Source organism: Oncorhynchus gorbuscha, linkage group LG04 (assembly GCF_021184085.1).
Source record: "Oncorhynchus gorbuscha isolate QuinsamMale2020 ecotype Even-year linkage group LG04, OgorEven_v1.0, whole genome shotgun sequence".
NCBI lineage: Eukaryota > Metazoa > Chordata > Actinopteri > Salmoniformes > Salmonidae > Oncorhynchus > Oncorhynchus gorbuscha.
In genome coordinates this window covers 7,893,606-7,965,694 of record NC_060176.1, presented here as the reverse complement: position 1 = coordinate 7,965,694, position 72,089 = coordinate 7,893,606, and the positions used below count along the sequence as shown (strand labels likewise).

The 72,089-nt window shown below is 43.3% G+C and overlaps 3 protein-coding genes across 3 annotated transcripts; 2 read left to right on the top strand and 1 right to left on the bottom strand.

The window, feature by feature from the left end:
- Nucleotides 1-8,938: 8,938 nt before the first annotated feature.
- Nucleotides 8,939-11,670, bottom strand: LOC124033089. The gene is made up of 7 exons (XM_046345023.1): nucleotides 11,511-11,670; nucleotides 11,054-11,160; nucleotides 10,805-10,915; nucleotides 10,627-10,680; nucleotides 10,352-10,513; nucleotides 9,959-10,081; nucleotides 8,939-9,518 (listed from the first exon to the last, which is right to left on the bottom strand). The coding sequence occupies exons 1-7, from the start codon at nucleotides 11,515-11,517 to the stop codon at nucleotides 9,480-9,482; spliced, it is 603 nt and encodes a 200-aa protein (XP_046200979.1). The 5' UTR covers nucleotides 11,518-11,670; the 3' UTR covers nucleotides 8,939-9,479.
- Nucleotides 11,671-19,709: 8,039 nt separating this feature from the next.
- nod2 (nucleotide-binding oligomerization domain containing 2) lies at nucleotides 19,710-32,121 on the top strand. Its single transcript, XM_046345022.1, has 14 exons — nucleotides 19,710-19,867; nucleotides 19,996-20,176; nucleotides 20,625-20,923; nucleotides 26,703-26,954; nucleotides 27,191-27,311; nucleotides 27,477-28,081; nucleotides 28,249-29,438; nucleotides 29,558-29,641; nucleotides 29,762-29,845; nucleotides 29,956-30,039; nucleotides 30,148-30,231; nucleotides 30,386-30,466; nucleotides 30,625-30,708; nucleotides 30,925-32,121. Exons 3-14 carry the CDS (start codon nucleotides 20,675-20,677, stop codon nucleotides 30,995-30,997), a joined length of 2,991 nt encoding a protein of 996 aa, XP_046200978.1. The 5' UTR covers nucleotides 19,710-19,867; nucleotides 19,996-20,176; nucleotides 20,625-20,674; the 3' UTR covers nucleotides 30,998-32,121.
- Nucleotides 32,122-39,362: 7,241 nt separating this feature from the next.
- Nucleotides 39,363-70,740, top strand: LOC124033583 (ubiquitin carboxyl-terminal hydrolase CYLD-like). Its single transcript, XM_046345649.1, is given in 20 exon segments — nucleotides 39,363-39,886; nucleotides 42,430-42,806; nucleotides 47,036-47,205; nucleotides 48,518-48,761; nucleotides 49,757-50,065; nucleotides 51,279-51,384; nucleotides 58,749-58,850; nucleotides 59,387-59,503; nucleotides 60,958-61,361; nucleotides 61,626-61,791; nucleotides 61,955-62,096; nucleotides 62,252-62,374; nucleotides 62,547-62,638; nucleotides 62,745-62,811; nucleotides 62,989-63,121; nucleotides 67,351-67,459; nucleotides 67,616-67,636; nucleotides 67,639-67,733; nucleotides 68,432-68,648; nucleotides 68,920-70,740. Coding segments are annotated over 19 exon segments (2,880 nt in total). The 5' UTR covers nucleotides 39,363-39,886; nucleotides 42,430-42,728; the 3' UTR covers nucleotides 69,105-70,740.
- Nucleotides 70,741-72,089: the final 1,349 nt, after the last annotated feature.

The following is a 72,089-nucleotide window of genomic DNA, read 5'->3' as shown; positions in this document are numbered from 1 at the left end:
TAGTTGCTCACTGAATAGAAACAATACAATAACTTTCACGTTCCAGCTACTTCTACTTTTCCCACTGTATTTGCACATTGAAATATTGGGAATGATATTGAATTGGGTTCTTTACATTGTGATACCATATGATAATGTTATGGTCATTGGTAGACGCTTTCATCTAAAGCTACTTATATTACAATTGCCAGTGACACATAGTGTCTTTAGAAAGTATTTAGACCCCTTGATGTTTTCCACATTTCATTACATTACAGCCTTATTCTAAAATGGATAAAATAAGAAAAATCCTCCTCATGACAAAGCAAAAACAGGTTATTAGACATTTCTGCTAATTCATTTTTTAGAATAAGGCAATGACATAACAAAATGCAGAAAAAATCAAGGAGTCTGAATACTTTCTGAAGGCACTGTATCTAAAGCTACGTAGCCTAGTGGTTAGAGCGTTGGACTAGTAACCGGAAGGTTCCGAGTTCAAACCCCCGAGCTGACAAGGTACAAATCTGTCGTTCTGCCCCTGAACAGGCAGTTAACCCACTGTTCCCAGGCCGTCATTGAAAATAAGAATATGTTCTTAACTGACTTGCCTGGTTAAACAAAAATAAAAAATATTACAATTGCCAGTGATACATACATTCAATATGTGGCCCATGTGGGAATCAACTGCAATATCCTAGTGTTGCCAGCACCATGCTCTCACCCACATAGCCTGTTCAAACCCCCTATAGGATATCCTTTATTTAGAACTTGTAAGCCATTTAGAAACCCTCCACAGATCATAATGTATGGGTTCTGTTGTGTAAATTCTTACACAGGGACACTCAAAGTCAATTATCAATGAATCACTCTATTGTTAGCAAGCTGGAGAGGTCACAGTCAAATTTAGATGCATAATGTACTGGTCTGAAGTGAGCTCTAACGGGCAGTCCCGTTAGTTCCCTTATATACTGAAAAGTTAGATTTGCATTATTTAGCTTATTCATCATTCATAATTAATGTTTGCTTCATTCATGTGACAACCAATACTGGGTCATGCATGTGACAGACCAATACCTCACAAGGCTTCTTCTCTCTAAGCTGAGACCTTGAAACTGAGATATCCCTTTCCCTAAACAATGATCTGGGTGTACTGCCAAATTGCAGATACTGACAGTGAGGATTCGTTTAATCAGTCACTTGCATGAACATAGAAATGAGTTTATAGAAAAGCACAAACATAGAACACAGAAATTGGTAAATAGAAAAGCACCAACAAAATGTTTTCCATCACAGTTCTACCAACCTGCTAGGACCCCTAATAAAATATAACTCACATTAGGTTACATCATGCCAAGCAGTTTTTTATTTAAAAAAAAAACGAATCCATCGGTCTGACATACGTGTAGGCATATAAGCCTACAATATGTCAGTTGATGGAAGAATGTTTTTGCTGGTTGATTAAGGGGTTGGATTGCTTGTCTCGATAGGTCCTCACACGGTATCTCTCCTCATTGCTGAGCAGTAGGGACTTGGACTGTGATCACCGGCTAGAAGAGAGAACTCACACACTCAATTAAGATGTTATAACAGTCATGTTATAACAACACAGATTATCTGGTCAAATACAATATTTCAATGATGAGAACAGGCCACTCAGCCCATTCTAGACACACCACAGGCATAGTATTGGTAGGCCTCCAACCTAACTTTGCATTTCAAGGTGATGTCTGTTGTAGGCAGGGATGGACTGCATGAAATTGGACAATTTCTTCCCCTTGTTATCCTCATCATTAGCCAAATCATGATAATCCTGCACTAAAATCCCAATTTAGACTAGACCATTTGCCAATAGACTCGTCTGGCATTTGCCAGATCTGACTATGGACAGTTTTATTCTGATTCTAGAGGTTCCATTTCCACACTGACTCACCATTCGTGGTCCCGGGGAGCAGCAGTTGACCACCTTACAGCAGTAGGCAGCCAGCGTGACAGAGATAGCGATGATAGCAGTTTGTATCAGGATCAACTCAGCAAAGTAATGAGTAGCAGAATTCTGTTGACAAGAATTGGAGCATTGTGTACTTTCTTTTATGTTTTTTTCCCATTGTACGACATGCACTACATGACCAAAAGTATGTGGATACCTGCTCGTCGAACATCTCATTCCAAAATCATAGGCATTAATATGGAGTTGGTCACCCTTTGCTGCTATAACAGCCCCCACTCTGCTGGGAAGGCTTTCAACTAGATGTTGGAACATTGCTGCGGGGACTTGCATCCATTCAACCACAAGAGCATTAGTGAGGTTGGGCACTGATGTTAGGAGATTAGACCTGACTTGCAGTCGGCATTCCAATTCATCCCAAAGGAGTTCGATGGGGTTGAGGTCAGGGCTCTTTGCAGGCCAATAAAGTTCTTCCACACCGATCTCGACAAACCACTTCTGTATGGACCTTGCTTTGTGCATGGGGGCATTGTCATCCTTCCACAAAGTTAGATGAACAGATTAGTCTAGAATGTAATTGTATTCTATAGTGTTAAACGTCCCTTCACTGGAACTTAGAGGCCTAGCCCAAACAATGAAAAACAGACCCAGACCATTATTCCTCCTCCACTAAACATTACACTATGCATTGGGGCAGGTAGCATTCTCCTGGCATCCACCAAACCCAAATTCGTTCGTTGGACTGCCAGATGGTGAAGTGTGATTCATCACTCAAGAGAATGCATTTCCACTGCTCCAGAGTCCAACGGCAGTGAGCTTTAACCACTCCAGCCGACGCTTGGCATTGTACGTCGCGATCTTAGGCTTGTGTACGGTTGCTCGTCAGCACGATGAACAGTTCTCGTGCTGATGTTGATTCTAGAGGCAGTTTGGAACTCTGCAGTGAGTGTTGCAACTGTGGACTGATAATTTTATTACCCACTACGTGCTTCAGCACTTGGCGGTCCCATTCTGTGAGCTTGTGTAGCCTACCACTTTGTGGCTGAGCCGTTGTTGCTCCTAGATATTTCCACTTCAAATTAACATCACTTACCGTTGACGGACAGCTCAAACAGGGCAGAAATAAGACGAACTGACTTCGAAAGTGGAATCCTATGACGATGCAACGTTGAAAGTCAGTGAGCTCTTCAATAAGGCCATTCTACTGTCAATGTTTGTCTATGGAGATTGCATGGCGGTGTGCTCGATTTTATTCAGCTGTCAGCAACAGGTGTGGCCGAAATAGCTGAATCCACTCATTTGAAGGGGTGTCCACATACTATACTTTTATATGTATTGTGTATTTGCCTCTACACATCCAATAAGTAATATTTGCATGTAGCATTTCATAGGACATTCTCAATCTCAGCCCACTTGAACATCTAATATAAGCATCACTTTAGAATTTACAGTGCATTCGGAAAGTATTCAGGCCCTTTGACTTATTCCACATTTTGTTACGTTGCAGCTTTATTAAAAAATGTATTAAATAAATGTTTTCCCACATGAATCTACACATAACACACACCCTATTTACATAAGTATTCAGACCCTTTTGTATGAGACTCGAAATTGAGCTCAGGCGCATCCTGTTTCCATTGATCATCCTTGAGATGTTTCTACAACTTGATTAGAGTCCACCTGTAGTAAATTCAATTGATTGGACATGATTTGGAAAGGCGCACAGACTTTCCAAATCATATATAAGGTCCCACAGTTTACAGTTCATGTCAGAGCAAAAACCAAGCCATGAGGGCGAAGGAATTGTCCGTAGAGCTCTGAGACAGGATTGTGTCGAGGCACAGATCTGGGGCAGGGTACCAAAACATTTCTGCAGCATTGAAGGTCCCCAAGAGCACAGTGGCCTCCATTCTTAAATGAAACAAGTTTGGAACCATCACTGCTTTTCCTTGAGCTGGACACCCGGCCAAACTGAGCAATCGGGGGAGAAGGGCCTTGGTCAGGGAGGTGACCAAGAACGCGACGGTCACTCTGATAGAGCTCCAGAGTTCCTCTGTGAAGATGGTAGTACCTTCCAGAAGGACAACTATCTCTGTATCACACCAACAATCAGGCCTTTATGGTGGCCAGACAGAAGCCAATCCTAAGTAAAAAGGCACATGACAGCCCACTTGGAGTTTGCCAAAAGGTACCAAAAGGACACAGACCATGAGAAACAAGATTCTCAGGTCTGATGAAATCAAGATGAACCTTTTTGGCCTGAATGCCAAGCTTCACGTCTAGAGAAATGCTTGCACCATCCCCATGGAGAAGCATGGTTGTGGCAGTGACTGTTATTCAGTGGCATGGACTGGGAGACTAGTCAGGTTTGAGGGATAGATGTATGGATCAAAGTACAGAGAGATCCTTGATTAAATAAAACCTGCTCCAGAGAGCTCAGAACCTCAGACTGGGATAAACAGAACAATGACCCTACGCACACAGCCAAGATAACGCAGAAGTGATTTGAGACAAGTCTCTGAATGTCTTTGAGTGACCCAGCCAGAGTCTGGACTAGAACCCGATTGAACATCTCTTAAGAGACCTGAAAATAGCTGTGCAGCGACTCTCCCTATCCAACCTGACAGAGATTAAGAGGATCTGCAGAGAAGAAGGTGGGAAACTCCCCAAATACAGGTGTGCCAGCTTACAAGAAGATGTAAGGCTGTAATCACTGCCAAAGGTGCTTCAACAAAGTACTGAGTAAAGGGTCTGAATACTTATGTAAATGTGATATTTCTGTTTTACATTTTTTTTTATACATTTGCAAGAAAATGATTAAAAAAACTGTTTTTGCTTTGTCATTATGGGGTATTGTGTGCCGATTGATTAGGGGGGAAAACAATTTAATACATTTTAGAACAAGGCTGTAACATAATAAAACATGGAAAAAGTCAAGGGTTCTGAATACTTTCTGAATGCACTGTACATTGAACAATAACCAACACATACTGATATAGTGACTGTAAATACTCACATTAAATAAAACGCAAGTCTTGTAGTAATCAGTGAGGTTCCCTTCACCATATTTCCAACAGACATAACTGGGTGCTTCCATTCTTGCCACAGAGACGATTAAGTTGAACACTGATGCTACACAGGCCACTACCTGCATCCCCAGACAGGCCTTCAGCTGAGACAGAAGGAGAAGAGGAGAAGAGAAGAAATACCACTGCTACAGTATATCTCACTTTGTTCCTTAAAGAACTTGTACACTTACAAATTGCAAAACTTACAGTGGGAAGATGGAGATTCTGTGCAGCTATGGCCAAACAACCAGCTATGATCACCTGTAGAAAGTACAACAGTAAGAAACATGTCAACCTCAGACTCAACACTCAGCTCTTTAAATTGCTTGTCTTTTAACATCAATCAAGTGAGTAGAGGGGGAACATGTATGGTGGGCACTCACAAACACTGATCCAATGATTTGTGGTGGGTCTAGAACCACTTCGCTCAAGCCGTTGGTGAGAATGACAATGACAGAACTGATATAGAACACACTGAGGGCAATCTGAGTCACCTGAGGGGAGAGGAGAGAGGGGTGAAATAAAATGAACTACAGATTGTTATGAATACCATTTCATAGATTATAAAACATTATAGTGACATTTCATTGGATTTCCAGACCACACTTCATTTATTTATTTGCTCAGGATGTTTTACCCCCAGTGCTTTGGGTTGAGACTCCAGGTACTTCTGTTTTTGGTGAGGATTCCTCTGAAATGTCACCGCGACAAGTGGACCCTCTACACCAGGAACAGCCTCTTCATTTGAAAAGAGCATTTGAGAAAACTGTCTAGCAATTGACTGCTGCACCTACTGCAATACAACCCGATTTAAATGTTTTTTTGGGAGCAGCATATTGAGACGATTTCTGTTCACATGCAAATGTTCTGGTATGAGATTGTTTTTATTTTTAAAGCAAACATGCAGATCAGAGTCCAGATTGTCTTGTTTTTACTAACCATGGAATTAAATTATATTTGTTTTACCTGCCATAACTGGTGGATGTTATTAAGATCTCTGAAATCTTCGATAATCTTTAAAGAAGTATACTTTTGACTTCCTTGACGAAATTCAGAGAAAAACCACCAACGCCCCTGAACTCTTTGTGTGCCCCGTTATTTTGTATGCAATCCCGCCCCCTTGTTGTCAGAGGAATTTGACCCCTCTCTAGGCCCACACACTCCTCCCCTTAACTGTTAGATTTCCTCAGTGCAGGACAGGACATTCTAACTGATGTTTTCTACTGGCAAATTGTTGTAGACTATGTCTATGTTCAAAATGATACCTTAAGTAGTGCACTATATAGAGAAAAGGGTGCCAAGTTATGTTGTATTTAGGGTAGGGTGCCATTTGTGACACAGTCTGTCTTTAGATTTATCCATCTAATGAGGTAGGTTGATAGGAGTCAGAGTCAGGTTGTTGTTTCCCTGTAGAACATTCTCATGAACAACAGAGGACTGATAAACTACAGTCAACTGATGGCCTAAATTCATTTTCCTCAACTCCATGATTATCCACAAACACATGATTTATCTGAGAGGAGACATTAAATAAGGGTCCTGTCATTTACTCTACAGCTGTAGACACACAAGCAGAGCAAAGTTTAAGAGAAGATTATTGCGCTGGGACTATGTTACTCTGGTGTGAAACACAAAAGTCACTGGCTCTATAGTAGCAGTTAGGAGAATTAAAGTAGCAGGTTAGGAGAATTAACGTAGCAGCTTAGCAGTTTTAAAATATCAGTTTAGGAGAATTCAATTATCAGGTTAGGAGAATTAGGTTAAGGTTTGGAGAAGGGTTAGGCTTAGCTAAATGCTGTACTCTCGCCACAACTGTAGAAGCCATCAGTTCTGAGAAACCATCAGTGTCACCACACCTGGAGCTGCTTGTGGATTTGACAGGTCTAAAACGCTTCCCCATCCTACACCGTCAAAACACCAGCAGGGTGTCGGCTAGCATGAATCTGAATTAATCGAGCCCTCAATCGTGCAATCACAGTAACATTATTGTTTCTGTTTTTTCAGCTCTTGCATTTCATTCAGGTCTTTAGGCTTTGTATAAGATGTTATGCTCCACCCTTGCCCCTGTACCTCATACCTCTATCCCTTCCTCATAACACTATCGTTATCTATGAACCATTTCTCCAAATCTACCATCTACAAATACATGTTTAGTGCCGTGGCAGCCACAAAGGAGTGGCATTGTAATACAATTTGGACCTCTGGGCCTGTATTCATAAAGCGTCTCAAGGTGGGAGTGCTGATCTAGGATCAGTTCCCTCCTGTCCACTGCACCGCCCACAACGGTAGGGCTCTCCAGAGGGTGTTGCAGTCTTCCCAACGCATCTCCGGGGGCACACTGCCTGCCCTCCAGGACACCTACAGCAACCAATGTCACAGGAAGGCCATAAAGACCATCAAGGGCATCAAGCACCCGAGCCACGGCCTGTTCACCCCGCTATCATCCAGAAGGCGAGGTCAGTACAGGTGCATCACATGTGCTGCTATCTCATGGTCATCAGACTTCTAAAAGGCCATCACTAGCCGGCTACCACCTGGTTACCTCCCGGTTACTCAACCCTTTACCTTAGAGTCTGCTGCCCTGTATACATAGACATGGCAACACAGGCCAATTTAATAATGGAACACTTGTCACTTTGATAATGTTTACATACAGTTTTACTCATCTCATATGTATATAGTGTATTCTATTCTACTGTATTTTAGTCAATGCCACTCTGACATTGCTCGTCCTAATATTTATGTATTCATTCTATTATTTTACTTTTAGTGTTGTGTATTGTTGTGAATTGTTAGATACTATTGCAATGTTGGAGCTAAGAACACAAGCATTTCGCTACACCCGCAATAACGTCTGCTAAATATGTGTATGTGATTAATACAATTTGATTTGAGGTACTCTGATATTCATTATGATCTAAAAGGTTAAACTGATCCTAGATCATTGGTCCTACTCTGAGTAGCTTCATGAATGTGGGCCCATGGTTCATGTTGTGCTCTCACTGCAGTCAGGTCACCCATGATGCAAGTCAGTATTCGACGTCCTATGTCTGAGGACGTCGGGAGATGACATGGAAACCGGCCATTAGTGGCAACAGTGAGCACTGTTACATTCAAGTAGGTTTCGGTTTTGCATGGGGATGGTGTATGGGCATAAGAATCTGCCTCTAATTCCATAGGTTGCATGTTCAAATCCAGCGATTGAACGTTTTACTTAGTTTTAAGCCTATCCCAAACCTTACACCTTACCTTAACCATTCGGAGTTAATGCCTAACCTAAATATTTGAGAGTTCATTCCTAAACTTAAACACCTTAAACACAAATTTGACATTTACTACAACAACTTCGAAATTTGATGTTTGAGAAATATGGACGAACGTCCAATTCTGATGTGAGTCTGTGAGAGCTAGTTGCTCAATGAATAGAAACAATAGAATAACTTTCATGTTCCAGCCACTCCTACTTTTTCACTGTACATGCACATTGAAATAATAGGAATGATATTGAATTGTGTTCTTTACATTGTGATACCATACGAAAATGATATGGTCATTGGTAAAAACCTATATCTAAAATGACTTCTATTACAATTGCCAGTGATACATACATTCAATATGTGGCCCATGTGTGAATCAACTGCAACCCCCTAGTGTTGACAGCACCTTGCTCTAACCCACACAGTAGCCTAGCCAGTTGTAAACCTATGGATATACTTTATTGGTGTATTGTAATCCATTTACAAACCCTCCATAGATCATATATAAGGGTTCTACCAACCTGCCATTTATTGTTTTTTGCTGTTGTTTTTTTACAACGTTTTACCAATTGTTTGTGGAGATATTGACCAAAAGAAGGAAGACCCAGGAAATATAATAAGAACACTAACAAAATAATAGGGTTGCTGCACCTGCTAGGACCCCTAATAAAATGTAACTCACATTAGGGTACATCGTATCAAAGTTTTTAATTACAAAAAGAGTTCCATCAGGTGACTTATACTGAGTCCACAAAACATTATTAACACCTGTTCGTTCCTTGACATGATCTGATCAGGTCAGTCCATGTGAAAGTTATGATCCCTTATTGATGACACTTCTTAAATCCCCTTCAGTCAGTGTAGATGAAGGGGAGGAGACGGGTTCAATAATCATTTTTAAGCCTTGAGACAATTGAGATGTGGATTGTGTTTGTGTACCATTAAGAGGGTGAATGGGCACCGGTTTGTGTCAAGAACTGTAGCGCTGCTGGGTATTTCACACTAAACAGCTTCCTGTGTATATCAAGAAGGGTCCACCATCCAAAGGACATCCAGCCAACTTGACTCAGCTGTGGGGAGCACAGTGTTCTTAATATTTTGTGCACTCAGTGTATGTATAGATATATAGGCCTACAATATTTTAGTTGATGGAAGAATAACACATGTTTTTGCTGGTTAGTGAGAGAGTTGGATCTCTTGTCTTGATTGGTCCTCAAACTGTATCTCTCCTCATTGCTGAGCAGGAGGGACTTGGACTGTGATCACCGGCTGGAAGATAGAACTCACACACTCAATTAAGACATTATAACCGTCATGTTATAACAACATTCAATCACTGATTATAATTCAGATGTTCTGTATCTGGTCAAATGCAATATTTGAACGATGAGAACAGGCCACTACCCCATTCTAGCCACACCACAGACATAGTATTGGTAGGCCTCCAACCAAACTTTGCATTTCAAGGTGATGTCTGTTGTCAGAAGGCAAGGACTGCAGTGGACCAGAAATTGGCCTAGTCATTTACAACTCACTGGAACATTGTCTTTCCCTTGTTGTTCCCATCATAAGCCAAATCATGATAATTCTGTGAGAAAACCCCAATTTAGACTGTCCCACTGGCCAATGGATCCGTCTGGTATTTGCCAGAACTGACCTATGGCCAGTCCGTTTCTGATTTTAGAGGTTCCATTTCTACACTGACTCACCATTCGTTGTCCTGGAGAGCAGCAATTGACCACCTTGCAGCAGTAGGCAGCGAGCGTGACAGAGATAGCGATGAGAGCAGTATTTATCAGGACCAACTCAGCAAGGTAATGTCCAGTAGAAGCCTGTTGACAAGAATTGGAGCAATGTGTACTTTGTTTCATGTGTTTATTCCTATTGTATGACATATTTTCCTCTTTACACATTTAATTTGTAATATTTGCATGTGACATTTGATAAGTAATATTTGCATGTGATATTTCATAGGACATTCTTAATCTCAGCCCACTTTATCATCCAATATGATCATCTCTGTTTGAACATCCCCTTTTTCAATGTCAATTTACATTGAAGTATTTCCAACACATACTGACATATTGTCTGTACATACTCACAGTGATTGAATAGCAAGAATCATTGTGATCGGTGCTGTTGACTTCAACGTATTTCCAGCAGCCATAACCATATCCGTGTCCAGCCATGTCTGACACAGAGAAGATCAAGTTGATCACTGATGCTACACAGGCCACTACCTGCATCCCCAGACAGGCCTTCAGCTGAGACAGAGGGGGGAGAAGAGAGCAGCTGAGAGCAGAATAAATGCCACTGATACAGTATATCTCACCTGTTTTGTCAAAGAACATCTACACCTACAAATTGCATAACTTACAGTGGGAAGATGGAGATTCTGTGCAGCTATGGCCAAACTACCAGCTATGATCACCTGTAGAAAGTACAACAGTACAAGTCACATCAAACTCATAGTCTCAACACTCAACTCTTTCATTTGCTCCTCTTTTAATATCAATCAAGTGAGTGCAGGGGGCACATGTATGGTGGCCACTCACAAACACTGATCCAATGACATGTGTTAAATCTTCAACCACCATGCTCATGCTGTTGGTGAACATGACAATGACAGAACTGATATAGAACGCACTGAGGGCAATCTGAGTCACCTGAGGGGAGAGAGGGGTGAAGTAAAATTAGCTACATATAAAATAACATTTCATAAATCATAATACATTATAGTGACCTTTAAATGGATTGCCAGACAACACAGACAACACTTCATTTATTTGCTCGGGATGATTTACCCCCAATGCTTTGGGTTCAGACTCCAGGTACTTCTGTTTTTTGTGAGGAGTTCTCTGAAAGGTCACTGCGACAAGGGGACCCTCTGCACCAGGCACGGCCTCTTCATCTGAAAATAACATTTGAGTAAACAGTCTTGCAATAGACTGTTGAACCTACTGCAATACAATCCAATTGATCAAATAGATTGAAATGTTCTTTGGAAGAGCATATTGTGCAGATTGCTGTTCACATGCAAAAGTTCTTAACCATTACATTTCCTCAGTGCAGGACAAGACATTCTAACGGATGGCTTTTACTGGCATATTATTGTAGTTTATGTCTGTGTTCAAAATGACACTAAGTCGTGTCAGAGGAAGGCTCAAAAAAGATGACGTTTGTTTTTAAAGCAAACATGCAGATCAGAGTCCAGATTGTCTTGTTTTTACTAACCATGCAATGCAATGATATTTGGTTTACCTGCCATAGCTGTTGGATGTTATTAAGATCTCGGAAATCTTCGATAATCTTTCAAATAGTCTACTTTTGACTTCCTTGACGAAATTCGGAGCAAAATCACCAACGCCCCTCAACTCTTTGTGTGCCCCGTTATTTTTTTATCAAATCCCGCCCCCTTGTTGTCAGAGGAATTTGACTCCTCTCTACACACTCTACACATTTGACCCTTCCCACACACTCCTCCCCTTAACTGTTAGATTTCCTCAGTGCAGGACAGGAAATTCTAACTGATGGTTTTTACTGACATATTGTTGTAGACTATGTCTATGTTCATAATGACATCCTAAGTAGTGTCAGAGGAAGGCCCAAAAAATGGTCAAAGACTCCAGTCACCCAAGTCATAGACTGCTGAACAATTAATCAAATTGCCACCTGGACAACTTGGCAGTAAGACTGCTGAACAATTAATCACATGGCCATCTGGACTATCATCAGAATAGCAGTAGAAGTGAACTTTATGATGTTGCAAGATCTCGCCCAGGGGTAGGAGGAATATGGATTCTTCTGACAATAACTATTCATGATTGAGGAAGGTTTTGCACATTAATGATTCATTTACAGGATTGAGGTCCAATATTTGAATCATCAATTAAATGTATTCATAAATCTATTGCTTAAAGCTATGTGGTTCACTACAAATCACTTATCAATCCATAATCATTTAGCAGTTGTGAGATGGATGCCTACTTTAAGTAATAATGAGAGTGTATCTAGTCACACTACGTCAAGCTGACTTCAAACATAAATAACTAATACACAATGATAAATGCAGTATCAACATTGTTCTGAAACATGTTGGCTGGAGTTATGCTGTTATCTAATAACCAATACCGCTAGACTGTAATGACATAGGAGTTACATAGCAGTTATTATGAAAGTACAAAGTGATACCATGTTTCCTAATTTGTTTTAAAGTGAACAGTAAGAAAGCATTTTTATCCAGCCTGGCACTATCACACCTGAATTGACTGGCCAATGAAGCACAAATCCATTGATAACAGCCTAATGCAATTTGTTGTATCTGCCTGAGATAGATTTCAAATCGACAGCAGATCTGCAATAATATCACACAATCTTCAGCGATAACACTCATACTATGATCCTATCACCAATGTATACTTATTAGCTTTCACTTTAAATTAGAAACAACAATATATACAAAGGTCATAAGTTTAGGGAGGCGTGCTCAGGGAGAAGGAGAGCTGATCCTTGTTTTTTTGTTCACCTTTATTTAACCAGGTAGGCTAGTTGAGAACAAGTTTTCATTTGCAACTGCGACTTGGCCAAGATAAAGCAGAACAGTGTGACACAGACAACAACACAGAGTTAGACATGGAGTAAACAATAAACAAACAAGTCAATGACACAGTAGAGAAAGGAAAGTCTATATACAGTGTGTGCAAAAGGCATGAGGAGGTAGGCAATAAATAGGCATTAGGAGCAAATAATTACAATTTAGCAGATTAACATTGGAGTGATAAATGAGCAGATGATGATGTGCAAGTAGAGATACTGGTGTGCAAAAGAGCAGAAAAGTAAATCAAATAAAAACAGTATGGGGATGAGGTAGGTAGATTGGGTGGGCTATTTACAGATGGACTATGAACAGCTGCAGTGATCGGTTAGCTGCTCAGATAGTTGATGTTTAAAGTTGGTGAGGGAAATAAAAGTCTCCAACTTCAGCAATTTTTGCAATTTGTTCCAGTCACTGGCAGCAGAGAACTGGAAGGAAAGGCGGCCAAATCAGGTGTTGGCTTTGGGGATGATCAGTGAGATATACATGCTGGAACGTGTGCTACAGGTGGGTGTTGTTATCGTGACCAGTGAACTGAGATAAGGCAAAGCTTTACCTAGCATAGACTTATAGATGACCTGGAGCCAGTGGGTCTGGCGACGAATATGTAGCGAGGGTCAGCCGACTAGAGCATACAGGTCAGTTTTACTAGAGTAAGTTTGGCAGCGTGAGTGAAGGAGGCTTTGTCGCAAAATAGAAAGCCAATTCTAGATTTGATTTTTGATTGGAGATGTTTAATATGAGTCTGGAAGGAGAGTTTACAGTCTAACCAGGCACCTAGATATTTATAGTAGTCCACATATTCTAGGTCGGAACCGTCCAGGGTGGTGATGCTAGGCGGGCGGGTGCGGGCAGTGAACGTTTGAAAAGCATGCATTTGGTTTTACTAGCGTTTAAGAGTAGTCGGAGGCCACGGAAGGAGTGTTGTATGGCATTGAAGCTCGTTTGGAGGTTAGTGAGCACAGTGTCCAAGGAAGGGCCAGAAGTATACAGAATGGTGTCGTCCGTGTAGAGATGGATCAGGGAATCGCCCACAGCAAGAGCGACATCATTGATATATACAGAGAAAAGAGTCGGCCCGAGAATTGAACCCTGTGGTAGCCCCTTAGAGACTGCCAGAGGTCCGGACAACATGCCCTTTGATTTGACACACTGAACTGTCTGTAAAGTAGTTGGTGAACCAGGTGAGGCAGTCGTCAGAAAAACCAAGGCTATCGAGTCTGCCGATAAGAATACGGATTGACAGAGTCGAAAGCCTTGGTTAGGTCGATGAAGACTGCTGCACTGTACTGTCTTTTATCGATGGCGGTTATGATATCGTTTAGTACCTTGAGCGTGGCTGCCGGATTGCACAGCGGAGAAGGTACGGTGGGATTTGAAATGGTCATTGATCTGTTTATTAACTTGGCTTTCGAAGACTTTAGTCTGTAACAGTTTGGGTCTAGGGTGTCACCCCCTTTGAAGAGGGGGATGACCACGGCAGCTTTCCAATGTTTAGGGATCTCGGACGGTACAAAAGAGAGGTTGAACAGGCTGGTAATAGGTGTTGCAACAATGGCGGCAGATAGTTTTAGAAAGAGAGGGTCCAGATTGTCTAGCCCAGCTGATTTGTACTGGTCCAGGTTTTGCAGCTCTTTCAGAACATCTGCTGTCTGGATGTGGGTGAAGGAAAAGCTGGGGAGGCTTGGGCGAGTAGTGGGGGGAGCTGTTGGCCGGGTTTGGAGTAGCCAGGAGGAAGGCATTGCCAACCGTTGAGGGAGGCATGGCCAGCCGCTAGTTGGACCCTGGAGGCCTGGTGCGTGGTGCCGGCACTGGTGGTACCGGGTTGTGGACACGCACCTCAGGGCAAGTGCGGGGAGGAGGAACAGGGCGTACTGGACCCTGGAGGCGCACTGTAGGCACCTCAGGGCGAGTGCGGGGTGGGGCACAGGATACACTGGACCGTGGAGACGCATTGGAGATCCAGAACATAGAGCTGGCTCAATATGTCCTGGCTGAATGCCCATTCTAGCCTGGCAAATGCGAGGAGCTGGAATAGAGCGCACTGGGCTAGAATAGCACACTGGAGACACCGTGAGCATCTCTGTATAACAGGTGCCTGACCAGTTACACGCTCCCCATGGTAAGCACGAGGAGTTGGCTCAGGTCTCCGACCTGACTCAGGCAATCTCCTCGTGTGCTTCCCCCCAAAGAAAATCTTGGGGCTGCCTCTCGGGCTTCCGTGCTGGCCATGTACCTTCATATCTTCGCTGTTCCTCTATTCTCCTGTATTTCTCCTCGTAGTATCGCCGTTCCACTTTCGCTGCCTCTAACTCCTCCTTAAGACTGCAATACTCCCCCGGCTGTGTCCAGGGTCCTTCTCCATCTAATATCTCCTCCCAGGTCCATTTCCCCATTAAGCGCTGTTCCCTCCTTTTCACGCTGTTTGATCCTGGTTTGGTAAGTTATTCTGTCACGTTCATCATAACGAGGAGACCAAGAGTGTGATAAGAATAAATTCTTTATTTACACAAAGAACACTAAATAAACTAACAAAACGACCGTGATGCTATAAGACACAAGTGCTGACAGGCAACTACACATAGACAATAACCCACCAAACCAAAATGGAAAATGGCATCCTCAATAGGATCCCCAATCAGAGACAACGATAAACAGCTGTCTCTTATTGGGAACTAATTCAGGCCACCATAGACCTACATATACCTAGACATTCTAAAACCCCATAGATATACAAAAACCCCTAGACAGGACAAAAACTAAACCAACCACCCATGTCACACCCTGACTTAACCAAAATAATAAAGAAAACAAAGATAACTAAGGTCAGGGGGTGACACATAGCTGACAAATGCACCCAAGTGTATTTTTCTCTCGTGCACTCTCTCTCACTCTCTCTCTTTTGAAATCCCCATTTTGTGTAACACGTGTCATATTGTGTTGGCCCACTAGGGACCTGTTTTATCGTACTAAGTTCTAATCAATAGCCTAGACGGTGTATGTGTATCTTATATTATCATTTTAGCTTGTTAGCAAATAAAGAATCTACTAAATTGGTGGGGTACGGATTTATTTGATGAGACTTTGGTTTGTGCAGATTCCCTGATTATGTGACGTTCAGAATGAGACTGTAGAGGAAATTGATTAACTAGCGACTGTTGTAGAATCGATACTCTGATATTCTTTGAGTTATTTTGGGAAATAGAAAGTCAATAAAACCAAACATTCCCATGGTGCCCCATGGTTAATGAGTTAATACTTTCCTGATTCATTTAATCACGTAATTATAAACGGTTAATCATCCGACGAGCAGCAGTCATCACATTAATCAATACAACGTCACAACACTGGTTATAATGAGTCCTAATACAAACATTTGTGTAACAGACTGACATGTTCTCTACTTTCTCCCCTTTCCACTTGCCTCCTTTTTTGCAGTAATGCTGCATTCACTTCGTTACATGTATGTATACATCCTATTCATACTATTGTTAATACATATAATACAATGTTTCAACATATTGTCATTACTTAAAGGGCTGTGAAAACAATTTAAAATGTCACAATATATTTAGGGGGTGCAAAACCCAGATACAAATCATGTGTTTATCTATTGCCATGGACATAGCATCTTTCTTCCCAATCCATTGGCAAATGACTTTAAACAGCATGTTTCTCATTTGATGATTTAGGACAGGGTTCCTCAACTGGCTGTGGTTTTATTTGGCCCCTCAAGCTTTTTGAGCAACATTAATATAGATACTTTTTTTCTGCGGTAAGAAAGTCTGAAAGGCCTCTCATCTTTCAGTCTTATTCTATGCACAAAGTCTCTTGCTTCGTTCGCCACAGTCCAATTTCCCTCTGGAAAATATGCTGTCATATTTCACAACCAGGTCTGCCATCTTGTGTTTCCATTCATCTGATACTCCACAGGAGGCAATGTCAACATCAGTCAGACCCATGTCTTTCAACACATCAGCATATGAGCGTTTTTCTACCTGTTCAGTCGTGGTTCCAATGACATTCTGTGCAACATATTGTTTGTCATCACATTGACCACAGCAGCTGCTGTTTAACTCCAAGTCTTCCAATGCTATACATCTGCCAGTTTTGCATTACACTTCAGTGTAACCGGGCGATCTTGGAGATTAAACACCTCATGGGGATCCATTTGTCACCCTACAGCAGGCATACAGTACTAACACACTCCTCTGTGCTGCTTGGGACGTTGTGGGTTCTACCATAACAGTACTGCCAATGGAAAAGGGCCATTTTCCTTTCAGCCTACTACCCCAGACTAAGGGTTCATGTTTTGTGAATAGTATCACACACCGGGTGAGAACAACAGTGGCAACTTTTTTTCAGGCATTTTACTTACTTGCCAACGGTCAACATTTTCCAGTATGCTTTGAAGTGCATCTGATTCATCAGAAAGGCCATTGACTGGTTGTGATATTGCTTTCCAATATCCATCTGAACTTTTTAGTTGGAGGACGTTTCAGTACATTTGTTACAATGATCACATCATCAGTTTGCCCTGGCATAACTAAGACTGGCACCAGCATCTTGCAGTTCATTCATTCGATATGGAGCTCATATTCACATTTGTGATTGACCTGTTGCCCTTCACATCCCACGAGTACTACAGGAGTGGACATTTTCGAGCTTTCAGTTAAGACATGTTTCGAAGCAATGTATACTCAGCAGATTCACTTAACATACAGGCCATTGAACCACTATCAATGAGTCCTCTCAGTTCTACTGAACCTTGCACGGTCACTGGTGCATAGGACAGACTTTCATTGCCGGTTATTCTCTGAGTACGTTGATATATCACATTTGTGTTGCCTTGATTTTTCTCTTTGTATGAAGACAGTTCTATTTCAGGATCAGTTTCATTTATAGTTTTTAGCTGCACCTTTCCCTTCAAGGTGCAGACCTATTAGTTTAAAGCTGGACCTTGATTTTGTGGCCGCTGCCTGACTGGTGCCTCTCTTCTAACCTCCTGCTTTTGTGGGCAGTCTATGGTTTGATGGCCAGGATTGTGACATTTGAGGCACAGGTGGTCATTAAGACAGTGAGACCGAGTGGATTGATCCACATCTTGACATATAGCACAAGGGAAGGAGGGAGACAGCTGTACAGTTCTGCAGGGCCCTCTTGTGGCAGGTTGAGCAGTGTTTTGGTTCATAATAAACTGTTCTAGCAGTGTTACAAGTTTTGTTATTGTCACCTGATCATTGCAACTCTGAACTCCTTGAACCACTGAGCTAAGGACGGGGTGCTCTGGGCGAACTGTGTTTTGGATGCCTTCCTGTAGTGTCAATATGTTTTGCTGTTTTGCTTCCTCCTTGTAGCCAATCTGTCATGTTGGTGGCTGTCTATCAATTTCTGAACTTCACCCACTGTCCATTTCTCCCTAGGCTTGCATCCGAATGCTGTGTACAGTTCATGATTGGGGCAGTGCTTCACAAATATCATGGCGACCACATGACCCACATCATCCATCTGTTTGCCCTGTCTTTGTAGACATTCATTAGATAGATCTGCTACTCGGTTAAGGCACACCCAGTAGTCTAAGTTATTCTCCCCGTGATAAGGTTTGGTTTCATAAAAATCTTGAATTGGCGTAGTAGAGGAGATGGTCTCACCAAAATGCTGTTTCAAAATACTGAAAATAACCTCAGGGTCTCTGCTGATGGAACAAGAGGGTTGCTGCAGATTCCTATCTTGACTAAATCCTTTGCCCTCCCCATTAACCGTTCCATGATTTCATTACCTCGCTCTGGCATTTTGTGACCTTTCTTTACCAAGTAAGTCTTCATCATTTCCTGCCACTCATACACAGTACATTTATCTGTTCCATCACCTCTGAAAGTGGGTGGCTCACACATGTCAGATTTCATGACAAAGTTAACCTTAGACCAATCTGGCATGCACACTGGGACAGTGTCGGCAGATACCTTGGATGGAGTGATATTACTTGCTGACAGACTCGAAGCAATACCGTGACCAATCTCTTGACCCATCTGCTTGACTAAATCAAGTATAACACTCTGCTGCGTAAGGTATTCATCATCATTGGAGTTATCATATCCATCACTCTGACATGTTGTTTGATCAATAACATACTCTTGTTCATTTACTGATGTTACACCAGCACGCCCGGTAATGCTATGCTCTACCATTCTAGCTATCTGAGCCCCCCTACCAATACGGGGGGTTACAATATCACAGTTAACTCCCCTAGGTTATAAATCCTCACTCACCAGTAAAAGTGGTGGATCACCATTGGGCTTGACCAGAGTACCTGGATTTTTTGGTGTGGACATATTTAAATTGAATGTCTCATGAAGTTGACGGCAGGTGTAGTCCTCTTCTCTGGAGCACTGCTGTGATTGGCGATGGCTGATCTTGTAGATCCGGGTCACCAACTTCACGTAGCCCCCAGAAGAAGGGCACACGGACACCCACACTTCAGGACTCGGTTTTTATCTGCAGTAAAATATATCAAACATTGATGACAGGCATTGACAGGAGGGTCACAGCCACACCCTCACTGCTCTCAGAATATCTATCTCAGACTCAGGAGCGGGCAAACCAACTTCCCAAACAGGGAAGAAGCACTTAAGACCCACTAGTTGTTATTTCAAAGAAAATTATACAAAAATAGTAAGTCCGAAGACCTCTCGTATTGCCAACCTTAATACAATGGCAGCAAATATTCTTATGGATTCAGCAACGCATAATGAAATGAACATTTATTTATATCACCCCTTTTCCTGAAGTGAATGGTTTCACCCACTACTCTACCCCCAAACTGCGCGTTCTTTGACATCTACATTGCGCCCGAGGTTTATGGAAACTCAACATTTACAAACTGATATTTTTTTTGGTGAAAAATACGTGGGGCTCTAACAGACCTATTTGAAGTGACATTAATCATTGGAATAAAGAGCCAGTATTTAAACAAATTCTAAACGTTTAATTGACATGTCACTTTCACTTTCCCTGTAAATAAAAGGTACATTCACATGTGGTTTCTCATAATTCAATAGCGCTCAATAATACAATACTTTTAGAGAACTTGCAAATGCTTCACCTTGAAATAATAAGTTAACATGTTTATCGATTCGTTATTAAATGGTTTAGGAAAAAGCCATCATTTACAGCGGGCAATTTAGCGAAATGAGGAATGACGAATGGTGGAATGAGGAAGAGAGACAGGAGTTAACGATTCTGCCTGTACCATTTGCGTGGACCATTCTGTTTCCCAGGACTCGAGTAGACAGATGATGATATCGAAGAAGTCAGACAAGTCTCCCGCTGAAACGTAAGTTACAATTTTATCTATTACAGATGTAAAGTTAAATGCAGGTGCCACAGTTTCCTTTGAGGCTTATCATCACGTTTTGGATTCACCTGTTACTCACACGCTCTCTATGCACAATTCAATATATGACATTAGCTATCTCTTTGCCTTCTCTAAACTTGTTTGACTTTATCTGTATTTTTCCAAGTCAATCGTATTGAAATTTGTGATCAATTTTGGATTGTGTTCATACATTTCCCTTTTCGGTGATACATTTATTTTTATTCCTTGACATCACAGAGGAAATGAGAGTAAATCATGTGAGTGTGGCATGATGGTGGCAGACTTGAAGCTGTGCCTGTGTGCATTTTTAGACTTGATTTTCCCTAACAAAATATTTAACAACCCCTACTGAAATGTCCATTAATTATAATCCACATAATAATTCACATTTCCTATTGCGGCAAAGATTATTTTCCTGCTGTAGCAAACTGGCTCAAATTAAGATCCTACATCTGTATGAGTGCCCGGCAGCTGGTCCTGAGGCAGAGAGCAGAGCTGCTGCGTGCCCTGTGCTGTGGTGGCTCTGCTGAGGGTCTGGAGAGTGTATTGGACCTACTCCTGTCCTGGGGCATGCTGTTCTGGGAGGAATACCAGAATGTACTGGTACCATGCCGTGGTCTGTGTGCCAACACAAGGGTGCTACTAGATCTGGTGTACACCAAGGGAGATGAGACCTGTCGACTGCTTCTGGCTGCTTTCAAACAGGTAAGATATGTAGGCACAGCTCTTCACAGGTGATGCCGTTCTAAAGGATGTATGAGCATGTTTTGAACAGACTCATTACTGATGTACAGTGGGGAGAACAATTATTTGATACACTGCCGATTTTGCAGGTTTTTCCTACTTACAAAGCATGTAGAGGTCTGTAATTTTTAACATAGGTACACTTCAACTGTGAGAGACGGAATCTAAAACAAAAATCCAGGAAATCACATTGTATGATTTTTAAGTAATTAATTTGCATTTTATTGCAAGACATAAGTATTTGATCACCTTCCAACCAGGAAGAATTCCGGCTCTCACAGACCTGTAAGTTTTTCTTTAAGAAGCCCTCCTGTTCTCCACTCATTACCTGTATTAACTGCACCTGTTTGAACTCGTTACCTGTATAAAAGACACCTGTCCACACACTCAATCAAACAGACTCCAACCTCTCCACAATGGCCAAGACCAGAGAGCTGTGTAAGGACATCAGGGCTAGAATGGTAGACCTGCACAAGGCTGGGATGGGCTACAGGACAATAGGCAAGCTTCTTGGTGAGAAGCCAACAACTGTTGGCGCAATTATTAGAAAATGGAAGAAGTTCAAGATGACGGTCCATCACCCTCAGTCTGGGGCTCCATGCAAGATCTCACCTTGTGGAGCATCAATGATCATGAGGAAGGTGAGGGATCAGCCCAGAACTACACGCAGGACCTGGTCAATAACCTGAAGAGAGCTGGGACCACAGTCTCAGAAAACCATTAGTAACACACTACGCCATCATGGATTAAAATCCTGCAGCACACGCAAGGTACCCCTGCTCAAGCCAGCGCATGTCCAGGTCCGTCTGAAGTTTGCCAATGACCATCTGGATGATCCAGAGGAGGAATGGGAGAAGGTCATGGGAGAAGGAGCATTTTGGTCTAAACTCCTCCAAACACGGTGAGAAGAAGGATGAGTACAACCTCTAGAACACCATCCCAACTGTGAAGCATGGAGGTGAAAATCTTGGCCAACAACCTCCTTCCCTCAGTAAGAGTATTGAAGATGGGTCGTGGCTGGGTCTTCCAGCATGACAATGACCCGAAACACACAGCCAGGGAAACTAAGGAGTGGCTCCGTAAGAAGCATCTCAAGGTCCTGGAGTGGCTTAGCCAGTCTCCAGATCTGAACCCAATAGAAAATCTTTGGAGTGAGCTGAAAGTCCGTATTGCCCAGCGACAGCTCCGAAACCTGAAGGATCTGGAGAAAGTCTGTTTGGAGGAGTGAGCCAAAATCCCTGCAGGTCAAGACCTACAGGAAACGTATGATGTCTGTAATTGCAAACAAAGGTTTCTGTACCAAATATTAAGTTCTGCTTTACTGATTCATCAAATACTTATGTCATGCAATAAAATAAAAATGAATTACTTAAAAATCATACAATGTGATTTTCTGGATTTTTGTTTTAGATTCTGTCTCTCACAGTTGAAGTGTACCTATGATAAAAAATGACAGACCTCTACATGCTTTGTAAGTAGGAAAACCTGCAAAATGTAGTGTATCAAATACTTGTTCTCCCCACTGTATGTACAAAACATTAGGAACACCTTCTCTATAGTAACACCTATTGAGTTGCACCCCCTTTTGCCCCCAGAACAGCATCAATTTGTCAGGGCATGGACTCCACAAGGTGCCAAAAGCGTTCCACAGGGTTGCTGGCCCATGTTGACTCCAATGCTTCCCACAGTTGTGTCAAGTTGGCTAGATGTCTTTTGGGTGGTGGACCATTCTTGATACACACAGGAAACTGTTGAGCGTGAAAAGCAGCATTGCTGTTTTTTGCACACTCAAACCGGTGCGCCTGGCACCTACTACCCTGTTCAAAGGCACTTAACTTTTTTCTTGCCCATTCACCCTCTGAATGGCACACACATACCTAATCCATGTTTCAATTGTCTCAAGTCTTATTTTTTTTATTTAACCTGTCTCCTCCCCTTCATCTACACTGATTGAAGTGAATTTAATAAGGGATCATAGCTTTCACATGGATTCACCTGTCATGGAAAAAGCAGGTGTTCCTAACGTATCATCTTAGTAAAAAGCCACTCGGCAAAAATGTTGAATGTTACAAATCAGTTGCCATGTCCCAAAGATACAGATCATTACATAGATACAGAACATTACATAGATACAGATCATTACAAAGATACAGATCATTACATAGATACAGAACATTACATAGATACAGATCATTACAAAGATACAGATCATTACATAGATACAGAACATTACATAGATACAAATCATTACATAGATACAAATCATTACATAGATGAAGATCATTAAAGATACAGATCATTACATAGATACAAATCATTACATAGATGAAGATCATTACAAAGATACAGATCATTATATAGGTACAGATCATTACATAGATACAGATCATTACATAGATACAAATCATTACATAGATACAAATCATTACATAGATGAAGATCATTAAAGATACAGATCATTACATAGATACAAATCATTACATAGATGAAGATCATTACAAAGATACAGATCATTATATAGGTACAAATCATTACATAGATGAAGATCATTACAAAGATACAGATCATTACATAGATACAGATCATTACATAGATACAGAACATTACAAGATACAAATCATAACATAGATACAAATCATTACATAGATGACAAATCATTACATAGATGAAAATCATTAAAGATACAGATCATTACATAGATACAGATCATTACAAAGATACAGATCATTATATAGATACAGATCATTACATAGATAAATATCATTAAAGATACAGATCATTACATAGATACAAATCATTACATAGATACAAATCATTACATAGATACAGATCATTGAAGATACAGATCATTACATAGATACAGATCATTACATAGATACAGGTCATTACATAGATATTTTTCAAATCAAATCAAATTTTATTTGTCACATACACATGGTTAGCAGATGTTAATGCGAGTGTAGCGAAATGCTTGTGCTTCTAGTTCCCGACAATGCAGTGATAACCAACAAGTAATCTAACTAACAATTCCAAAACTACTGTTTTATACACAGTGTAAGGGGATAAAGAATATGTACATAAGGATATATGAATGAGTGATGGTACAGAGCAGCATACAGTAGATGGTATCGAATACAGTATATACATATGAGATGAGTATGTAGACAAAGTAAACAAAGTGGCATAGTTAAAGTGGCTAGTGATACATGTATTACATAAGGATGCAGTCGATGATGTAGAGTACAGTATATACATATGCATATGAGATGAATAATGTAGGGTAAGTAACATTATATAAGGTAGCATTGTTTAAAGTGGCTAGTGATATATTTACATCATTTCCCATCAATTCCCATTATTAAAGTGGCTGGAGTTGGGTCAGTGTCAATGACAGTGTGTTGGCAGCAGCCACTCAATGTTAGTGGTGGCTGTTTAACAGTCTGATGGCCTTGAGATAGAAGCTGTTTTTCAGTCTCTCGGTCCCAGCTTTGATGCACCTGTACTGACCTCGCCTTCTGGATGATAGCGGGGTGAACAGGCAGTGGTTCGGGTGGTTGATGTCCTTGATGATCTTTATGGCCTTCCTGTAACATCGGGTGGTGTAGGTGTCCTGGAGGGCAGGTAGTTTGCCCCCGGTGATGCGTTGTGCAGACCTCACTACCCTCTGAAGAGCCTTACGGTTGAGGGCGGAGCAGTTGCCGTACCAGGCGGTGATACAGCCCGCCAGGATGCTCTCGATTGTGCATCTGTAGAAGTTTGTGAGTGCTTTTGGTGACAAGCCAAATTTCTTCAGCCTCCCGAGGTTGAAGAGGCGCTGCTGCGCCTTCTTCACGACGCTGTCAGTGTGAGTGGACCAATTCAGTTTGTCTGTGATGTGTATGCCGAGGAACTTAAAACTTGCTACCCTCTCCACTACTGTTCCATCGATGTGGATAGGGGGGTGTTCCCTCTGCTGTTTCCTGAAGTCCACAATCATCTCCTTAGTTTTGTTGACGTTGAGTGTGAGGTTATTTTCCTGACACCACACTCCGAGGGCCCTCACCTCCTCCCTGTAGGCTGTCTCGTCGTTGTTGGTAATCAAGCCTACCACTATCGTGTCGTCCGCAAACTTGATGATTGAGTTGGAGGCGTGCGTGGCCACGCAGTCGTGGGTGAACAGGGAGTACAGGAGAGGGCTCAGAACGCACCCTTGTGGGGCCCCCGTGTTGAAGATCAGCGGGGAGGAGATGTTGTTGCCTGCCCTCACCACCTGGGGGCGGCCCGTCAGGAAGTCCTGTACCCAGTTGCACAGGGCGGGGTCGAGACCCAGGGTCTCGAGCTTGATGACGAGCTTGGAGGGTACTATGGTGTTGAATGCCGAGCTGTAGTCGATGAACAGCATTCTCACATAGGTATTCCTCTTGTCCAGGTGGGTTAGGGCAGTGTGCAGTGTGGTTGAGATTGCATCGTCTGTGGACCTATTTGGGCGGTAAGCAAATTGGAGTGGGTCTAGGGTGTCAGGTAGGGTGGAGGTGATATGGTCCTTCATGATGACGGAAGTGAGTGCTACGGGGCGGTAGTCGTTTAGCTCAGTTACCTTAGCTTTCTTGGGAACAGGAACAATGGTGGCCCTCTTGAAGCATGTGGGAACAGCAGACTGGTATAGGGATTGATTGAATATGTCCGTAAACACACCGGCCAGCTGGTCTGCGCATGTTCTGAGGGCGCGGCTGGGGATGCCGTCTGGGCCTGCAGCCTTGCGAGGGTTAACACGTTTAAATGTCTTACTCACCTCGGCTGCAGTGAAGGAGAGACCGCATGTTTTCGTTGCAGGCCGTGTCAGTGGCACTGTATTGTCCTCAAAGCGGGCAAAAAAGTTATTTAGTCTGCCTGGGAGCAAGACATCCTGGTCCGTGACTGGGCTGGGTTTCTTCTTGTAGTCCGTGATTGACTGTAGACCCTGCCACATGCCTCTTGTGTCTGAGCCATTGAATTGAGATTCCACTTTGTCTCTGTACTGACGCTTAGCTTGTTTAATAGACTTGTGGAGGGAATAGCTGCACTGTTTGTATTCGGTCATGTTGCCAGACACCTTGCCCTGATTAAAAGCAGTGGTTCGCGCTTTCAGTTTCACGCGAATGCTGCCATCAATCCACGGTTTCTGGTTAGGGAATGTTTTTATCGTTGCTATGGGAATGACATCTTCGACGCACGTTCTAATGAACTCGCACACCGAATCAGCGTATTCGTCAATATTTTTATCTGACGCAATACGAAACATGTCCCAGTCCACGTGATGGAAGCAGTCTTGGAGTGTGGAGTCAGCTTGGTCTGACCAGCGTTGGACAGACCTCAGCGTGGGAGCCTCTTCTTTGAGTTTCTGCCTGTAGGCAGGGATCAGCAAAATGGAGTCGTGGTCAGCTTTTCCGAAAGGGGGGCGGGGCCATTACAAAGATACAGATCATTACATAGATACAGATCATTACATAGATAAATATCATTAAAGATACATCTCATTACATAGAGACAAGTCAATACATAGATACAGATCATTGAAGATACAGTTCATTACATAGATACAAATCATTACAAAGATACAGATCATTACATAGATAAAGATCATTAAAGATACAGATCATTACATAGATACAAATCATTACATAGATACAGATAATTGAAGATACAGATCATTACATAGATACAAATCATTACATAGATACAGATCATTACATTTTTATTTAATTGTATTGCTTTCAACCAGGTCCTCCCTGAGGCCCAAAGAGCTGGCCTCTCTTTTGGAAACTGTTGTACTGCCAATCTAGAAAATACAAGAGATGATACAAAAGAACTACATGGTACAGCTATCCAGACCCTCCAGACAGACAGGCCTGATCTGGTGAGGAGGCTAAGGGACCATATTGAAGGAGCTCTGGAGGTCCTGCTGCATACGGGCAGCTTTACACCATCTGATTGCGATGAAGTGCAGCTACCTGTGTACACCCCCTCACAACAGGTAACCAACTGCACCCTGAGACCAGTATAACAGCTTTATTTATATCTACATTTCTGGTATGATGTAGAGTACTATGATATTACACAACTTCCCTGTCCCGGAAATTAAGTTCCAGTTTGCACATCTTTGAATCCAAACAGGTCATGCTGTCCTTTGACTTTTTTTGTAAGTAGACATGTTATTTAGGTTCAGATAGTAGGGGTGAATGTGAATTAATTGACTTCTTTGTCATGTAGGCAAGGCGTCTACTGGACCAAGTCAGATCAAAGGGGGAGCCTGCAGCAAAGGTCCTACTGCAATACTTTCAGCAAACAGAGGACCATCCCCCACCATCTAACCAAGAGGCTCCTCCCAAAGGTACTGTATTATATCACAAAGCACTAAAAGTCACACGGCTACTTGCAAGTAATTTGCATACAGCACTAACACATAGTTGTTACACTAATACTTCTTAGATATTATTTTGTTTGCTATGATGTCCTGTGTATTTCAAACATTCTTATTATTTGTGTGCTGCTGCAGAGTGCTTGTCCTATCAGAAGAAGCTGCGCAGCACTGTGTCGGCCCAGTCACATTTCCTCAGAACGTATGGAGGAACCAGCAGTCTGTCTCTAGAAGACATCTACACAGAGGGTCAGCTGGAGCTTGCCCAGGGTGGCAGTGAGGCCCAGCCCCAGACTGGTACTCTGGGGCTGGAGGACGTGGTGGGCCTGGTGGGCACCCTGAACCAGGAGGCTGACACTGTGCTAGTCTCTGGGGAGGCAGGCAGTGGGAAGAGCACCCTTCTCCAGAGGCTGCACCTCCTTTGGGCCAGGGGGGCGGCTCTGCATGATTTCATCCTCCTCTTTTCCTTCAGCTGCCGCAGGCTGAGCTCGGAACAGAGGGAGCTGTCGCTCAGAGAGCTGCTGTTCCTGCACTGCTGCTGGCCGGACGGGGACCAGGACCAAATCTTTCAGTTCATCCTGGACCATCCGCACCTCATCCTCTTCACCTTCGACGGCCTGGACGAGTTCATGCAGAGCTTCTCGGACTCAGAGCAGAGGCACTGCTGCCCCACCCAGCGTGCCTCCGTCCCCACCCTGCTCTTCAACTTGCTGCAGGGATCCCTCATGAAGGGGGTGAGGAAGGTATGTTTTATGTATACGGCTAAATGAGATGTGTAGCATTTTAATGTGGAATGTATGTATTGTGTATGTGTCAACTGGGTAATGTATAATGTTTATTTTGTATAAAGTAGTTCCTGTATAGAGACAATTTTCCCCTCAGGGACAATAAAGTTTGTCCTCATCCTAAGGTGGTGACCAGCCGGCCAGAGGCAGTGGGTCCCACCCTGAAGCGGTACCTTCGCAAGGAAGTCTTCTTGAAAGGCTTCTCGCCTGGCGGGATCGACTGCTTTGTGAGGAAGTACCATCGCGACCCGACTGTGGCCACCAGGGTCCTGGAGTGTCTACGAAGCAACACAGCTCTACTGGGCCTGTGTCACATCCCGGTTTTCTGCTGGATTGTGTCCAAGTGTTATAAGGAGCTGCTGGGCTGTGGAGAGGGAGAGGGCAGTCCCCAGACCATCACAGATGTTTACCTCATGATCCTGCAGCACTTCTTCCAGCGCCGGGCCTCTCAGAGGAACACGATGGGGATAGGATGGGTGCAGGAGCACCAGGATACTGCCCTGCATCTGGGGCAGCTAGCCATGGAGGGCCTGGGGGCCTCTTGTTACATCTTCACAGGCACAGAGCTACAGAAGTGTGGGGTGACCGAGGAAGATATCTGCATGGGGTTCCTCATCCGTAGTAAAGACCTCTCCTCCTCCACTAACTGCAAACACTACGAGTTCCTGCACATTACCATGCAGTGCTTCTTTGCTGCTCTCTACATTGTACTGAACAATAACTCGGACCGCTCCACCATCCCTAAGCTCTTTCAGCCGCAGGACAGGCAGCAACAGCCTGGCTTTCACAGGGCGTGTCTGGGGCACTGCTTGACCCAACAAGAAGGGGCCTTGAAGGAGGCCAATAAGGCAGCAGAGACCCCCAACCTCCAGATAACAGCCACTTTTGTGTCTGGGCTCTTGGCTCAGCGCCACCGTAGCCTGCTGCTCCTCTCCTGCCCTGGGCCTACTCTGGACAGGAAGTCCAAGCAGGTGGTGACGTGCCTGTCCAAAGGCATGCAGAAGCACTTTAAATCCATCCCTCGGCCCGTGGAGGGGGAGAAGAAGAGCATGCACGCCATGCCGGGCTTCGTGTGGCTCATCAAGTGCATCCATGAGATGCAGGACAGCAGGATCGCCAGAGACACTATGGCTAAGCTAGAGGTGGAACACCTGAAGCTGACCTATTGTAACATAGGCCCTGTGGAGTGTACTGCACTGGCCTATGTGCTCCAGCACCTTAGGAACCCTGTGGGGCTTCAGCTAGACTACAACTATGTAGGAGACGTTGGCGTGGAGCAGCTGCTGCCTTGCCTGCATGTCTGCCACTCTGTATAGTAAGTGTGGAAAGCTTTACCATGCTATTTACTATGGCACTCACTATGGGATTAACACAACACGCAGGACACTAAACTAAAGCCTAATAATAAGACAATTTTTTATTTCACTCCCTCAGCCTGAGACACAACAACATATCAGATGAGGGAATTCGTAAATTGATTGAAAAAGGCATCCAGTGTGAGCGCTTTCAGAAGATTGCGTGAGTATGGCCAAATCTATTTTCCACTGTCAGGAGACCTATAGCTAGGCTATGCTATGGCTATGTCAAATATGCAGATGTAAAAAAGAAAACTGATGAGGTTATTAATGTCTCTGAAAGGCTCTTCAACAACAAGCTAACTGATGCCTGCACAGAGTGCATTGCTCACCTCCTGAAGATGAAACAGAATTTTCTCTCTCTAAGGTGAGGATATTTTTCAACTCTCACCATATAAGATACTGTACAATGTTACCTCACACAGCAATCGCTAATACCATATTCAATCGAACACTTTCTCTGACTTTGCATTGCAGGCTGGGAAACAATAACATCACAGCAGCAGGGGCAGGGCAACTGGCGGAGGGACTGAGGTTCAATCGGTCACTACAGTTCTTGGGGTAGGAAGCAGACTATCTCTCTGAGAATTACAAAGTTGTTTTTATGCCTATCACAATGCTGTAATAATATATCTGGTTGACAATTTTAATCTCCTGTCTGTTTTTTAGGCTTTGGGGAAATAAAATAGGTGATCAAGGTGCAGAGGCCATTGCCAATGCTCTCAAAGACAGCCAAACCTTGGTGTGGCTCAGGTAATGTTAGACTAATGAAACATGTACATGTAACATGTAACTAACTAACACATCCATACTATCATGGGCAACTATATGTTCAGACAGCCCTGTTATCATTAAAATACTTCCACATAGGAATAAATCTTACTGTCAGATGTATGTTTCATGGCAGCCTGGTAGACAATGGTGTTGGCAATGCAGGAGCATGTGCTCTTGGCCCACTCATCAAGAACAGTACGCTAGAGGAGCTGTGGTGAGTATATTGATAGCACATCCTGAATACTGAAAAAGACTTTGCAGCTACTCACATTCCGCTTTGCCTCAACTGACATGTTGATAGTTGTGGTTGTGCAGTAGATTTGTGGTTGTGCTAAACACATCTTTCACCCTGCTCTCTCATGCCCTCCACAGGTTAACAAAAAACTGCATCACAAGAACAGGTGTGGAGTGTCTAATACTGGCTCTTGAAAGCAACACTAGTGTGAAGGCAGTGTGGTATGTTAACATAATGCTTTGATCATTTAGACAGCTGGATGAGAAATGTAATTTACAAAGTGTTATGTCCTATACATACAGTATAGTATGCTGTGGTCTCCTATGCCTCCCCCATACCTCCCCATACATGTGAAGATTGGATCTCTAATCACTTAAGAAGGTCTCAAATCCAAAGACTGTAAATTAGAGTTAAGTGAATAATTGTTTTCTTTCTAGGTTGAGAGGTAATGAGCTCAGCCCAGAAGAGGTGGAGGAGATGACACAGCGGGAACCCAGGCTTACATTCTGATGATTCCAAGTGCTGGTCAACTATACTGGAGTATTATTGTTTACAGCCATGTGTATGTCTGTTTGTAATTTATGTAACTTCTTCAGTAGCATTTCCCTTAAAATGGTAGTTGTGTTATTTATAGGTTATTATATGTTTTTACGTACATTATGGATCATGTTGGATGTGATGTTCTCTATGATGTAAACAGTGTGGGCAAGCTTGTTTTCTCCATTCACAATAAGTAGCAGCTTCTGACCTGCTCTGCTACTACAGGCAGCTTGTGTTTGGTAGCATTCTTTTCATATTAGTCATATTAGTCATTGTGATAAGGAACTGGTCTGACACTTGTTTTATGTAAGCACCGTTGGGTATGAGCCTATTTTTTTCTGTCTAATTATCAAATAACAGTCAGGTATTTGAACTGGTACATCAGTATTCTTATGTACCCTACCCTATTGTACACTGACTGGCAGTGCTAGTATGTTTGATAACATGGGTTGATTCAGTGGTAACATGACTCTTATTTTATCAGTGAATCACTAACAGTGATTACATTAGTCCTATTGTGTCAGTGCTCTATGGTGGAGATAGAACGGCTTGTTACATTATGTCACCTTGCCTACTGAGAAATGTTAATGTAGGTTATAACATTTTTTAAATACACTATGCAGAAATCTCTCCGCCGTTTTCTGGTTCGGAAAAATCGAATAGTTTCAGTATATGTGACAACAAGCAAGTATAGTGTAGAGAATACCAAAAAGTTACAAATTGCAGCTTTAATTTGAAGTAAAACAGCAATTCAGTGTACTATTAATGAAATATAATTTCTCCAAAATATAATATGAAGAATTCACATGCTACTTTTATCAATATTTGCACATTATTCTGCACTCATAACAAGTCATTTGCATGTCAACACACACACATGCCTGGTTTGAATTACATGAATCTGTGTACACTGTACAAATCACAGTATAGAAGATCCCAGACCTATCAACAGCACTGTTCATGTGGGAGACAATTCATTATGTATATAAACCCTGCACTGCTGATGGATTGTATTGGCCATTGAGAGGCTTTGAAGTAGACGTTGACCAATTATGATTTTTCAACGCCAATAACGATTGTTGGAGGACCAAAAAAAAAGCCGATACCGATTAATTGGACAATTTATATATATATATATATATATATATATATTTGTAATTATAACATTACTGAATGAACAATGAACACTTTTATTTTAACTTAATATAATACATTAATAAAATCAATTTAGTCTCAAATAAATAATGAAACATGTTCAATTTGATTTAAATAAGGCAAAAAACAAAGTGTTGGAGAAGAAAGTAAAAGTGCAATATGTGCCATGTAAAAAAGCTAAAGTTTTAAGTTCCTTGCTCATAACATGAGAACATGAAAGCCGGTAGTTCCTTTCAACATGAGTAATCAATATTCCCAGTTGAGAAGTTTTAGGTTGTAGTTATAGGAATTATGACGTGTCAACTATTTCTCTCTATACCATTTGTATTTCATATACCTTTGACTATTGGATGTTCTTACAGGCACTTTAGTATTGCCATCCTAATCTCGGGAGTTAATAGGCTTGAAGTCATAAACAGTGCTGTGCTTCAAGCATTGCTAAGAGCTGCTGACAAATGCAGTAAAGTGCTGTTTGAATGAATGCTTACAAGTCTGCTGATGCATACTACCGCTCAGACTGCTATATCAAATATCAAATCATAGACTTAATTATAATATAATAAACACAGAAATACGAGCCTTTGGTCATTAATATGGTCAAATCCCGAAACTAATTTAGAAAACAAAACGCTTATTCTTTCAGTGAAATACAGAACCATTCTGTATTTCTTCAGAATGGGTGGCAACCCTAAGTTTAAATATTGCTGTTACATTGCACAACTTTCAATGTTATGTCATAATTGTGTTCAATTCTGGCAAATTAATTACGGTCTTTGTTAGAAGGAAATGGTCTTCACACATTTCAGAACGAGCCAGGCGGCCCAAATTGCTGCAAACTGTCCGGGGGCTGCATTTATTGCAGCTGAAAATGTTAACAAAGCATTGAGAACAATGCTACCTACATTTTATCAGCATATTGATTGCACGACACGTAGGGCAAATACTCTTTTTTTATATATATTTCAAAAAAAAAAGTTGATTTAAAAACAAATCCATACAGGAAGTACATGTGGGAACACAAGTATATAAAAATAATATACAAAGAACAATTGGGCTAAGGGTGTCACACCCTGACCATAGTTTGCTTTGCATGTTTTGGTTGGTCAGGGTGTGATCTGAGTGGGCATTCTATGTTGGATGTCTTGTTTGTCTATTTCTATGTCTGGCCTGATATGGTTCTCAATCAGAGGCAGGTGTTAGTCATTGTCTCTGATTGGGAACCATATTTAGGTAGCCTGGGTTTCACTGTGTTTGTGGGTGATTGTTCCTGTCTTTGTGTTTGCACCAGATGGGACTGGTTTAGGTTTTCGCACGTTGGTTGTTTTTGTTAGTTATCTCATGTGTAGTGTCTTTATAAATGAAAGAACATGAATAACCACCACGCTGTATTTTGGTCCGCCTCTATTTCACCTAAAGAAAACCGTCACAAAGGGGTACAATATCACCTTACACACATACAGTACATACACTTATAATTCTAACAGCTTTTGTGTTAGTAGAGTATTTAATTGTCTTAAAATATAGTTCAATTTATTTTTGTAAGGTAAGAAAATGTGGTGTTTTGTTTGTAAATTTACAATTGTGAATATGACATTTTACCAAAAGTATAATGAAATTAATTACATAAAATTGTTTCAGCTTATTTCTATCATAGGTAAAGAATTCAAGCAGTACATCTTTCCACAATAGTGTAAAATCTTCATAAATGTGTTCAATTATAAATCTACTGATGTCTTGACACATTTTCCTTACATGAATATAATGCCAAAGAATATGCAACACCATTTCTGGGTGGTCATTACAAAAGGTACAATTTGAGTTTATGTTTTCCATAAACATCTTCATATAGTGGTTGGCAGGATAATATTTATAAACCATTTTAAAGGAAACTTCCTTAGTTTTGTTAACAAGTAGGTATGTGTGTGGCAACATCCAAACTTTCTTCCAACAGATATTATCAATAAATCCATTCCAATAAGGCATGACATAAGGTATAGATACAACATCCTGCTGAAACAAGGTTTGTATCACTGTTGTTGAATGGACCAAAATAAAAACATATCTTACTGATGAGTCAACAGGCTCTGAGGGTCAGGTCTTAACACGTTCCTGAATAATAAAGCAACACCTGAGGGAATGGCATCAAAAACAATTGCAAAATCTTTAGGTGCTAAGAAGACATTGATGAAAAGATAGTGTGTCAAATAGGCAAATGAAAGTCAAAACAAATTCATACAAAGCAAGACTACACAAAATCTTGTAAAGTGATAAAAAAAACCTCTGCATTTACCATTTGGCTCTCCAATCTCCTTGCTTATTTTACCACCAAGATATAAAGATAGAATGCCATATGTTAGCCTAGAGATACCAGTTATTAGGACTCTTCCTTTAAAATATAAGTCCCTCTGTAGCCATTGATTTAGCTTTTTCAGTTTTTTTTAATAAGAGGGTTTACATTTAGTAAGCCTCTAGACTTCTGATCCTTATTAATGGTTATGCCTAAATATGTAAGTTCTTCTTTCACTGGAATACCATAATATGGTGTCACACAATCTTTAATGTTAAGATATAGACCAGACGCTTTGGAAAAGGATTGTATCACATTGATCGATATGGGAATTTGGTTAGCGTTTTTCAGAAAAAGTGTAGTATCGTCAGCCAGCTGGCTTAATTTTTAAAATTTACCAGCTATGGAAATGCCTTGTACAGGACTATTATTTAAAGAAGTTGGGTGATTAATAAAAAACAGATACGGAGAGATAGGACAACCTTGCCTAATTCCTCTCTTTAACCCAAATCTAGGTGAGGTGCCATATTTCAATTTGATAGAGCTGTTACAATTTGTAGAGTCTTAATAGCCTTACAGAACAAATTCCCAAAGCCAAACATCTCAAGGGAGTGGAAGAGGAACTGATGCTCTACTGTGTCAAATGCTTTGTAAAAATAAAAATACAATTTGTAGTGAAATTTCTCAAGTCCAAAGAAAAAAGGTAAATTCTGTTCTCCCTCCTCAATCCATTTTTTCCTAGATCTAATAACGGCTCCTTCTGCTTTTAATCTATATATATTATCCATTTGATTTAATCTATATATATATTATCCAGTTTATTTAATCTATATATATTATCCAGTTTATTTTGTAACTCAATCAGTACCATATTCTCCTCCCCGAGAGGCCGACTGGGGACCTCTGGGAAAGGGAAGTTATCTTAATGATCACCTTTTCCTCCTCAGCTCTTCTGGTCTTAGCAAGATTACTACCATGTTTTCTTGTAATAAGATTTTTCTTCACAAGCCCTTTCCCAAACATGTGAGAGCAGATCTTTAACCTCAAACTTAACCATGTCATTATTTAATAACAAGCTATTTAGCTTCCAGTAGGATACTCTACCACAGTTAGTGTCAGGGGTAAATATTTTGATATGAATGTAAATGGCCCTATGGTCTGTGAGGGGAGTCGTACAAATATTTGTAGTAACACACTCACTATCAATACATTTGGATATAAGCCAAAAATCTATTCTGGACTGTCTGGAACCTGTTTTGTTACTCCAAGTGAACGATATGTCGGCCGGAAACCTTTCTCTCCATATATCAGTAAGATCAAACTTTTCCATAAAGGTATTGAACCCAAATTCTGACTGGTTGTCGTACCTGTGGGCCATATATCAGATTAATTATCTATAGTAATGTTAAAGTCCCCTTCTATCAAAAATAATCCAATTGGAAATTTAGAAAACCAATTAAGTATATGTTTCTCTATAGATTAACGCAACTCATCATTCTCATGTTTGGTGTTGTACCTGTAGAAGTTTACAGTAATGAGCGTAATGTCATTGTAACTGATCATTCTCATGTTTGGTGTTGTACCCGTAGAAGTTTACAGTAATGAGCGTAATGTCATTGTAACTGATCATTCTCATGTTTGGTGTTGTACCCGTAGAAGTTTACAGTAATGAGCGTAATGTCATTGTAACTGATCACAAGACAAATAAAGTGACCAAAGGGGTCACATTCCGAGTGTAGAATATTACCACCAAAGGTATTTTTCATTGTAGTGACACCAGCAGAGCGTTCAGATCCATGGGAGAGCCAGATATCGTTGCCCTACTGTGACCTCCAGAAGTTGGCAGCAGAAAGAGAGTGAGACTCTTGAAAAAAGAAAAAATTGGTTCGAAATTGTTTAGCAAATAAAAATAAGGCCTTGCGCTTCACATTGTTTCGTAACCCCCTAGCAAAGACAAAACAACAAAGATTATATAGAAGTATAAACAGTTGAATGAGTCAAAAACGTAGGAGCAGTGAACGTAAGCGATAAGGAACTGAGATCTGCACCATTTAGGTCAACTTAAAGTGAAAATAGCTTATACCATAAACTCTGAGTTAGTTGTTATCCGGCTTTTAAAATTCAACTCAACAGAAAATTATGTTCAAGCCCAACTAAGGGTTCTCTTTAGTAAGAGAGACTAAAAGTGTAATCAGGAACTATTCTGAGAAATAAAATACAAAATAATAATTTAAATAAAAGGGTACCTACTCTTTTAAGTGCAAATTAAAGAATATAATCCAAAATGTTTTTACATATACACGTTCCTAAGACCTTTTTCACTTGGAAATAAGTATTAATATCTAAATACAGCAATAACCGTGTAAAGTCAGAGCAGACCTGTATACACCTTTAAAACAGTATTTTACTTGTTGTATGCATAAGAAATAAATACAACTTTCAGTCTTCTTCTTAAGTTTGTAAACAAAATAGGCCTTCTGGTCTGGTCAGAACAAACTAATACATTGAGGTACCTGAGTATTCTGAACAATAGTCACCTGATGCTTGTTAGGTAACATTAATCAGTACAAGGATTTTTTAATTTTTTTATTTATTTAACCTTTATTTAACTAGGCAAGTCAGTTCTCATTCTTATTTACAATGACGGCCTAGGATCAGTGGGTTAACTGCCTTGTTCAGGGGCAGAACTACAGATTTTTACCTTGTCAGCTCAGGGGTTTGATCCAGACAGAATCGCTGTAGAATCTGGCAGTGAATAGATACCAAGATACCCCTTGGTCTTAAATCGATATGCTGTTGCTTCTTGCCGAGGCGATGCACAACGTTGATGGCATCACCAACTTTGTTCTTCTCTGCAGGCATAACGTCTTGGCAGATGCGGATAGCCTCTCATCGCACATCCTCATTCTCCACCTCTGGCACGCCGTAGAGTCTCAGGTTCCATCTTCTTGTGTATTGTTCCAGATCAGTGAGATGTCTATGGTAGACATTGTTATTATTTTCCACACTTTTTTCACATCCTTAATTTCACCACATGCAAACTCCACAGTCTTTTTCAAGCCTTCGATAACCATGGTGTTCGCGCCTACCATTTTCTCAATGGCGTCAGACCTGGAGATGATGAGTAAGGAGAGGGTAGCCACGATGTCAGAGTTCATGTTGGGCTTTTTGGAGGGTAGAGGTTTGCCGAAATTGAGGAGAAAACGGGGTAAAATTTAAAGAAAGAAATAGAAAATAAATATATATATTTTTTAAATTAATTAATTAGGGATAAACAAAATATTTAAAACAGTAATAGTAATGACTGTAAACTTGTTTTTTTCACAATCTTTCTGAAGTTTGGTGCAGGGCTCGGTAAAAAAGCATCTGTTCAAGCCGTCATCTTGGCCTCTCAGGGCTAATACTCTCGACCACTGCTACCCTAACTTCCGCGATGCACACAAAGCCCTCCACTGCCCTCCCTTTGGCAAATCTGACCACAATGCCATCTTGCTCGTCCCGGCTTATAGGCAGAAACTCAAACAGGATGTATCAGTGATGAGAACCATTCAACGCTGGTCTGACCAATCGGAAGCGACGTTCCAAGATTATTTTGATCACGTGGACTGGAATATGTCCCAGTCAGCCTCAGAGAACAACATTGACCTTATACGTTGACTGTGCATTAGAGATGTCGTACCCACTGTGACTATTAAAACCTACCCTAACCAGAAACCGTGGATGGATGGCGGCATTCGCTCAAAACTGAAAGCGCGATCCACCACACTGAACCATGGAAAGAAGTCTGGAAATATGGCTGAATATAAACAGTGTAGTTATTCCCTCCACAATGCAATCAAACAAGCAAAATGCCATAAAGGGTCAAGATGGAGTCGCAATTCTAAGCTCAGACACAAGACGTATGTGGCAGGGTCTTCAGGAAAGCACGGACTACAAAAACAAAAACAGCCACGTTGCGGATACCGACGTCACACTTCCAGACAAACTAAACACCTTCTTTGCCCGCTTTGAGGATAATACAGTTCCACCGTCGCGGCTCGTTAACAAAGACTGCACCCCCCCCTCTCCTTCTCAGTGGCTGACATGAGTAAAACATTTGAACTTGTTAACCCTGTATCCCTGTATCGCTGTCTTAGGCGTCTCACAGTACCGATATTACAATTTATTGCCCTGGCCACATCAGCAGTCTTCATGCCTCCTTGCAGCATGCCTAGGGCACGTTCACGCAGATGAGCATTATTTTCATGTTTCAGAGTCAGTAGAAAGGGCTCCTAAGTTTTCATAACTGTGACCTTAATTGCCTACCGTTTGTAAGCTGTTAGTGTCTTAAAGACCGTTCCACAGGTGCATGTTCATTAATTATTTATGGTTCATTGAACAAACATGGGAAACGGTGTTTAAACCCTTTTACAATGAAGATCTGTGAAGTTATTTGGATTTTTACGAATTATCTTTGAAAGACAGGGTCCTGAAAAAGGGACGTTTCTTTTTTTGCTGAGTATATGTTACTTTTTCCTTGACTGGAATATTGCATATAGATCAGGCCAAGATAGAGGCACGATGGCTTCAACACAGCGTCCCCTATATGTCATCTAGTGTACAGGGTCTACCAGTGTTATCACTAGTTACCACAGTCACAACGTCAAAATGGGCCATATCGTAAAAATTCACGGGGAAAAAAATTGCCTTTTGGTCTTATTTTAATGTTAGGGTTAGCAGTGTGGTTAATGTTATGGCTATGTTTAAATTAAAACGTTAAGAAGATATATTGTAGAAATACGTTAAGAAGATATATTGTAGAAATAGGCGGGCTTTAAGGCTTTGTGGTTGTTTAACTAGTGAAGACCGTCTGCCAGGGAGACGAATACAGGTTTAGAAACTGCTTACTAGAGAGAACCACTCATTTGTAGATTCTTCAATATCCGTCAACCAAACTCGTGGGAAAACCCCGGGGGGTGGGACTTAATGATTAAACTGAAACCCAAGCCTATTGGCACTTGTGATGGATGCAGATTGGCCAATGGGTTATGATTTGGCATATTTCAGGAGACAACATTTCGGGGTCTATTGGTTCTGTAAATTATCTTTATTCCTCTCGCTATAAGGCCTGATTTATTTAGTCTGTCACGTGATATATGTTTTGTGTGTCAGTATTTAATAGTATAGTCTAAGAGTCGTTCGGAAAAAATATTTAAAAGCCGTAGATAACATGCTCTTGTTGCATGGGACAGCTAGCTATCCATACTAGCTACTCTGTCTAGCTAGTTTCGAGGCTGTCATATCAATTATCAGCTGGGTTGCTATCAACAAGCTAGCCAGTTAATTGTACAAGCGTATCAAAACGTCAGCTACTAAAGGACAGCATTGGAATGAGCAGGTGACATCACACTCCAGCACTGAATTGACGTTTGAATAAGGTAAGAAAACGAGCTAGCTAACGACGTTATGTCACAATGATAGCTATATTTCATGTTTGCTTCCTCGTCATACGTCAGATTATGATATGGATGCACCTGATCAAATATTGCATGGTTTGCTATACTGGCTAGCTAGTCCTACAGCAAACATGTCCTAGTATGTGTGCTGTTTACACTAATTGACATGTTCCATGGGTGTTTTCTCAATGAGGGTCCTTCCTCATCCATGATCAAGCAAGGCTTGGCAGTGACCCATTCATCCTTCTCTCACGCATCATCATCATCATCATCACTCGCTGCTGCTGACTGGCTTGATTCAGTGATGTCACTGATGGAATATGCAAGACCACTGCTGCAATGATGATGATACAATTACTCTGCTGTTAATAATATTTAATCTGTTGGGGCTTTTGAATGTTGTGATGGTGTGTTTAAATAGTCAGTGTTACATCCCAGTCATTTTATTTTCAGGAAGTCAGCACCATCAGTATGTGGCTATATTGTACTTCACACATTCATACTGTTAAAAGGCAAAGCAAAAGGGGGCTACTTTCAGAAGTAGTTGTCATGGCAGATAATGCCCATGTAAGCACTGCAGCAGTGCATGTTGTTGACCAAGGGTCATTCAATTATGTGTATTTTGAAAGGGTAGTAGGCCTTTTGCCCTCACTCCTTCCTTATAGTAGACTGTTAGAATAACATCACAACATAGTAATTGTCTGTCATGTTATTTTGCTCACTCCATGCTCCCTTCTCAAGCTCAAATAGGGGCATGATAAACAACAAGTCTTCTATGTGAAAATTTGAACTGTGAAAATTGATGCTATGCATAGATACGCAGCCTAAGAGGAGTTGCAATGCAAACCAAGGCTAACACAGCTGTCACAGATTTAAAAAATATATATTTTATTTAATCTTTATTTAACTTGGCAAGTTGGTTAAGAACAAATTTCAGCCAAACTCTAACATTGACAAAGCTGGGCCAATTGTGCGCTGTCGTATGGGACTCCCAATCACGGCCTGGAAATGAACCAGGGTCTGTAGTAATGCCTCTAGCACTGAGATGCAGTGCCTTAGACCGCTGCACCAATCGGGATCCCCAACTTGCTTGATTGATGCACAGACATGAGGTGTGAATAGCCTAGATGTGAGAGTGGCCAGAGAACCATAAAGAGGGGTCATGTCAGAGGTGCTTGGATCCCCCCTTCATATTGGGTTGGTCAAAACAGGTCGACCCTATATTAAAGTGGCGGTGACTTTGTTTGTCAGGAAGAGGCGTTTGACTGCTTTAGTCTGAATTCCCCTTCACAACTCCCTTAACACACTCTGACCATATCTGATCATCACACAACTAGGGGAAATCCAAAATTTCTCAAATTCTGAGTCAGGCCAGTTAGAATCCATTTGTGTTAATATTGACTGTAGTACCAAGGCCTATGCGGCATCACCCATTTCTCATCTTAAGAGGAGAGTATCAACAGGTTTTGAGCATATTGTCTGCCTTCTTCAAAATTGCCTTCAGGGTAAAGCCATTTGAATTCAGTCAGTTATTGGACAGCATCCCATGGAAGAAGTGTTAAGAAGGTGACTTTTTGGACCTGAATGCAAAAACATTCAGGAGGTAAAAGTGCTCAAAGTTGACCTATTTTGCATACCCCACCATACCATGAGACATCTGTGTCTTCGTCACTGGAAAAGATAAGTGGTTCAGCTTGATATCATGTCAAACAATTTTATTACTTCTTGAAATGAAGCATTTTTATTTAATTAGCAGCTTCTTTTTCCAGAAACTATTAAATAGTTTGACAACCCTGTTTGTAAACTTTTAAATTATGTCAATCCCAAACTCTTTATTTTTTTCTAGTGATGACGACATTGATGTTTCATGGTATGGTGGGGTATGCAAAGTAAGTCAACTTTGAGCACCTTTATCTCCTGAATGTTTTGGCATTCAGCTACAAAGTCACTTCCTGAGCACTTCTACAATGGGCAAATATGTATGGAAGGTTTCGTTTAAATCAAAAGGGAGCTGTCAAAAAGGGATTGAATTCAAATCAATTTGACCCTTATGTCAGATAGGTTTGTCAGGAATCAGAATACAGGTAGTAACCTTTTTGGCCTATCTGGTTGCAAGATACCGATAGTACACAAGGTTAGGCCTAAGCATGTTTGTGCTCAACTGGTTTTCACTGTCAGTGTTATGAGGTACAGTAGCAGCCTGTAGCTAATGGTGCAATCAGGCTTCACTCCGATAATAGGACTACATTCTAATGAGGCTACATCCTGTTTGTTTAGATACCAGTTTGAATTCCATTTATTCAGAGCTTGTCCCAGATTTGTGTTGCCTAAATGTTTTGTTGTTTTCCCAAAAGGCTCAATGCTTATTTGGGTTAATATAGCCTAGCCATACGCCATTTTTGGGGGGGAGAAATTGAGCTGAGATTTATGATAAGTCAGTGATTTAATACAATTAACCTGGAGGCATTCCATGACCTTTTAACAACATTGTCATAATAACAGCATGCCTTTCTTTTCATACACAGGTCCTTCAAAGTACATTGGGGCATGCAGGCAGATAGTTGAGACCATTATGAGGGCACCCCAGGCCAGCAGGAGCCTGTGAGTGACCATAACACCCTCTCTGTCTACTCTCTAACCAGACAAACTTCCCTTCAGGTGGTAGGCCTAGTTTCTCTCTCACCCGTGTTATGCCCCTATCACTGCTTTGGGGATAGAGGAACGTCCATAAAGGGAAGCGAGAGGGGCTTCATATTGGGTTAGGAAGACAAGCGGACCTTGTATTTCCCCCTGCTATGCCCCAACTGGCTCAGCCCCTACAGCCATGAGCTCTGCCCTGTGGAGCCAGGAGAAGCCCAGTGGGGGCTTCAGGGAGGACTGGCGCTTCTACATGGTGGTCAAGGTAGATATTAATATATTTAAAGAGCCATTGAATGTCACCTGTGTTTTTCTGTTGCCAGATTTCAGTCTTGTACAGTGGTTGCCCCACTAAAAGTTTTGTGATTATGCTGCGGTACTTAAAGGTATTTTGTGGTTTAGTATGGTACGGGGGTAGCACAGAGCAACACATTAAGGGGCATTGCACTAATAATGGCGCTGACTAGGGAAACGTTCCCACTGTTCTTAGTGCCAGTCTGCACATTCAAACTAAAACAATGTAACTAATAATGGCATATTTATGCTTACGCTAATACAATAATGACAAAAATACTCTTTCAAAATGCTGACGTTTATTTAGTTATGGCTCCATAATGAATTACTATGGGAATAAATACCACTGAATTACAGAAATATTGGAACAAATTTGTCTAAAGGTAAACAAATAGTTGCTTACTGGAAAATACTCTTTCAAACATCAATGCCTTTCATTAAAATCAATACACAAGTATATATTTTTAAACCTGCATATTTAGTTAATTTTGCCTGCTAATATGACTTTCTTTTAACTAGGGAAATTGTGTCACTTCTCTTGCGTTCTGTGCAAGCAGTCAGGGTATATGCAGCAGGTTGAGCCACCTGGCTCATCGCGAACTGTGTGAAGACCATTTATTCCTAACAAAGACCGGAATTCATTTGCCAGAATTGTACATAATTATGACGTAACATTGAAGGTTGTATAATGTAATAGCAATATTTAGATTTAGGGATGCCACCCGTTAGATAAAATACGGAACGGTTCCATATTTCACTGAAAGAATAAATGTTTTGTTTTCGAAATGATAGTTTCCGGTTTTGACCAAATTAATGACCTAAGGCTCGTATTTCTGTGTGTTATTATGGTATAGTTAAGTCTATATTTTGATAGAGCAGTCTGACTGAGCGGTGGTAGGCAGCAGCAGGCTCGTAAGCATTAATTCAAACAGCACTTTTGTGCATTTGCCAGCAGCTCTTCGTTGTTCTTCAAGCATTAAGCTGTTTATGACTTCAAGCCTATCAACTCCCAAGATTAGGCTGGTGTAACCAAAGTGAAATGGCTAGCTAGTTAGCGGGGTGCGCTAGTAGCATTTCATACGGTGACGGCACTCTCTATGAGACCTTGAAGTAGTTGTTCCCCTTGCTCTGCAAGGGCCGCGCAATGGATAGCGATGCTTCGAGGGTGGCTGTTTTCGATGTGTTCCTGGTTCAAGCCCAGGTAGGGGCGAGGAGAGGGACAGAAGCTATACTGTTACACTGGCAATACTAAAGTGCCTATAAGAACATCCAATAGTCAAAGGTATATGAAATACAAATGGTATAGAGATAAATAGTCCTATAATAACTACAACCTAAAACTTCTTACCTGGGAATATTGAAGACCAGGCAAAAAAAAGGAAGCACCAGCTTTAATATGTTCCCATGTTCTGAGCAAGGAACTTAAATATTAGCTTTTTTACATGGCACATATTGCACTTTTACTTTCTTCTCCAACATTGTTTTGCATTATTTAAACCAAATTGAACATGTTTCATTATTTATTTGAGGCTAAATTGTTTTTATTGGTGTATTCTATTAAGTTAAAATAAGTATTCATTTAGTATTGTTGTAATTGTCATTATTATAAATAAATTAATCGTCCGGTTTAATCGGTAGCGGCTTTTTTTGGTCCTCCAATAATCGGTATCGGTGTTGAAAAATCATAATCGGTCGACCTCTACTGTGGATGTATTTCAAGGCCAACCTTCAAACTCAGTTCCTCTTTGCTTGACATCATGGGAAAATCAAAAGAAATCCAAGACCTCAGAAGATAATTGTAGACCTCTACAAGTCTGGTTCATCTTTGGGAGAAATTTCGAAATACCTGAAGGTGCCACATTCATCTGTACAAACAATAGTAAGCAAGTGTAAACATCATGGGTCCACGTAGCTGTCATACCACTCAGGAAGGAAACGTGTTCTGTCTCCTGCAGATGAATGTACTTTGGTGCGAAAAGTGCAAATCAATCCCAGAATAACAGCAAAGGACCCTGTGAAGATGCTGGAGGAAACAGGTACACAAATATCTATATCCACAGTAAAACGAGTCCTATATCGACATAACCTGAAAGGCCGCTCAGCAAGGAAGAAGCCACTGCTCCAAAACCGCCATAAAAAAGCCAGACTATGGTTTGCAACTGCACGTGGGGACAAAGATGGTACTTTCTGGATAAATGTCCTCTGGTCTGATGAAACAAGAAATAGAACTGTTTGGGCGTAATGACCATCATTATGTTTGGAGGAAAAATGGGGAGGCTTGCAAGCCGAAGAACACCATCCCAAACGTGAAGCACGGGGGTGGCAGCATCATGTTGTGGGGGTGCTTTGCTGCAGGAGGGACTGGTGCACTAAACAAAATAGATGGCATCATGAGGGAGGAAAATTATGTGGATATATTGACGCAACATCTCAAGACATCAACCAGGAATTTAAATCTTGGTCACAAATGGGTCTTCTAAATTGACAATGACCCCAAGCATACTTCCAAAGTTGTGGCAAAATGGCTTAATGACAACAAAGTCAAGGTATTGGAGTGGCCATCACAAAGCCCTGACCTCAATCCTATAGAACATTTGTGGGCAGAACTGAAAAAGCGTGTGCGAGCAAGGGGGCCTAAAAACCTGACTCAGTTACGCCAGCTCTGTCGGGAGGAATGGGCCAAAATTCACCCAACATATTGTGGGAAGCTTGTGGAAGGCTACCTGAAGTATTTGACCCAAGTTAAACAATTTAAAGGCAATGCTACCAAATACTAATTGAGTGTATGTAGAGTTCTTACCCACTGGGAATGTGATGAAAGAAATAAAAGCTGAAATCATTCTTTCTACTATTTTTGTGACATTTCACATTCTTAGAATAAAGTGGTGATCCTACTGCCCTAAAACAGGGATTTTTTTTACTAGGATTAAATGTCAGGAATTGTGAACATTCAGTTTAAATGTATTTGGCTTAGGTGTATATAAACTTCTGACTTCATCTGTACATGGAAAGCCTACTCCTTCCTCCCCGCCGGGGTATTGAACCCAGGTCTCCCGCATGCTCGCACGACACTGCGATTCTTTAGCTAAATAGGCCAGAACTGTTGTCTACTCCCGACCATCACGTTGTACAGCGCCATATTTTACATTCCATCCTAATGGAACCCCAGAGGTTTTTTTTGTTGTATTTATTTGAATAGAAACACCATAAAATGAATCAAATTAATTAAGCAACATTTCTTTAAATCTGTTCTTACAAAAAACGGTTTTAAATTCTCTAGTACAGCCACTATTGCAGTACACTGCAACTTTTAAAGGACGAACCACTGTTGGTGTGTTTCCTGACAGATTCCGTGTTTGGTTAATGATTCTTGTCTCCCATGAGACACTGTAGATATGGAAGCCCATTTTACTTCCTCAAAATCCCCACAATTAAGATACCTGTAATTCATTTAGAAGTTTTTGTCATGGATGTTTTTATATGTATGTGTGTGTGTGTGTGTGTGTGTGTGTGTGGTGTGTGTGTGTGTGTGTGTAAAAAAAATATATATATCTAACTAAGGTGTTTGGTGCAGTATTTCTCAAGTAAAAAAAAAAGTGACATGTCTTATTTAAACAGTCTCACTGTCTATGCTATTGGATAGAGAGTAATCACTGCAGCTGTTCACCCCATGTTGATGTACTAATGGACATTGTCAAATCAAAACCCTATCTTCGTTTACCCATTGTGATTCACAGATGTTCCAAACTCTGTTTTAGACTGACTTATTGAGCAAAATTATCCTATTGACACTAGTAACTTTCTGGCTCATATCGATGCCAAATAAGCCATTTTCAAAGGGATTCGTTGCTTTTTAAAGCAGTTGCTCTTTTGGAAATTCCTGAATTTCGCTAGGGTTATTTAATTTAATTATTTAATTAATTAATTTATTTAATCAAGAAGGCTTGTTTATCGAAAGGTTTATTTTGTGTTTCATATTTTGTGGTTTTGGCTATTGTGTGTGTTTTTTTTGTTGAATAAACTCAGGAAGATAAGTCCTGATGTACTAATGAGTATCTTCGATTATGTTTGGATTGGCTCTTTATTCCCTATATAATGCACTATATCTGCCCAATGGGCCCTGGTCAAAATCAGTGTAGGGAATAGGGTGGCATTTCTAACAGACGGAGACCCTTAATAACTCAACACAATTCTACTAAGGAGTGTACAGTGGAGAAGCCCCCCCAGAAGACCTTGAGGATCCCCCGGGGCAGCCTGGGACAGGCCTGCCAGGAGAGGAACAGCCTGGGGCGCACGCTGCCCCCCAGCAAAGGCAAGAGGAGCATACGCGTCCTCGACCAGACCAACGTGGTGCTGAGCCTGGATGAGCGGTTGGTCTAATTAATGGATAGTGACACTCATGCTATATTACAATTTTATATAAAGACAATACAAAACAACAACAATACTAACATTTGATATACACTCCATGACTAAAAGTTTGTGGATACCTGCTGATCAAACAATCTCATTCTAAAATCATGGGCATTATATGGAGTTGTTCTACCTTTTGCTTCTATAACAGCCTCTACTCTTCTGGGAATAATTTCCACTTGATGTTGGAACATTGCTGCAGGGACTTGCATTCAGCAACAAAGCATTGGGAGGTCGGGCACTGATGTTGGGCGATTAGGCCTGGCTCAGTCGGCGTTCCAAATCATCCCAAAGGTGTTTGATGGGGTTGAGGTCAGGGCTCTGTGTAGACCAGTCCTAATCACATGACAATGCACGGGGGCATTGTCATGCTGAAATAGGAAAGGTTGCCACAAAGTTGGAAGCACAGAATCGTCCAGAATGTAATTGTATGCTGTAGCGTTAAGATTTCCCTCCACTGGATTTATGAGGCCTAGCCTGAACCATTAAAAACAGCCCCAGACCATTATTCCTCCTCCACCAAACTTTACAGTTGGCACTATGCATTGGGGCTAGCGTACTCCTGGCATCCGCCAAACCCAGGTTTGTCTGTCGGACTGCTAGATGGTGAAGTGCAAATCATCACTCCAGATAACGTTTCCACTGCTCCAGAGTCCAATGGCAGTGAGCTTTACACCACTCCATCCAACCCTTGGCATTGCGCATGGCTTGAGTGTGGCTGCTCGGCCATAGAAACCCATTTCATGTCACTCCCGACGAACAGTTATTGTGCAGATGTTGCTTTCAGAGGCAGTTTGGAACTTGGTAGTGAGTGTTGCAACCGAGAACAGACTATTTTTACGCCCTTCAGTACTTTTTGTGGCCTACCACTTCGTGGCTGAGCTGTTGTTGCTCCTAGACGTTTCCACTTCACAATAACAGCACTTACAGTTGATCGGAGCAAGGCAGAAATATCGACTAACTGACTTGTTGGAAAGGTGGCATCCTATGACTGTGCCACATTGAAAGTCACTGAGCTCTTCAGTAAGGCCATTCTACTGCCAATGTTTATCTATGAGGAGTATATGGCTCTGTGCTCGATTTTTAGACACCTGTCAGCAACAGGTTTGGCTGAAATAGCCGAATCCACTAAATTGAAGGTGTGTCCACATACCTTTGTACAAATAGTGTATGATATATTGACTTTAAAAAAACGTTTTAATATTTTCTTGTGTTTTCCTCTGGGATTCAAATGTACATCTTGTTGTGTTTGATTTGCAACCAAATCAGGGACGTCCTGGAGCTGGATGAGAAGCTAGCTGAGCTGCTGTTCCCCATCACCAACTGTGAGGAGCGCTATGCCCTGCTGTGCAACAAGCCCAGGCTGGAGCGGGCCAGGGACATCAACTGTGGCTCCAAGGTGCGCGTGCAGCTGCGTTCGGGGGATGAACCTTTGCCCGGGGTAGTCCGATTTAAAGGATCTCTCCTCCCAGACAGGGCTCTCTCCGGGGTCTGGTTTGGAGTGGAGCTGCTGGTGAGAAACCTCATCTTTACTGTTCTTTTAAAATGCACTTTGTAAGCAATTGACCCTCAGTTACGTATATAGAATAACTTTATTTGTCCCAGAGGGAACTTCAGTTATGTGTGATATCGTCTGTGATTTGTTCTTTGTGAAATGTTCCCTGATGATTTCATAACAGCTAAGCTAGTAAATGGACTCTCTCTTGCCGTAGCCTACATTCTGTAAAGTAGCAGGCTACAAAGGCTTGTTTATTGGAGCACAATGTTGTGTTTATTCCTCCGTGTCCAGTTGTAGGCTGGGTGAGTGGGTGAAGGGGCCGGATGAGAGGAAAGGCTGACCCTTACTCACTATAAAGGGTTTAGCACATTCTTGGGTTTCAGATCAGCGTCTTGATTGAATGCCAGACTTGTATCACGATTGAGAATACTTACCACACATTTACAGTCAACAATGTTTACTTCTGATCTTGATCATACAAACATAAATTGAACGATGCCAATACTGAAAAGCCCTACATGGCACTCAAGAAGAAGTGCAGTGTATAGGATCATGTAACTACACCTTCTAATTGTCCATTATCCCTGTGTAAGAGCAAAGATGATTCAGTTCAGGGCCTGCCGGCTACTCTCAGCAATGAAACATTTTGAGTATGCTGTTATGCCCTCCTCAGTATCGATCTCAAACCCTCATCAAACCCTCATCATCCCTATTCCCTCCCCTGTAGAATGCTGAGTAGGCATTCTGCTGAGTAGCTGAGCTCACCTCACTGTAAATGACAGCTCATGCCTCTTGTATCAGCTCAGCCCAGTGCTAAGCTTTTCCTGTGATGGTTAAGGTAAAGGTTAAGGTAAAGGTTAGGGTAGAGGTTAAGGGTCAGGGAAATTCTTTGGCATTACTATGTGAAGGATTAGGGGAAGGGTTAGCGTGTCTGTGTAAGCCACATGCACCTGGCACTCACAGGTTATCCCACGTTTAACATACTGTATGTAACCTATGCCTCTACATAGGAGGAGGGCAGAGGCCAGGGCTTCACAGAGGGCTCCTACCAGGGCCGACAGCTGTTCCGCTGTGAAGATGAGTGCGGGGTGTTCGTGGCCCTGGACAAGCTGGAGCTGTGGGATGACGAGGAAGAGGAGCTGGGAGAGCTAGAGGTGGATCACGTCATCCTGGTGGAGGAGGAGATGGATTTCCATCCGCTGGAGATCAACTCCAGGGTCCTTGTCCAGACCAGAGAGGGGCCGGAGAGGGGAACCATCATCTTCTGTGACCTGCTGCCTGGGAACGAGAGCCTGGGGTACTATGTGGGAGTAGACATGGTAAGGCTTGAGACGCTGGTCCCATACTGGGGCTTTACTGAGTGGGACCTCTACAACCTTCTCCTGTCTGCTGTAGAATGGCAGACTGGCAATGTAAATACTGTCAGAGTGGAGATTACCTTCTCCTCTGCTGTTAACACTAGGTAAAGGTGAAATGTCCTCCCTACATATATAATAATGCTATATTTATAGAACATGGCTAACAACTAAATTACATCTCAAGTTAGGCAAGAGCCTAGTTCAAGTAGCCTATGTAAGGTTGTTTGTATGATTTGATTGTCTATCCAGAAAAGAAAATATCATTCCTAATGTTTATTTTGCAGTCTAACAACCAGCCGCTGGTGTTTATGTTTCCTGTTGCCAATATAATCAGATGGCATAGCAGTTAAGGAAAGGGAACATGCATAATGACGGAGGCATTTGACTGCAGGTTGTTAGTAGCAGCAGCAGTGAGCCTACTCGGTCTACTCTGGCCTGGGACACACACAAAGGGCAGTAGTCATGCGGGGAGCTGGGGAGTTAGGTAAAGTTGCAGGGTGCGTCCCCATTGGCACCCTATTCCCTATGTAGTGAACTACTTTTGACTAGAGTCCTATGGGCACAAATGTAGTGCACTAAATTGGCAATGGGGTGCCATTGGGGACGCATATACAGCACTGGGCTCTATGACCAGTAGCGTGGCACAGGGCCAGCGGGTTGGCCAGGCAGCCGAGGAAAGGAGAGGAGAGTCCACTGCTCAGTCCACTCTGCTTCAGCCTCGCCCAGCATACAGAGAACATCAACAACACTCTGACACGCCATATACAAAACAGCTTAGTGTTAGGTGATATTTGTGTAACGTTTTTGTTTATTTGGATCCATTTTTGTTCACAATGGGGCCAACCTTCCAAGAGTACATAGATTAGTGTGGTGGAGTGGAGCAACCAGTACTGGAGAACTTTGACCCTGCTTCCTGGGGATTGGAATAAGCACCCCTCTGTTTTGAAGATACAGGGAGGTACATTTTGAGAGATGAGAGAGGGAAGGTTAAGAGGGAGTTAAAGTTCAAGTGCAGACAAAGGACCATTACTGGGTAGAGGGGGTAGTTGACTGAATAGAGAAGCGCTGTCGTAGTGATGACACGACTGCTGCTGAGACTGCGACTGTAAGTACAGGTTTTAGGAGATGAGGAACGCCCGCAGCAGTAATCGGTTGCTGTCTCCGGCTCTTCCAGGACAATCCTATTGGGGACTGGGATGGTGTTATCGATGGGAAGCTGCTGTGTAATTTCGCCAGTCTGGAACACACCCGTCTAGTCCCCATCTGTGACGTAATGCCAGGTGAGTCCAGTGGTCCGGTAGTCTATTCTCTCCTTTTTTCCCTAACATCAAATGTATATTGTTATTTCAATTTATTACAATTTCATCAAGTGCAAAACTATATATTTTTCAAATATTCTCTACCTTATTTGGATCCTATAAATGATAACCGAAGAAGCTTCAGCTATTGCCTATTAGCCATATAGTCAGCCAGGCAGTTATGAGTGTAGTATTTGTGGTGGGGGGTGTGTGAACACAGCAGCACTAAGTGGAGTGTTGTATGTTTTACTAGCAGCAGTAACAGAGGCTCTTTTGCTTGATGGCTCTGCTTGTTTTTGAAAGTCAAGTGAGATGCTGCATAGCAACAGAAGCAGTAGTAACTGTAGTAGCAGCAGCAGCAGCATCGTCGGCAGCGTCAGCAGCAGTGGCAGCAGCATCGTCGGCAGCGTCAGCAGCAGTGGCAGCAGCATCGTCGGCAGCGTCAGCAGCAGTGGCAGCAGCATCGTCAGCAGCGTCAGCAGCAGTGGCAGCAGCATCGTCAGCAGTAGTAGCAGCAGCAGCGTCAGCAGCAGCAGTAGCAGCAGCAGCAGCGTCAGCAGCAGCAGTAGCAGCAGCAGCAGCGTCAGCAGCAGCAGCAGCAGCAGCAGCAGTCAGCAGCAGCAGCAGCGTCAGCAGCAGTAGTCAGCAGCAGCAGCAGCGTCAGCAGCAGTAGTAGCAGCAGCAGCGTCAGCAGCAGTAGTAGCAGCAGCAGCGTCAGCAGCAGTAGTAGCAGCAGCAGCGTCAGCAGCAGTAGTAGCAGCAGCAGCGTCAGCAGCAGTAGTAGCAGCAGCAGCAGCGTCAGCAGCAGTAGCAGCAGCAGCAGCGTCAGCAGCAGTAGCAGCAGCAGCAGCGTCAGCAGCAGTAGTAGCAGCAGCAGCGTCAGCAGCAGTAGTAGCAGCAGCAGCAGTCAGCAGCAGTAGTAGCAGCAGCAGTGTCAGCAGCAGCAGTAGTAGCAGCAGCAGCGTCAGCAGCAGTAGTAGTAGCAGCAGCAGCAGCAGCAGCAGTAGTAGCAGCAGCAGCGTCAGCAGCAGTAGCAGCAGCAGCAGCAGCAGCAGCAGCAGTAGTAGTAGCAGTAGTAGTAGCAGCAGCAGCAGCAGCAGCAGTAGTAGCAGCAGCAGCAGCAGTAGTAGCAGCAGCAGCAGCAGTAGTAGCAGCAGCAGCAGCAGTAGTAACAGCAGCAGCAGCAGTAGTAGTAACAGCAGCAGCAGCAGCAGTAGTAACAGCAGCAGCAGCAGTAGTAACAGCAGCAGCAGTAACAGCAGCAGTAGTAACAGCAGCAGCAGTAGTAACAGCAGCAGTAGTAACAGCAGCAGTAGTAACAGCAGCAGCAGCAGTAACAACAGCAGCAGCAGCAGTAGTAACAGCAGCAGCAGTAGTAACAGCAGCAGCAGCAGTAGTAACAGCAGCAGCAGCAGCAGTAGCAGCAGCAGCAGCAGCAGCAGCAGCAGCAGCAGCAGCAGCAGTAACAGCAGCAGCAGCAGCCGTAGTAACAGCAGCAGCAGCAGCCGTAGTAACAGCAGCAGCAGCAGCCGTAGTAACAGCAGCAGCAGCAGCCGTAGTAACAGCAGCAGCAGCAGCCGTAGTAACAGCAGCAGCAGCAGCCGTAGTAACAGCAGCAGCAGCAGCCGTAGTAACAGCAGCAGCAGCAGCCGTAGTAACAGCAGCAGCAGCAGCCGTAGTAACAGCAGCAGCAGCAGCCGTAGTAACAGCAGCAGCAGCAGCCGTAGTAACAGCAGCAGCAGCAGCCGTAGTAACAGCAGCAGCAGCAGCAGTAGTAACAGCAGCAGCAGCAGCAGTAGTAACAGCAGCAGCAGCAGCCGTAGTAACAGCAGCAGCAGCAGCCGTAGTAACAGCAGCAGCAGCAGCAGCAGTAGCCGTAGTAACAGCAGCAGCAGTAACAACAACAGCAGCCGCCGTAGTAACAACAGCCGTAGTAACAACAGCAGCAGCAGTAACAGCAGCAGCAGCAGTAACAACAACAGCAGCAGCAGTAACAACAACAGCAGCAGCAGTAACAACAACAGCAGCAGCAGCAGCCGTAGTAACAGCAGCAGCAGCAGTAGTAACAACAGCAGCAGCAGTAGTAACAACAACAGCAGCAGCAGTAGTAACAACAGCAGCAGCAGCAGTAGTAACAACAGCAGCAGCAGTAACAGCAGCAGCAGCCGTAGTAACAGCAGCAGCAGCAGTAGTAACAGCAGCAGCAGTAGTAACAACAACAGCAGCAGCAGTAGTAACAACAGCAGCAGCAGCAGCCGTAGTAACAGCAGCAGCAGCCGTAGTAACAGCAGCAGCAGCCGTAGTAACAGCAGCAGCAGCCGTAGTAACAGCAGCAGCAGCCGTAGTAACAGCAGCAGCAGCAGCAGTAGTAACAACAACAGCAGCAGCAGCAGCAGCCGTAGTAACAGCAGCAGCAGCCGTAGTAACAGCAGCAGCAGCCGTAGTAACAACAGCAGCAGTAGTAACAGCAGCAGCAGCCGTAGTAACAGCAGCAGCAGCCGTAGTAACAGCAGCAGCAGCCGTAGTAACAGCAGCAGCAGCCGTAGTAACAGCAGCAGCAGCCGTAGTAACAGCAGCAGCAGCCGTAGTAACAGCAGCAGCAGCCGTAGTAACAACAGCAGCAGCAGCAGCCGTAGTAACAGCAGCAGCAGCCGTAGTAACAGCAGCAGTAGCCGTAGTAACAGCAGCAGTAGCCGTAGTAACAGCAGCAGTAGCCGTAGTAACAGCAGCAGTAGCCGTAGTAACAGCAGCAGTAGCCGTAGTAACAACAGCAGCAGCCGTAGTAACAACAGCAGCAGTAACAACAACAGCAGCAGCAGCAGTAACAACAACAGCGGCAGCAGCAGTAGTAACAACAACAGCGGCAGCAGCAGTAGTAACAACAACAGCGGCAGTAGTAACAACAACAGCGGCAGCCGTAGTAACAACAACAGCGGCAGCCGTAGTAACAACAACAGCGGCAGCCGTAGTAACAACAACAGCGGCAGCCGTAGTAACAACAACAGCAGCAGCCGTAGTAACAACAACAGCAGCAGCCGTAGTAACAACAACAGCAGCAGCCGTAGTAACAACAACAGCAGCAGCCGTAGTAACAACAGCAGCAGCCGTAGTAACAACAGCAGCAGCCGTAGTAACAACAGCGGCAGCAGCCGTAGTAGCAACAGCGGCAGCAGCCGTAGTAGCAACAGCGGCAGCAGCCGTAGTAACAACAGCGGCAGCAGCCGTAGTAACAACAGCGGCAGCAGCCGTAGTAACAGCAGTAGTAACAGCAGCGGCAGCAGCCGTAGTAACAGCAGCGGCCGTAGTAACAGCAGCAGCATCAGCCGTAGCAGCAGCAGCAACAGCAGCAGCAGCCGTAGTAACACAGCAGCAGCCGTAGTAACAGCAGCAGCAGCCGTAGTAACAACAACAGCAGCAGCAGCAGCAGCAGCAGCAGCCGTAGTAACAGCGGCAGCAGCCGTAGTAACAGCGGCAGCAGCCGTAGTAACAGCGGCAGCAGCCGTAGTAACAACAACAGCAGCAGCAGCCGTAGTAACAGCAGCAGCAGCACCAGCAACAACATCAGCAGCAGTAACAACAACAGCAGCAGCAGCAGCTGTAGTAACAGCGGCAGCAGCTGTAGTAGCAACAGCACAGCAGCAGTAGTAACAACAGCAGCAGCAGCAGCAGTAGCTAACAGCAGCAGCAGCAGCAACAGCAGCAGCTGCAGTAACAACAACAGCAGCAGCAGCAGCTGTAGTAACAGCAGCAGCAGCAGCTGTAGTAGCAGCAGCAGCAGCAGCAGCTGTAGTAGCAGCAGCAGCAGCAGCAGCAGCAGCAGCCGTAGTAGCAGCAGCAGCAGCAGCAGCAGCAGCAGCAGCCGTAGTAACAGCAGCAGCAGCCGTAGTAACAGCAGCAGCAGCAGCAGTAACAGCAGCAGCAGCAACAGCAGCAGCCGCAGCAGTAACAGCAGCAGCCGCAGCAGTAACAGCAGCAGCCGCAGCAGTAACAGCAGCAGCCGCAGCAGTAACAGCAGCAGCCGCAGCAGTAACAGCAGCAGCCGCAGCAGTAACAGCAGCAGCCGCAGCAGTAACAGCAGCAGCCGCAGCAGTAACAGCAGCAGCCGCAGCAGTAACAGCAGCAGCCGCAGCAGTAACAGCAGCAGCCGCAGCAGTAACAGCAGCCGCAGCAGTAACAACAGCCGCAGCAGTAACAACAGCCGCAGCAGTAACAACAGCCGCAGCAGTAACAACAGCCGCAGCAGTAACAACAGCCGCAGCAGTAACAACAGCCGCAGCAGTAACAGCAGCCGCAGCAGTAACACAGCAGCAGCAGTAACAGCAGCAGCAGCAGTAACAGCAGCAGCAGCAGTAACAGCAGCAGCTGTAGTAACAACAGCAGCTGTAGTAACAACAGCAGCTGTAGTAACAACAGCAGCTGTAGTAACAACAGCAGCAGCAGCAGCAGTAGTAACAGCAGCAGCAGCAGCAGCAGCAACGGCAGCAGCAGCAGCAGCAACGGCGGCAGCAGCGGCAGCAACGGCGGCAGCAGCAGCAGCAACGGCGGCAGCAGCAGCAGCAACGGCGGCAGCAGCAGCAGCAACGGCGGCAGCAGCAGCAGCAACGGCGGCAGCAGCAGCAGCAACGGCGGCAGCAGCAGCAGCAACGGCAGCAGCAGCAGCACGGCAGCAGCAGCAGCAACGGCAGCAGCAGCAGCAACGGCGGCAGCAGCAGCAGCAACGGCGCAGCAGCAGCAGCAGCGGCGGCGGCAGCAGCAGCAGCGGCAGCGGCAGCAGCGGCAACGGCGGCAGCGGCAGCAGCAGCAGCGGCAGCGGCAGCAGCAGCGGCAGCAGAAGCAGTAGCAGCGGCAGCGGCGGCAGCAGCAGCGGCAGCGGCGGCAGCAGCAGCGCAGCGGGCGCAGCAGTAGTAGTACCGTAGCGGCGGCAGCAGTAGTAGTACCGTAGCGGCGGCAGCAGTAGTAGTACCGTAGCGGCGGCAGCAGTAGTAGTACCGTAGCGGCGGCAGCAGTAGTAGTACCGTAGCGGCGGCAGCAGTAGTAGTACCGTGAGCGGCGGCAGCAGTAGTAGTACCGCAGCGGCGGCAGCAGTAGTAGTACCGTAGCGGCGGCAGCAGTAGTAGTACCGAGCGGCGGCAGCAGTAGTAGTACCGAGCGGCGGCAGCAGTAGTAGTACCGTAGCGGCGGCAGCAGTAGTAGTACCGTAGCGGCGGCAGCAGTAGTAGTACCGTAGCGGCGGCAGCAGTAGTAGTACCGTAGCGGCGCAGCAGTAGTAGTACCGTGGCGGCAGCAGTAGTAACGGCAGCAGTAGTAGCGGCAGCAGTAGTAACGGCAGCAGTAGTAACGGCAGCAGTAGTAACGGCAGCAGTAGTAACGGCAGCAGTAGTAACGGCAGCAGTAGTAACGGCAGCGCAGCGGCAGCAGTAGTAACGGCAGCAGTAGTAACGGCAGCAGTAGTAACGGCAGCAGTAGTAACGGCAGCAGTAGTAACGGCAGCAGTAGTAACGGCAGGCAGCAGTAGTAACGGCAGCAGTAGTAACGGCAGCAGTAGTAACGCAGCAGTAGTAACGGCAGCAGTAGTAACGGCAGCAGTAGTAACGGCAGCAGTAGTAACGGCAGCAGTAGTAACGGCAGCAGTAGTAACGGCAGCAGTAGTAACGGCAGCGGCAACAGCAGTAGTAGTACCGTAGTAGCAGCAGCACTAACAGAGGCTCTTTTGTTTGATGGCTCTGCTTGTTTTTGAAAGTAAAGTGAGATGCTGCTCCTCTCAGCCTCTTTGTTCTAGCCATTGGTTTTATTGATTTTGTTTTTGTGTGCTGTCTGACACTGAACCCCAACAATGGTTCAGATGCTTTGACTTTCATGGTCTTCTTGGACATGGTCTTCGCATGCGTGCGTGCGTGTGTGTGCGGGTGGGTGGGGTTTGTACAATTCGTTAAACAGCTTGGAAAATTCCAGAAAATTATGTTATGGCTTTAGAAGCTTCTGCTAATTGACATAATTTGAATCAATTGGAGGTGTACCTGTGGATGTATTTCAAGGCCTACATTCAAACTCATTGCCTCTTTGCTTGATATCATGGGTAAATCTAAAGAAATCAGACCTCCACAAGTCTGGTTTATCCCTGGGAGCAATTTACAAACGCCTGAAGGTACCACGTTCATCTGTACAAACAATAGTACGCAAGTATAAACACCATGGGACCATGCAGCCGTCATACAGGACTGAGACAGGACTGAGACACGTTCTGTATCCTAAAGACGAATGTACTTTGGTGCGAAAAGTGCAAATCAATCCCAGAACTGCAGCAAAGGACCCTGTGAAGATGCTGGAGGAAATGGGTACAAAAGTATCTTTAACCACAGTAAAACGAGTCCTATATCGACATAACCTGAAAGGCCGCTCAGCAAGGAAGAAGCCACTGCTCCAAAACCGCCATAAAGCCAGACTACGGTTTGCAACTGCACATAGGGACAAAGGACGTACTTTTTGGAGAATTGTACTCTCGTCTGATGAAACAAAAATAGAACTGTTTGGGCATAATGACCATCATTATGTTTGGCGGAAAAAGGGGGAGGCTTGCAAGCCGAAGAACACCATCCCAAACGTGAAGCACAGGGGTGGCAACATCAAGTTGTGGTGGTGCTTTGCTGCAGGAGGGACTGGTGCACTTCACAAAATAGATGGCATCATGAGGTAGGACAATTGTGGCTATATTGTGGCAACATTTCAAGACATCAGTTAAATCTTGGTCGCAAATAGGTCTTCCAAATGGTCAATGACCCCAAGCATATTTCCAAAGTTGTGGCAAAATGGCTTAAGGACAAGAAAAGCCCTGACCTCAATCGTATAGAAAATGTGTGGGCAGACATGAAAAAGTGTGTGCGAGCAAGGAGACCTACAAACCTGACTCACTTATTCCTTCTGACAGAGTTGGTGTGAGCCAAAATGCACCCGACTTATTGTGGGAAGCTTGTGGAAGGCTAACCAAAACGTTTGACCCAAGTTAAACAATTTGAAGGCAATGCTACCAAATACTAATTAAGTGTATGTAAACTTCTGACCCACTGGGAATGCGATGAAAGAAATAAAAGCTGAAATCACTCTACTATTATTCTGACATTTCACATTCTTAAAATAAAGTGGTGATCCTAAGACTGGGAATTTTTACTAGGATTAAATGTCAGGAATTGTGAAACTCAGTTTAAATATATTTGGCTAAGGTGTATGTAAACTTCCAACTGTATATACTGTATACCTGCCAGTACCTGCAACAAGACAGACAGCTGTGCAGTGTTGGGGTATATCAGTGTTGTTCCACACTGTTGTTTTACTGGACTGTGTGTTTACAGAATACTCCATGCAGGACCAGAGGCTGCAGAAACACAGTTTTACCCCCAGAGGCAGCAGCAGTGACAAGTCCTCCTCTGGCCAAAGCAAACCAAAGAGCAAAGGTACTGCTGCTGGCTTCAAGTGCATGTACTAGCTAACACTATAACACTTTAACATGGTGTTAGTGTGCTGATGGTTCTGTCATTGGGAAATAATATCATTAAGGCATGATGACTGAATTTTGGAAAATTGAAGTTTGGCAAGATTCCATTTGTGTGAATGGTCCATTTGGATTCCAGAGCTGATGTGAATGGTTTGGAGTGGTGAGAGTTACTGAACCATTGTGTTCCTTGCATGGCTACTGACCTGCACAGTGTTCTGATGATCTGCCTCCGTTCCCTCTCTCTATGCCTTTCTGTCTCCCTCCTCTCCCCACCTATCCCCACCTATCCTGCTGTCATTAAAGAACGCCTCATAATAATGGCTGCAATGGAGCAAATGGAATGGTATTGAAAAACATGGTTTTCATGGGTTTGATACCATTCCATTTACTCCATTCCAGCCGCTATTATGAGGCATTCTCCCCCCAGCAGCCTCCACTGCAGCAAACACACACCTGCTTCTTTTCTGTTTCTCTTCTGACTTGTGTTATCTCCAGGCTTAGGTCTTCAGTGTGGGAGTAGAAGCAAGTCAGAATTGTATTATACTTTAAATGGCAGCTCTGTTGACCACCCAGTCCAGGCCAAATCCAAAAGCACATGGTACATTGATGAAGGTAAAGCCCCAGCAAGATACAGTACTGAGACTCCCATCTGTCTTGATAGCAGGGTCCTGTTAATGCATGGTTGTTCTACAGTATTCATTTACCAATCAGTGAAGAAAATAAATAATGCGTTTGATCTTTAACTTAATTGTTGTATTGTTTAGGTAGATAACATTATTTAAATTTTTACTGTGATTTGATTAAAAAAGCTTGCTATCAAGACTAGGGCTGTGGTGATACCAGTATCCAATATATTTTTTCCATTGCAAAAATAAAAACATGAAGCAGATCACTCTTTTGGTTCTTTTTAAAATACCTGCTGTATGTAAAATAGTGTGTTCTATAGCTTGGAAAATAAATAAATGTGACTGGATGACAACACAACGGGGGTTGTTTTCCTAAAGTTAAATCCGCTTTGTGTTTTGTTTCCTTGAGACTATGCTAACGAGTATCGCGATACTGGAATTGTCCCGGCCCTGATGAAGACCCTTCACTGAGAGTCCTCCATCTATTCATTCCCATTAACTGTGAGATCCACCTGCATAGTGCAATTGCGGTGTCATGGTCTTCTTCAAATCACAAAGGCTTTTAATAATGCTTTAACATTTCTTACATTTATTCACTCTCAAAATAATTAAATTAGGTAAAATACTGTACTTTATTCTTGATGGTTTCCTGTAAGCATTAGTGTAAGCCTTCAGTACTTGGTTTAAGTGAGGACGTGGATATGTTTCATGGGGGATGGTGTGGGGTAGTTTAGGTAGGTAGCCTACATGCGGTCAAATATAGTTTTCCTTACAGCGTGGTGGTGGTGATGAATGGATAATTACACAAGTGAAACCAAGGGATTGAAAATGATTGAGTGATGTAAAGCCTGTGTGTAAAGTTATGGAGCTATCAGTGGACTCTAGGGTGAGGAAGACCCAGTGGAGATGACTCCTCTGTCGCAGGAATGAGAGAAGTCCTGTCCAGCTGTTTCATCACCTCTGTTTTTGTTTTTCATCACTGCCTTCTTACCCATATGTTCAGGTCAATCATATTCATATTTGATGGTGTATTGTACTTTCCATTGGTGACGTGATGATCTTATGACTCACCCATCTTGTCTGGATTATTCTGTGGCTGTCTCCATGTGGAGGCATTTAGATTTTCTCACACACTCTCAGTGCCCCAACTATTAACGTTTTTCAACTCCCATGGGAGGTAAATTAAAACGTTCTTGTGTCACACAAGATATATTTTGTGGTTCTGTTTACAGTGAATGTAAGTGTATCCACTTTATAGTGAAAGGTCACATTTGGTTTGCTAATGCTGATATGAAGCTGTGACACCACCTGCACACTCCCTATTCACAACATTGGCAAAAAAAACTAATTAATATCTGATGAGTCCACAATGCTAGAAGCTCTCTGTCAGTGTAATATCTGCTGCAGTGAAAATTGATTGTTTGTTGTTTTCCTCTGCAGTAGGGGAAGACCCTGCCAAGTCCCTCACAGACACGCCCCCTGACTTCAATGAAACCACACCTCCTACCAGGGCCCCGCCCTCTGCTTCCTTGTCCAATGACAACAAGTTCCACTCCCTGCCCTTCAGCCTGAGCCGTAAGACTGGGCCCAATGGCAGCATGTGCCATGGACCCCTCTCGCTCTCCGTGCAGTCAGTGATGGGAGAGCAGATGCCAGAGCCCCCATTGCCCAGCCCTCCCTCCCCGAGGCCCCCCTCACCCCCCAGCTCTCGCGGGGGTGGGGGAGTGCCTGGTCTGGAGGTGGGGTCCCTAGTGGAGGTGAAGGAGAACCCGCCCCTGTGTGGGGTCATCCGCTGGGTGGGGCTCCCCCCGGGACTACCAGAGCCACTGGCTGGCCTGGAGCTGGTGAGAGATCATTACACTGACTGGAAGTATTGTCTCTTTGTCGTCTCTGAGACCTGGCTATTTTATCTTATGTTTTTCCCAATAACATTGTCACAGCAAGTGAACTAAAGAATTTCAGGAAAACTTCAGAGAAACCAACATTTGGTTAATTGAATGGTAGAATCATCCAAATCCAGTATCATTACTAGCTATATGTTTGGTTTAATAGCATACAGGTAACTGTACTCAACATCATGATGGCCTTGTCTGCTTCTGCTCTCTCAGGAGGAAGAGTGTGTTGGCTGTACAGACGGCACCTTTCAAGGTACCCGTTACTTCAACTGCGCGCCCAAGAAGGCCCTGTTTGTGAAGCTGAAATGTTGCCGGCCGGACTCCCGTTTCCCCTCCCTACACCACTCCTCCAACCCCATTGAGAGATGCAACTCTATCGGTGAGTCACTGATGTCACCTGTCAGTCCTGCGCTGAATTACAAATTGACCCCTAGGTACTCCCTAAGATTTGACGGGTAAAGGCTATACAGGGACATTTCCACCCAGCTAAGCAGTCCGGCCCTGGATTGTCAACTTAAACTTCACTGTTTGTGTCTGTCCAGCTTTCGGGGGTTATCTGAGTGAGGTGGTGCATGAGAACACTCCTCCACGCACTGAGAATGACGGTCTAGACATCATGGTGGGCAAGAAGAAAGGTATCCAGGGACACTACAACTCCTGCTACCTGGACTCTACACTCTTCTGGTGAGGACATAGAAAAGAGATCTGAGTTTTCACTTCTTCCTCGCGTGTATTATTATAGAGTTCTTAACCTCATTCCTATGTCACTGTAGTGAGTTTTTTTTTAAGTCTCTCAACAGGGAGTCATGTTTATTCTTTCCCTCCTTTCCCCTCTTTAGCCTGTTTTCCTTCAGCTCAGTCCTGGACACAGTTCTGCTGAGGCCGAGGTCCAAGACTGACGTAGAGTATTACCGAGAGACACAGGAGCTGCTACGCACAGAGATAGTCAACCCCCTGCGCATGTAAGTAGGAAACTGCCCTTCGTGTTTTGTTCAGACACATTCATTCAGTATAATGTCATGTGGCAAACCAATGCTTAACATGTCATTTCTAAGCACTTTCATTTGTTTTCTAGACACAGCCAAGTATCATAACTGTGAGATCCTCTGATTCTATTTGTATTTGTCTTGGTAGACATGGCTATGTGTGTGCCACTAAAGTGATGAAGCTCAGAAGGATACTGGAGAAGGTAGAAGCTGCCTCAGGGTTCACATCTGAAGAAAAAGGTGTCTAATGCCTTTATCAAAATATTAAAGATTTGGGGTTTTGTTATTAATGTCATAAACTTCTAAATGTTTTAAGCTTGTTATTAACTTAATGGTCACCTCACAGATCCTGAGGAGTTCCTCAATATTCTGTTCCATCACATATTGAGGGTGGACCCCTTACTCAAGCTGAGGTCAGTCTACATTAAACCTACTCCTAAACATATCCTCTTGTTATTGCTTATCTAAACTATTTCTGCTAATAGTATACACATTTTAATAATATTTATACATGCATCTAAGATGAGCTCAAATTAGTATGATTTCCAATGCATTACACATGATATTCTGTTTGTGTCTGTCGGGTCTAGGACGGCAGGTCAGAAGGTTCAGGACTGCTACTTCTACCAGATCTTCATGGATAAGAAGGACAAAGTGGGCGTGCCAACCAGCCAGCAGCTCATAGAGTGGTCCTTCATCAACAGTGACCTCAAGTTTGCTGAGGTGACCTGTCTGTATGTCTGGCTGGCTGTCTGTCAGTGGTTGGGTTGCTCAGAGGTGAATGATTTTCTGATTGCAATCAAGAAGCAATTCACTCTAGGAGCATGAAGGGAGAGTCAACTTGACTATCAATTCTAATGATTAGCTGAGTTAATCAATGACCGGCTGAGCTACTATGGGAAATTGGCAGGATCAGTAGTTTGTAGAACACACATACAGTTCTCTTTTGTGGAATTTTAGTGGGATTTTGTTTGTTATGTAATGGCTGTTCCTCAGTAAGGTAAGATGGTGCTGACAGATATGGCAGCTCTGCTTCTAGGTCCAAAGCAACTTTGCCGTATTTTGTTTTTTGTTTTTTTGTGTTATTTCTTACATTATTAGCCCATCATTTTGGGGGTGTTATTACATACAGCCGTAAGAACTTTTGGATATCAGAGTGGTGGTAACTCGCCAGAATTACAACCAGGAATACGACTTTCTCGAATTGGATCCTTTGTTCGTACCCTCCAGGGTAATTGAACTTATTCCAGAGCCTGCTCCAAAACACCGCCTGCGGAGAAGAGGTATTCAGAGTGGAATTCTTGTCCGACTCCGGAGGCGTGCACACCATCCACCGCTTATATTACCTGCTAATGTTCAGTCTCTGGAAAATAAAGTAGACGAGCTCAGAGCGAGGATCTCTTTCCAGAGAGACATCAGGGATTGTAACATAACCATGTTTCACAGAAACAGAGCTATCTCGGGATGTACTGAGTTCTCAATACATCGCGCAGACGGGAATAAAGAACTCTCCGGGAAGAAGAAAGGCGGGGGTATATGTTTCATGAATAACTACTCATGGCGTGACTGTGATAACATACAGAAACTCAAGTCCTTTTGTTCACCCGACCTAAAATCCGCCACAATCAAATGCTGACTGAATTAACTCCCAAGAGAATTTTCTTTGGTTATAGTCACAGCCGTGTAAATTCCCTCTCACGTCGATACCACGGCGGCTCTCAAAGAACTACACTGGACTTTATGCAAACTGGAAACCACGTATCCTGAGGCTGGATTTATTGTAGCTTTTAACAAAGCAAATTTGAGGAAAACGCTATCGAAGTTTTACCAACTGTAGTACTCGCTCTAGAAAAACATTGGACCACTGCTTCTCAATTTTTCAAAATGCCTACAAGGCCCTCCCCCACCCTCGCTTTGACAAATCTGAACATGACTCCATTTTGTTCCTCCCTTCCTATAGGCAGAAACAGAGGAAGTGCCCTTGCTAAGGTCTATTCAACGCTGGTCTGACCAATCGGAATCCATGCTTCAAGATTGTTTTGATCACATGGACTGGGATATGTTGCGCATAGCCTCTGAGAATAACATTGACGAATACACTGATACGGTGACTGAGTTCATCAGGAAGTGTATAGGAGGTGTTGTACCCACTGTGACTATTAAAACCTACCCAAACCAGAAACCTTGACTAGATGGCAGCATTCACACAAAAATGAAAGTGTGAACCACCGCATTTAACCATGGCAAAATGACAGAGAATATGGCCAAATACAAACAGTGTAGTTCCCTCCCGTAAGGCAATCAAACAGGAAAAACGTCAGTACAGAGACAAAGTGGAGTTGCAATTCAACGGCTCAGACACGAGATGTATGTGGCAGGGTCTACAGACAATCACGGACTACAAAGGGAACACAGTCTTGCTTGAAGATGTCCACCATTGTTTCTGTACCCAAGAAAGCAAAGGTAACTGAACTAAATGACTATCGCCCTGTAGAACTCACTTCTGTCATCATGAAGTACTTTGAGAGACTAGTCAAGGATCATATCACCTCTACCTTACCTGACACCCTAGACCCATTTCAATTTGCTTACCGCCCCAATACATCCACAGACAATGCAATCGCCATCGCACTGCATACTGCCCTATCCCATCTGGAAAAGAGGAATACCTATGTAAGAATGCTGTTCATTGACTATAGCTCAGCATTCAACACCGTAGTGCCCTCCAAGCTCATCATTAAGCTCGGGGCCCTGTGTCTCAACCCCGCCCTGTGCAACTGCATCCTGGACTTCCTGATGGGCTGCCCCCAGGTGGTGAAGGTAGGAAACGACACCTTTACTTTGCTGATCCTCAACACCGGGGCGCCACAAGGGTGCGTGCTCAGCCCCTTCCTGTACTCCCTGTTCATCCATGACTGCGTGGCCACACACGCTTCCAACTCCATCATCAAGTTTGCAGACACAACTGTAGTAGGCCTGATTACCATCAATGACGAGACAGCCTACAGGGAGGAGGTAAGGGTCCTGGGAGAGTGGTGCCAGGAAAGTAAATTCTCACTCAACGTCAACAAAACAAAGCGCTGATCGTGGACTTCAGGAAACAGCAGAGGGAGCATGCTCCTATCCACATTGTCGGTACCTCAGTGGAGAAGGTGGAAAACTTCCCTTCGGCTTACACATCACTGAAGATCTGAAATGGTCCACCCACAGACAGTGTGGTGAAGAAGGCGCACTGTCTGTGAGAAGGCCTCTTCAACCTCAGGAGGCTGAAGAAATTTGGCTTGGCCCCTAAAACCCAAACAAACTTTCAGATGCACAAGAGCATCCTGTTGGGCTGTATCACCGCCTGGTACGGCAACTCCCAACGCATCAACAAGGGCAAACTACCTACCCTCCAGGACACGTACAGCCCCCAATGTCACAGGAAGGCCAAAAAGATCATCAAGGACATCAACCACCACTTCACCCCGCTATCACCCGGAAGGCGAGGTCAGTACAGGTACATTAACGCTGGGACCGAGAGACTGAAAAGCAGCCAATATCTCAAGACCATCAGACTTATAAATAGACATCATTAGCTATCTTCCACCCGGTTACGCAACCCTGCTCCTTAGAGGCTCCCGGCAGGCGCAGCAGTCTAAGGCACTGCATCTCAGTGCTAGAGGCGTCACTACAGACCCTGGTTCGATTCCAGGCTGTATCACAACCGGACAGGATTGGGAGTCCCATAGGGCGGCGCACAATTGGTCCAGCGTCGTCCTGGTTAGGGTTTGGAAGGGTTAGGCCATCATTGTACATAAGAATTTCTTCTTAACTGACTTGCCTAGTTAAATAAAGATTAAATACATATAAAATAGGCTGCTGCCCTATATACATACTGTAGACTTGGAATCACTGGCCACTTTAATGGAACACTAGTCAATTTAATAATGTTTACATACTACTTTACTCATCTCATATTTATATACTGTATTCTATTCTACATTATTTTAGTCAATGCCACTCCGACATTGCTCGATCTAATATTTATATATTTCTTAATTTCATTCTTTTACTTTTGGATTTGTGTGAATTGTTAGATACTACTGCACTGTTGGAGCTAGGAACACAAGCATTTCACTAGATACTACTGCACTGTTGGAGCTAGGAACACAAGCATTTCACTAGATACTACTGCACTGTTGGAGCTAGGAACACAAGCATTTCGCTAGATACTACTGCACTGTTGGAGCTAGGAACACAAGCATTTCGCTAGATACTACTGCACTGTTGGAGCTAGGAACACAAGCATTTCGCTAGATACTACTGCACTGTTGGAGCTAGGAACACAAGCATTTCGCTAGATACTACTGCACTGTTGGAGCTAGGAACACAAGCATTTCGCTAGATACTACTGCACTGTTGGAGCTAGGAACACAAGCATTTCGCTAGATACTACTGCACTGTTGGAGCTAGGAACACAAGCATTTCGCTAGATACTACTGCACTGTTGGAGCTAGGAACACAACATTTCGCTAGATACTACTGCACTGTTGGAGCTAGGAACACAAGCATTTCGCTAGATACTACTGCACTGTTGGAGCTAGGAACACAAGCATTTCGCTAGATACTACTGCACTGTTGGAGCTAGGAACACAAGCATTTCGCTAGATACTACTGCACTGTTGGAGCTAGGAACACAAGCATTTCGCTAGATACTACTGCACTGTTGGAGCTAGGAACACAAGCATTTCGCTAGATACTACTGCACTGTTGGAGCTAGGAACACAAGCATTTCGCTAGATACTACTGCACTGTTGGAGCTAGGAACACAAGCATTTCGCTACATACTACTGCACTGTTGGAGCTAGGAACACAAGCATTTTGCTACACCAGCAATAACATCTGCTAAATATGTATATGTGACCAATACAATTTGATGTGGTGACTTCATGCATCTTCTCTCTGTTCAGGCTCCTTCCTGCCTTATCATCCAAATGCCTCGCTTTGGGAAGGACTTCAAGATGTTCAACAAGATCTTCCCCTCACTAGAGTTAGACATCACAGACTTACTTGAAGACAGTGCGTAAAAAGTAATTTTATTTGAATGTGGTTGAAGTTTGATTATCATTATTGATTGTGATAACTTTTCCATATCATAAATCTACTGTTCTCCATCGACATATGGTTGTGTGTGGGTGTGTATAGTCAACCCTCAACCCTGTGCTTCTCTCTCAGCTCCCAGGGATTGTCGAATCTGCGGGGTCTGGCTCTGTATGAATGCAGGGAGTGCTACGAGGACGGTGACATCACTGCCGGGAAGATAAAACAGTTCTGTGAAAAGTGCAATACACAGGTAACCGACAGAGGGTGCCATTTCCCCAACATATAAACTAAGAGGATCTTGCAGTAGTTGTAAAGCAGTGTAGTTCCAGTACAATCCACTTGGGGGCGACAAGTCCTAAGGAATGCCTGAGTTTCATGTGACTTTCTAAGTTGTATTTTATACTGGGTGGTTTGAGCCCTGAATGCTGATCGGCTGATACCTGTGGTATAAGGTCTGATATACCACGGCTATGACAAAACATGTATTTTTACTTCTCTAATTACGTTGGTAATCAGTTTATAATAGCAATAAGGCACCCCGGGGTTTTGGTATATGACCAATATACCACGGCTAAAGGCTGTATCCAGGCACTTCTCGCTGCGTCGTGCCTAAGAACAGCCATTAGCCGTGGTATATTGGCCATATACCATACCCCCTTGTGCCTTATTGATTAAATAACGTATAGCTGAAGACAAAAATATTTACCTTTAACTTTGAGGCACATTTGTGAATATATGTGTAATTGATTTTTTTTAAACTAATGAATTGTGAAACTTGTCATTCTTCAGTTTTATTCTTTACTCTGTAGTTGCCATCGATCTGTGAGAACTGTTATTAGACCGATTTATAACTAGTGATTAGAAATACTTACAAAATCCCTAAGAAATAGGTAAATACTTATTTCCAACCATTATGTGTATGTGTCATACGTGTATGTGTTCCCTCAGGTTCACCTCCACCCGAGGAGGAAGGCCCATCGCTACGGCAAGTTGTCCGTCCCCAAGGAACTGCAAGAGGGTGTGTGGCGGCAGGGTAGCTTCCCTCGCCAGCGGATGGAGCTGTTCGCTGTGCTCTGCATCGAGACCAGTCACTACGTAGCGTTCATCAAGTACGGCCACCAAGACTCTGCATGGCTCTTCTTCGACAGTATGGCCGACCGCGACGGTATGGGGAGAAATCTTCTTCAGGAGTTATTGGATAACTTTTCGCTTTTTGTTGTGGGGGAAGCAGTATTTTGAATAATTTAAAAGTTATTATGAACTGTCAAGCTATTTTTGATTTTGTTCATAATTATGAATAGATATTCAGCTCAATAGTAAATATTTTGGATTAATTCACACACAGAAATTATATTACATAGCAATATAACTAGAACACTTGCCATTGCTTTAATACCACAGATCTGAGTGCTCTGTCTGTGTTTGTTGTTCCACAGGAGGGCAGAATGGCTTCAACATCCCCCAGGTGTCTCCATGTCCGGAGGTGGGGGCCTATCTGAAGATGACCCCTGAGGAGCTGCACGTCCTGGACCCCAAGAGCATCCAGGGCCAGGCCCGCCGTCTGCTGTGTGACGCCTACATGTGCATGTACCAGAGCCCCACCATGAGCCTGTACAAGTAGAGCCCCTGGAGCAGGAGACTCCCAAACAGACAGACAGACAGATAGATAGACAGACGGCAGAGCTGCAGTCCAGGGCTCTCTCCCTGTGTCCCCACCTCCTCCGCAATGCCTGCCCCTGTCTCCTCTGTCTACTCTGCCCAAAGTGAAGACTATAAAAGAGAAAAGCTTATTTGCACTGTGCATTTGTTGAAGTGTTGTTGTTCTTGTTTTCCCTCTGTGGTGAACAACAAAACAAGCTGATCTTGACGTCAGTAGCTTCCCTGTGCCTCGTAGCTGAGTGGTGGGGGACGGCGGTCGATGGAGACACGAGAAGTCCGCTGAATATTATTCTCTTCCTGTGGAGAGGAAGAGGAGAGAGAGAGAGAGGGGGACAGCATGCTCGCCTCGGCTGACCAAACATGCGAAACAAAAACAAGCCATGTTGATGGAAGGACAGAGGCCACCTCATTTACCTAAAGCAGGGGGAGTCCTGCTTTTCTTAATCAGTGTAAGAGATGGGAGCGCTCCATAATTCAACTCATAGTGGAAATAATGCCATGTTCAAAACCCTCAACCAACTATGTATACGGTTTAAACAGCTTGTCTTAAGACCTCCTTAGTACCATGATACATTATGTCAGATGTGTACCACCACCAACAGTATATTTGTGTCAACCGAATATAGCATTAGGCTCAACCAGAATACTTTGGGTGGCATATTTCCCTATTATACCTTGTAGATTTCATGAAATTATGTGTGTTCCAAATGGATATATGGTAAAGGCGGCTGTATGACAGTTCTCCATGCAGTCAGAGGACAGGTCAGGTACTCTAAAGCCTGGCAGGTGTTTTTGAATTAACAGGTTGTGGAAATATTCAACTGAAATTTTAAATTGTAGATTTTTCTTTTTTGTAATTCTCAAGGCATTGTGTGTCAGCAAACTAAATTATTTTATATCTAAACTTTTAACTGCACTCAAGACATAGCAAACTCCTGCTTGGCATTTGTCATACTCAATACTTATCTATCTGATGAGACAAACAGTATATGCCTTTTGTGTCTTTTTCATACATTTGTGACAGTCAACTCTCCAACAATGGATCAAAATCAAGTAACTTAAAATACAGTATATACCTAATTATATTTTAATCTGAATATATTGACATTCTCGTATTTTCTTTTTTGAAGGAAATGTAAAAAATATATTAAATGTAATCTTTACTCCTCCCATCTCTCACCAGATATTGAATTGAGTTCTTGTGATTCATGCTGTCCCATTAATACTACTGAATGTTACCACCAGTGGCATGCTGGGTAGTGTAGTTTAATGTCACAATGAAGGCCTGATTGGGAGGTTCAATGCTTGTTTCCAGATGACTACAACCTCCACAAAGCCCCATTGTGATTGTTTTCCCAGGGACCCTCAAAGGGGACATTATTACTGTGTGTGCTTGTTTCTGCACTGCTGAAGTTTAATGCTCGTCACAGACAGACAGGAGGACTTTCTTTACTCCACTGGAGCATGTGAGTCTCTGATATGGATATCTATGAACATTGACTTGTGCATCTATCTTTAAAGTATATAACGGATGCAAATGAATGTCAGTGCTGTTCTCGTAAATGTTAACTAAATTAAAACCCCTGTTTTGAAAAGCATGAAAAGTGTTTATTTGTGTGTTGGAGATGTTTGCCATGTGCCTGGCAGTTTGCTTTGTTTGGCACGTCTGAGTACGAGTGAATTGGGGTACGCTTGTCATGTAGCTTGATTCAACTCTGGTGTCCGTGTCCTCACCTGTCACAGAGGTGCAGGTCTCATTAGCATGGTGTCTCTGTAGGGGCTCAGCACAGCGGGGATTCTGCTCTGGTTGATGCGTTTGTCAGAGAGACGGGGTGCAGATGGGACTAACCTCCCCGTGGGCAGAGACACAGCAGCTGGACACTGGTCCGACAGGGAGCTCGAAGCCCAGACAGCACATTAACACAAGGTTCTATTTTCTTCTCTTTATCACCTCAAACTACAGTCTACTGGAAAAGGCAGAAATACATTTTTTAAACCTATCTCTGATCAATCGTTATAATAGTGAAAAGGGTATGCTTTTTTGAGTCAGTCATAACTCACTGGGTACAGACATCAATTCAATGTTTATTCCACATGGCTCAATGTTATTTTATTGAAATGGCGTGGAAACAACGTTGATTCAACCAGTGTGTGCCCAGCGGGTGCATGGCTACATTTCTAGCTTAGTGAGTGACTTGCGGTGCCTGTCTGTGAGGACTGCAGTATTTCAAGCTCTTGAGAAAAGTCTCATCTATGTTTTTAAGCAGTTGTTGACAATGTGTGAGCAAGTGGGTTTATGCCTTTAGTCATAGGCTTATTACAATATGGGCCCCAGTTTAGTCCTCTTTAAAACAACAGTCAATCATCTGCTTTCCAGGAAATTAATACAAATTGGGTGCAATATTCTTAACAATAAAGAATGACAGATCAGTTTTAAGATGGCAGTTTGTTTGACTACTTGTGTGACTGGCTTTTCATTGTTATTATCCCTGTGGCCTGTATGTTGGGATTAAGTTCCATATACCCTATGACCCAATTCCCCAGACACTTAGCAACAAATAGATAAATCAACCTGTATTATACATGCATTTCCCCCACAGGAACCCTCTTACACACCTTACACCCATTTAGTTTTTAGTCAAACTTGAAACCAGCTTAGCAAGCTGACTTCAGAAGTGCCAGATAAGTATTTGTCAACACAACAGCTGGCGCCACAATGCCCTCTTGTATCTTAATGCCACAGCATATGCCAGCCGCTCGTAGCTTGTGATAATTTAGCCGGGACTGGTACTTCAGGAGCAGATGGGCTCAAGTATTGTTATTCTCACTCCAGCTCAGAGGCCCTGGGGGAGAATGCTAAATAAAATCAAAGCAGATGGACCTTGCTGGGCTGTTTATGATAAACAGCCAATGGCCCTCCAACACCGCTGGGTTGGGGCTGCTGGGA

Bases quoted from the DNA above. Each gene is read 5' to 3' on its own strand.
- LOC124033089 (XM_046345023.1), bottom strand. The intron at 10,916-11,053 runs GTAAATCATCCC...CTCTCCCCTCAG, and splicing joins CTGAACCCAAAGCATTGGGG to GTGACTCAGATTGCCCTCAG. The intron at 10,082-10,351 runs GTGAGTATGTAC...TCTTGTCAACAG, and splicing joins ATTCTTGCTATTCAATCACT to GCTTCTACTGGACATTACCT.
- nod2 (XM_046345022.1), top strand. From the start codon at position 20,675: ATGAGTGCCCGGCAGCTGGTCCTGAGGCAGAGAGCAGAGCTGCTGCGT. The intron at 27,312-27,476 runs GTACTGTATTAT...GTGCTGCTGCAG, and splicing joins CCAAGAGGCTCCTCCCAAAG to AGTGCTTGTCCTATCAGAAG. The intron at 28,082-28,248 runs GTATGTTTTATG...CCTCATCCTAAG, and splicing joins TCATGAAGGGGGTGAGGAAG to GTGGTGACCAGCCGGCCAGA.